At 38.4% G+C, this 72,089-nt stretch overlaps 2 protein-coding genes across 2 annotated transcripts; both read right to left on the minus strand.

Moving 5' to 3' along the window:
• Positions 1 to 949: 949 nt before the first annotated feature.
• On the minus strand, positions 950 to 1,586 carry LOC105038006 (histone H3.2). Its single transcript, XM_010913668.4, has one exon. The coding sequence runs from the start codon at positions 1,498 to 1,500 to the stop codon at positions 1,090 to 1,092; it is 411 nt and encodes a 136-aa protein (XP_010911970.1). The 5' UTR covers positions 1,501 to 1,586; the 3' UTR covers positions 950 to 1,089.
• Positions 1,587 to 28,979: 27,393 nt separating this feature from the next.
• Positions 28,980 to 32,246, minus strand: LOC105038005 (actin-3-like). The gene is given in 5 exon segments (NM_001319906.1): positions 28,980 to 29,219; positions 29,446 to 30,059; positions 30,143 to 30,536; positions 30,644 to 30,714; positions 32,161 to 32,246. Coding segments are annotated over 4 exon segments (1,134 nt in total). The 5' UTR covers positions 30,704 to 30,714; positions 32,161 to 32,246; the 3' UTR covers positions 28,980 to 29,153.
• Positions 32,247 to 72,089: the final 39,843 nt, after the last annotated feature.

A 72,089-nucleotide genomic window follows, 5' to 3' on the forward strand; every position in this document is an offset into this window, starting at 1 on the left:
ATTTGATTATTATTTTAAATCAGTCAAAACTGAACCCATAATATATACTAGGCTTTTTCAAGTTCCTTTCAGATTCCCCCACAAAATAGAAGAATCATACAAATATAGGCCGCCCATTGCTACCAATTATAAGCTAAGAATTATAATAACAACCACATTGCAACTAATATCACCATCCAAGACCTTGCTATCAAAGTTAATTTTGAGAAAGCCAATAGAGGTGCTCTCAAGCGAATCATCACGCGAGAGGTGCAGAAATTTCAAGGCAGAAATCCCCCATTTTCTAAGCTATTAAAAGTCCCAGAGCATTTGAATGGATAAACTCAGATAGGATAACTTCTTGATTATTACTTAATGCCATAGGCTAGAATCTTCTTATATTCCAGTCCATGAAAAAATTATTGTATGCATCAAATACAAGCGAATCAAAATAAATCTCAAAACATATGCAGGGTGAATAACATACAATCAAAAATTAATAAAATACAATCAATTACATGGCATATCACACACATTAGATTTTAAGAATTCCATTCCCAAAATACCTATCTCACATAATGCAATCAGACTTTTTATTATTTATCTATTTTTATCATTGAATTAATATAAATTATATAAATTTTTATTAATTAAAATATTATATATATTTAATGTAAAAAAATATTCCAAAAATTAAAATTAATTTATGCCACAATTAAGTTAATTTTTTAAAAAAATCTTCAACATATATATTTTTAATAATATGAAATATTTTAAATATCCCTTATAATAAAATAAAAAAATATATATATCTTAATTATCTTTAATAATAAAATATTATTAAAAAAAAGTAGTGTAGCAAAATTCAAAAAAAAGAAATAAAAAAACACGCATATCAATCCTTTCCCGCTATTAATTCTGAACGAGTAGCTTAAAAAAAACTCGCACGAATATATCCCAGAAAGATCTATGAAATAACCAGTGAACATTTAAACAAAACACCATCCAAAGTACAACTTCCACACCCTTTTCTACATCCAATCAGCACTTCATCTAACCCTAAGATGAACACTTAAAGCCCGAGCGGGAACACCAATTATCAAACGGCGATCAAGCCCTCTCCCCTCTGATCCGACGGGCGAGCTGAATGTCCTTGGGCATGATCGTAACCCTCTTTGCGTGGATCGCACAGAGGTTGGTGTCCTCGAAGAGCCCCACGAGATAGGCCTCCGCCGCCTCCTGGAGGGCGGCGACGGCAGAGCTCTGGAAGCGGAGGTCGGTCTTGAAGTCCTGGGCGATCTCGCGGACAAGGCGCTGGAAGGGGAGCTTGCGGATGAGAAGCTCCGTGCTCTTCTGGTACTTGCGGATCTCACGCAGCGCCACCGTGCCGGGGCGGAAGCGATGGGGCTTCTTGACGCCGCCGGTGGCCGGGGCCGATTTCCGGGCGGCCTTGGTTGCCAGCTGCTTCCGGGGAGCCTTGCCGCCAGTGGATTTGCGGGCGGTCTGCTTCGTTCGGGCCATCGAGAATGGATGGATGGCAAGGGTTTCGGGATCGAAGGGAAGAGAAGGGTTCGGAGAATCAAAGGGTTTGATGATGGGATAAGGGTATTGGGTGGGGAGGAAGGGGGTTTAAATAGAAGGAAAACAAGGAGGCGGGATCGGGGGGTTTGAAGTTGGGGGAAATTTGGGGCGCGCGTCAGTATGGAGCGTCGGATTGGGTTGGATTGATGGTTAAGATCTCGTTTGGAGGACGCACGCGGATCGCGATCCGTGGCTCTTCGCAACGGGTGAGCAATCTAGACATCTAAATCTTCCTCAACCTTGACCATCAGGGGGTGCATAAAACCAAGCCGTTCGAGCTTAACCCGTTGCAAAACAGATTTTCTCATCATGCGCGAGCCAAGCTCAGCCATGCTTGATAATGCGTGCTAAAACTGGACTCTTTTGTCATACGAAACTGAAGTTATTCTTTTTCATGAGCCTAAGAGGTATAAACTCTGCCAGTCCCTTAAGCAACATGCCCAACCGAATCCTTTTACAAGGATCAAATAATTTATTTAACTCAGATGAGATATGTTTAATATGTTTAAAACTTACTTCTACTCTTTGTAACCTAATCCAATTAATATGTTTAACCCATTTAAATTCATTTAACTTGTTAAAAATCTACTTAATTATTTAATTCATTTAACTTAACTTGACTTATTTAATAAACAAGTTATATGGATTAGATTAGATTATTTGTTTAATAAATAAATTGAAATCGGATTGATGAATTTTTGACCCTATCCGCATCGAACCCAATCCAATTGCCAAGCCTACAAGTATCACACTCTTAAAAGAATTGTATGCCCTACAAAGCCAATAAATTTTATAATTTGATTATAAAATAATCATTTATTACATGCATATTTCATGAGTATTGCTTTGATATTATATTTGATGATATAATTTTTCTTTATATTATATGATATGGAATTCATGTTGATGATAGAGATCATTGATAAGGATATATATGTGATATTCTATTTTTCTTGTAACATTAAAAATGTTCACAACATATGAGCCTAGTTAGGATATGTGCTCGTTGTTAGTAACTGCATGATGTACTACTATTGGCAATAAAGTGATGTCTTTTAGTCATTAGAGTGAAGACTTTTGATAGCATTGCAAGTATTTATAGGAGACAAATATTGAATTAGACTATTATATATATATACTCTTAAATCTAATATTATCATTGGGAAAGAATTATTTTAATCATAATACATAGAAAATCCCTATGACTTGATGATATTATCAAGCCTTATGTACAATTTAGGTAGTTTTGATATTGTCAATAGGTGAAGCCTAATAAAAGACAATATACAGACATATTGAATTACATAATGAGAACATAAAACTCATAGTCATCCAATAGGGAATTCATCATTCTATTAGTACGAAAGAATATCCTAAATTGTATCTCTTATGTATTAGACAAAAAATCTAGACAGTAAATTTGCAAATTATTTTATGTTTTGTCTATATGACACATATATATCTATTTCTAAATAGAAATTTTTTAAATTATTTTATTATCCATTTATTATAAAGAGACACAGATATAAGTTGAAAATTGACTGTGTCATTGATGGTTTAATCCTATTTATTTATATAGAATATTAGTTAGTGAAGGGATTAATATATGAGAAATTATGAAAAAGGACTCACAAATAAGTTTCCAATCCTTTGGATGTTGTAATTTATTGATAGGCATGATTACAATTGCTAAATTAGTGAGGAGTAATTTATTAGAGGAAGAGATTCCAAAATGGTGCTACATGTTCTTGCCCTACCTATATACATGAGATAAGGAGAATTTTACAAGTTATTATGATGTCATTAAATATTTAGAAAGTTTTGGAAATTCTAAAAGGTTGTTTTGGAATTGAATAAATCATAATGGTCTCACTGAATGTTTAGGAGGTTTTTAAAAGATTGTTTTAGAATTTAATAAAACATGATGATCTCACTAAATATTTAGAATATTTAAGGAATTTGAAAAATATTATTTTTGGAATTGAATAAATCATTATGACCTTACCAAATATTTAAAATTTCTAGAAATCTTTGAAAAAGCTATATATAAAATGTTTGAGAAATACATAATATATGCAAAGTGAATCTTATATTTTGAAAGCTATCACTTCCTCTCAAGGCATAATGGGTGAAAAGTTTAAAATCATTGTGTTTGAATTTCAAAGCATTTTGCACTGCTCTTGGACAATTATTCATTTCTAGATTTTTTTAATTTGATTTGGAGAAGATGTTTAAACTAACTTTGTATCATAGCCAAGTTCACATGAATACATGTATTTAGTATTGATTTTTAAAAGATTATCTTTATGTGCCTCAAGTTATAAAAATCCAATTCCTATTTTAAATTGGATAAACTTGGATATTCTATTTTATTTCACAAAATAGTTACTGTTAAATTGAATAATAAATTTGTGGCATCTAATTTTAAGCAAGATGATTTTTATTTTCTTACGCTTTGTAATACCATTGCATATATTGAAAATAATATTATCTATGAAGAAAACTCAAATAAAAGGAAAAGAAATAAAGTCAATTCTAGCACCTAAGGCTAGGTCATATTAATATAGAAAGGATTATTTAATTAGTTAGGGTGGTCCCTTAGATTTTTTGAAAATAGAATCTTATCTAATTTGTGAAGTTTGTTTATAAGGAAAGATGACAAATTATCTTTTATTGAAAATGGTGTAAGAGCTATAGGAATTTTAGATATGGTACATACTGATATATGTGGTTCTTTGAACCATATGGCAAATGATGGTTTTATTTATTTTATTATATTTATAGATAACTTCTTTAGATATAGTTATATTTACTTAATGAAATATAAATTAGAATCATTTGAAAAGTGTAAAAAATTCTACAATGAAGTTGAAAAATAAAAGGATATAAGTATAAAATATTTTTGCTCTCATAGAGGTGAAGAATACCTCTCAAATGAGTTTAGAGACTATTCAAGGAATAATAGAATATTATATTAACTTATTCCTCTAAGAATACTATAATACAATAATAATTTAGAAAGAAGAAATCATACTTTATTAGATCTAGTATGACAGTTCCTTTTCTTCGATCATTTTGAGTGCGAGCTGGGGTTGAAGACAAAAGGTTGGTTATTTTCGACTTAGATGCTTTCTAGTTCTTTTTTTTTGCTTTCAATTTTTTTCTTAATGATGAGTATAATGTAATTATTTACATCCTTTTGGATTTATGCATTAGAAACTGCTATTTATCTATTAAATAGAGTTCCAAAAAAATTAATCTCAAAGACCTAATATGAATTATGGATTGATAAGAAATCTAGCGTGAAAACTTAAAGATATGGGGCTGTCCCGTACATGTTTAGAAGCATAATATGGACAAATTGGAATCTAGGACAAATAGATATCTATTTGTGTCTACCCTAAAGAAATAATTGGATATCATTTCTAGAATCAAAATGAATAGAAGGTATTCATAAGTAGAAATGCAATCTTCTTAGAAGATGACTTTACAATAAGTTGCAACAAGAATATTAGATTACTCTTGAAGAATATATTGAGCCTTCTAAAGATGATTCCCAAAGTAAAATACAAGTAGATAGCATTTCTATTAGAAATAATAAATTCATAGTTATAACTTGTAATACTAGCAGGATCATACGCCCTCTAGTGAGATTAACTCTTTTGAATGAAGCTAATTAATAATTTTAGAAGAGTGTTAAAATGATCCATACACTTACAAAGAAGTCATCTTAAATATTAATAAAGATAAATGGATTGATGCCATGAGATTTGAGATGGGCTCTATGTATTCTAAGCAGGTTTGGACTAAAGTTTGCCAACTTAGAACTGAATTTTATATTGATCGAATAATGGTACGAATTAGTATACCTTTGTACTGGATCATTTCAAGCCCAAACCAATACGAAAATGAGGAAGAACTAAGGAGGAAAGAAGAGAGAGAGGGGGAAGGGATGGAGAGCGAGGAAAGAAAAAGGAAGCCAATGGAGATGCTAGTGATGGTTGGAGGTGCGGAGGCCCTTAGAGGGCCACCAAGGCCTTTGAGGCTCTGCAATCCTCTGTGAGAGGAGATTAGAGAGAGAAAGAGAGAGAAAGAAGGGAGAGAAATGGAGGGAGGAGAAGATAGAGGAGAGGCTGTTAAAGAATTACTGAGTGGTCGTTGGATGATCGAAATCAATCCAATGAACACCGCAGGTTCGAAATAGGGGCCACCAGTCTTTGTTCAAACATGATGCATAGTGAAGCCGACAATGGGAGAAAATTCATTATCGGTTTCACTATGCATTGCATTTTGAAAAAAATACAATGAACAAAGGTGGGTCGCTCCTTTTTCGAACCTACGATGTTCGCAGGATCGATTTTGACTATCTGACGGCTATGATGGCCCTCCAGTGGCCTCCCTACCATCTTCTCCTTTCTTTTATCTCCCATTCCCCATCTCTATCTCTCTCTCTCTCTCTAAACTGCTATCATGGATGATGGAGCCCCAAGGTCTCAATGGCCTTGGTGGGCCACCATCGGCCTTTCTCTCTACTTTCCTTCTCTTCTCCCTCTCTTTCTCTCTTTCGGTCTTTCCTTCTCCCTCGCTCTATTTTTGCCAGTATTTTGAATCAAATGCTTAAACTGTACTGATTGGCCGCTTAGTACAATTCGATATGCCTTAAACTATCCGATTCAGAGTAATTAAGCATTCTATGATCTGGACACTTATAAACCTCCCTGTAGGGATTAAAATATATAATTATTTATAAATGGATCTATAAAAGAAAAGGAAGACCTAATGGAAAGGTAGAGACTTATAAAGTAAAATTAGTAGCAAAAGTTTATAATCAAAGGAGGGAATTGATTATAAGAAAACTTTCTTACCAATAACAATGCTTAAGTCTATTGGGATTTTGTTGATTATAGTTGCATATGATTATGAGATATGACAAATGAATACGAGAACATTATTCTTCAATGGATATCTTGAAGAAGATACCTATATAGACCAATTTGAAGGATTTATAGCTAAAGCGGAGGAACATAAGGTATGTAAACTTGGGAAATTCATATATGGTCTCAAATAAGTTTTAAAAAATTAGAATATACAATTTGATGAGACAATCAAATAGTTTGATTTCTCACAAAATTTGAATGAAGCTTATATTTATATGAAAACACAATAGAATACAACTATATTTTTTATTCGTACCTTCTCACTGGGAATGATATAGGAATGTTGTCAACTATAAAATTATGGTTGTCTAATCAGTTTTCTATAAAAGATTCGAGTAAAGCATCATGTATTTTGGATCTTAAGCTCTATAAAGATAGAAGCAACAGACTATTGAGATTGTCCCAATTAAGATATATTGATAAAATAGTGGCCAAGTTCAACATGCAAGATTCTTGTTGGTGCAGAATTTCGTCGATGCCGGAGAAGCTGGAGTCGAGGGAATCGCGGCCACCACCGGGACCTGTAAGGAAAGTCTAAACCGGAGTTGGAGGTGCTCCAGCAAGACCCTCTCGATGCTCAAGTCAGTACTCTGCCTCAACAGAAATGGAGCACTCGAATGAGATTTTAGCAGAGTTTTGAGATAGAGTTTTGAGCTTAGAGAAGAACATATCTAGGGGGTCTCTTTTATAGATGGGAGAGCATAACTGATTGATAGCAACATCCGTAACTGCTTGATAGTGGGCCGTTCGGGGCCAAGCGGAGTTTATTACAGAGAGTAGTGGTGTCAGTGGACCGTTCGGGGCCACGTGGAGTTTGTTACAGAGAGTGGAGTGGTGTCCATTGTCGCGACTTGCCAGAGAGTGATGGGGCCATGTGGAGTTTGTCACGGAGAGTGGAGTGGTGTCCATTGTCACGACTTGCCAGAGAGTTCGGGATAGATGGCTGAAGCTCGGTTGGGACGCATGATGGAGCGGAATACCTCTCTGTCTCAGCAATCTAAGATAAGCTCAGATGTTTTCGAGGTTGCTGACGGGTTAACTGTTGTTGGGTGCCTTAGGCATCGATGCTACAGATTAAAGTCATCTGCTGTAGAAGCTCGGGCGAAAACTTTCTGTTGGAGAAGTCCGACAGGAGTCCGATTGCTAGAGAAGTCCGTCTGAAATTTATCTGATGTAGAAGTTCGTCTGAAGACTGTCCGCTGGAGAGGTCTGATTTCATGAGGAATCTAGTAGAAGGTCGACCGCTAGTAGAGTTCGGAAGGCGTTGTGGAAGTTCGTCCACTGGAGGAGCCTTGAGGATACTGTGGAAGGTCAACTGCTGAAGGAGCCTGGAATTCGATTCTCTTGTAGAAGTTCGGATGGAGTCCGATTCTTGTAGGAGTTCGGAAGGAGGCCGCTTACTGTAGAAGCTCGGACAAAGATCGATTGCCGTAGAAGTTCGGATGGAGACTTCTTATTGTAAAAACTCGGATGAAGTCCACTTGCAATAGAAGTTCGGAGTAGAGATCCGGCTGGTGGAGTCTGTCTGTTGTAGAAGTTCATCTGGGATCCATCTGCTGTAGAAGTTCGGATAGAGTCCGGCTCTTGTAGGAGCTCGGATGAAATTCGAAAGACGGTCGACCATCGTAGAAACTTGGATGGAGTCTGGTTACTGTAGAAGTCCTGCTGCTGGAGAAGCTTGATCATTGACGAAGTCCGAAAGAAGTTCAGAGTAAAGTCGATCGTGGCTGGAAGAAGTCTGGAAGAGATTCGGAGAGTAGTTGATCACTGTAGAAAATCGGCTGATAGTGAAGTCCAGAGAGTATTTGGAGCAGTCCGATAGATGAATGGAGGAGCTCATTATTGGAGAAGTCCGGATGGCACGATAGGAGTTCGTCTGTTGGAGAAATCTGGAGGACACTGCAGAAGGTCGACTGCTGGAGGAGTCCGGATGGTATTGTGGAAGCTCGGACGATCGGGGAGGTTCAGAAAGACGCTGCACAAGGTCAGAAGCCGGGGGAGCCCTGGGAGGGTCGGCCTCTTACGGACTTCGGCTGGGGTTATTTTATACCCAACACTAGTCCCCCTACTTTCGAGTTCAGATTTCGAATGAAGGAAGTACAAAAAAATTTCTACAGCCGAAGTTGCCTCCCTCAATTTTCGTACTCGATTATTTCCAGATATTTTGGCATTTGGCGCACTAGTGCTGGAGTCTTTTCAAATCGAGGAGACCCAAAAAGATTTCTTCGAAATTTTTGCTAGAACGTTGCTCTAGGTACAGTGCAATAATGATTCTGTCAGTCGTCAGCCACCTGCGATGATGAGTGGGACATGCGGTGGTCGTAGATCGACCAAAGGAGATCTGCAATCATTATTGCGTCGGATCCCGTTGCCTATTTAAACCCGCCCCCCTCCTTCAGGGGTTTCACTTTGCCTGAGATTTTCTTCGGTCTCTTCTTTTTCTCAAGAGTTTCGTCCTCCTCCAGCATCCCTCTCGGCCTTAGGCGTTCTTCGGGTCGACCCCCATCACCCTCGCTGTCTCTTTGCATCTCTCGGACCAGCCTAGATTAGTTCCATAACCCTCTTTTTTTTTCTTGCTATTCTTTCATTTTTCCTCCTTTGTATTCTGCCTATTTGATTTTTCGCGAGCGCCCTGTTTCTTATTTTTTCCAATTTTTTAGAGATTTTTTAGGATTTTTACTTTATTCAAAATGTCCTCCAACACTTCCTCATCTAGTAGTTCTAGGAGTTCGTCCGTTCCAGCCCTCCAAAATTTTAGTTCTGTAAATGGATCTCGTTCGGTCTTTGTACCAGACACCATTCCCAGCTCTCTGACTTCGGACGAACTCTCACTGATTAGGATTCAGTACGGGATTCCTTCGGAGTACGAGCTGGAGCTTCCCGGGCCAATTGGCCGGGCTAGCACCCCTCCCCCTGGCTGCTTCTGCTTATACCAAGAAGCTTTTCGCACTGGGCTTCGACTTCCACTTCCACCTTTTGTTATTGCTCTTTTTCGCTTCTTAAACATTTCTTTAGTTTCTGTAGCACCGAACTCTTTTAGATTTCTGATAGGATTTCTTTCCCTCTGTCGTTTAGCTGAAGTTCGGCCAACCCTTTCTTTGTTTAAATATTTCTATACCTTCAAGCGTCACCCTTCGGCAAAGGACTGGTGGTACTTCTCCCCCCAGTTCGGTAAAAAGGGGTTGCTGAAAGGTGCCCCCTCTTCTATTCACAACTGGAAGGAGAGGTACTTCTACGTCCGATGCCCGACCTTAGAGCTGGGGTTGCCCCCCTGGGGCTCCCTGAGGGACTCCGTCTGCTGGGCTTCTAGCCTGGGAAGGGACGACCTTGAAGCCTCCAATAAACTTGAGGCTTATCCAACTCCTCTCCTCTCTGACCTCCTGAAGGAGCAACTCTTATTTAACGTCGGCCTAAGCCCTCTCAACCCTGCTGGTATATATATATATATATATATATATATATATATATATATATATATATATATATATATATTAGTCATTCGCTGTTTTTTCTTTCTTCTTGTTCTTTTTCTAAGCTGTGCCGATCTTCTTTCATTGCAGATATGGACGCAGACACGGCTCGGATGCTAGCCAAGGGTCTGAAGGCCCACAAGAGGAAATGCGCCGCAACCTCAAGGTATGCGAAGAGGGCTAGAGTAGAAGAGACGAGCTCGACCATACCTGTCGAGGCGGCCATCGCCGTTGATGCCCCCTCCGACGCCGAGCCCGCAGTCCCCCGAGCTTCTTCCAGAAGCCCTCTGGCTGAGGTTCCCGCTCCAGAGCTTCATTCCGAGGAGGCACCGGGGGCCGAAAGGAGGAGGAGAAAGAAGACGTTGGCCCGCAAGACCCGCAGCAGCAGGGCTACCATCGAGGGGGCCGACGGCTTCGAAGAGGATCCGGAGGAGAATCTCTTCAACAATAGAGATTTAATAAAGAGATTGGTCGACGGGTGCGTCCTATCCGAGGTCGTCCACAGGATCATCCACGCCGATCCTGAACAGTGGGTCTGGAACTCTCTGGGGTCCTTTCTCGAGGTAGACCGATTTACTTTTTCCTTTTTTTTGCTTCTTTACTTAGCTTACCCCTTAGCTTTCATATTGACTTCTTGGTTGTTCTTGCAGATTGGACACCAGCTCATCGCCAACATCGAAACGATGAATAATGTCAAGAAGGAAGCAGCCCAGGCGGAGGAAGGTCGCCAGGCGGAGGAATGTCGCCAGGCTGAGGTCACCCGCCTAAAGGAGAAGGTCGCCGAGGTCGCGAGTCTCCAAGAGGTGCTGCAGAGGGAGGAACAAACCTCGGCAGATCTGAAGGCCGCCCTGGAGGAAGAAAGAAAGAAGGCAGAGGCCGAGATCTCCGAGCTGAAGGCGCAGATCCCGACCCTAGTCTCGGAGGCAAGGGTCCGAGCAGTGGAGGAGTTCAAGACCTCCTCCGAGATGAGGGATCTGAAGGTCCAATTTGGCCAAGCTGCCTTCATCAAAGGCTTCGAGCTTTGCTAGGAGAAGGTGGTCGGAAGGTTTTCCAAACTTGACCTCGACTTCCTTGATGAAGCGTCTGACGATGAAGCTGGACCTTCCAAAGCCACTATCAGTCTCCCTCCAGTCGGGACCTCTTCGACTGCCGCGACTATCGTGACCGACCTTCCAAGGGCACCGAACTCCTCCACTTCTGCCCCAGAGGTCCGAAACTTCTAATTTTGTATTATTTTTTTTGTTGCAACTTTTTCTCGTTCTCTTGTACTTAAGAACTATTTAATCAATAAAATCAGATTTTTCTTTACAGAGAGCTCCTTTTTCTTACTCTACATCCTTTTTCTTCCCTCCTTTTTTTTTATTTTCTTGCACTGATTGATGTTGTGATGCTCTTGTTTTCCGACAATAGTACCCTGTCGAAGCTCTTCCCCTACCACAGGGGATTCCTCTGAAGTCGATGATCCGGGATCTCAGAAGGAAAGTTCGTCACCTAACGAAGAAATCAAAAAAGATGGATGACGAACTTTACAGGCTAAGGAAGAGCCATTCGGAAGCCATCGCGGAGGTTACTCGCCTTCGGGACCTCCACAAAAAGGGCTTCATGGACTACACCCAGAAGAAGACCGACTTCGTGAAGGAGCTTGAGGAACTCCAGAAACGTGCCAGCAACTGATCTTGGACTCAGGCTTCCAAGATCAGCTCCCTCGAGGTCGAGTTCACGACCGCACGGGAGAAGATCGGCCAGTTGGAAGGAAGCTCATCCTGGCTCACAACTCAGGCCGACCACGATCGGGACTGGTCAAAAAAATTTTCCGACCTTCAGAAGCAGCTGCAGGATGTCGAGGAGAACTACAATGCACATCGAGTCGACTGGTACGGGCAAGTAGACAACTATCGAAGGAGGCTCAAGACGGCGACCGACGAGGTTGCCGCCTTCAGAGACAGTTATCTAAGAGAGCCCAGACAGTTTCAGTATAAGGCTCCGACGAGCTCCGCTCCTTGAGGGGGATCATGGAAGAACTATCCATGGCCCTTGGGTAGGAGAAGGCCGAGCTGCAGTGGCTGAAAATTCAGCTGGCCTACGAGCAGCAGGCGGTTAAGGATGTCGAGGTGGAGTTCGAAGTTCTAAGGAAGAGGCTTCGGGAGTCAGAGGGTGAAAGCCGACGATTCCACCAAATGTATCGGGAGATGCTTTTAAGAAAGAAGGAGCTAGAAGAAGAAGTTGAGAACTTAAAGCAATCCCTGACAATGGCTGAAATCGAGAGTCCGAAGTCTGAAGAAGCCGAGCTTCCTTAGAGCTTTTTTACCTTTTATTCCATGTATTATTTTCTTTTCTGATTGTTTCTCTTTTTTTTTTGACCTTCAAAGGCTTTTGTAATGCATTCTTTACTAATGAAATAAAATAGAATTTTTTCATCACCTTGTATACTATTGCTCTGAGTTGTCGCTTACCGAACTTCTTTTATCTTTTGTCTTGTTCGATGTCGACATTGTTTGAAGGTTTCTGATCACCGCTGTGTTGACTCACCTTTTTTGTTCATGATCGAAGGTCTTTTCGAGGCCATTCGAGTTTAACGCTTTTTCTCAGTGTTCGAGCTTGGAGCCCGAACTTCTCGTTACTTTGAGGAAGTCTATTTTCTCCTGCTAGTGTTGGGTTCCCCCTTAGGGACTGAGAATTTTTGACAAAAATTTTCTTCCTTGTTGAGACGAGGTCCCTTGAGTCTTAGATGTAGTTCATTTTTTTCTTATCTCTGGTGTAGCTCGTCGCTTTCCCTTCTTCTCTCTCCCTTTCTTTATATTTAGGCGAGAATTTTCTCTCTGCTCCTAACGGGGTTGTAGGGGTGTCGAAGAGCCGCTGAGGGGGCCCTTCCCCTCATCCGATCACAAACGACCAGATCTTCATTTGTGTCAGGACGAGGTTCTCCTCCTGTTTCCGACACAATCAATTTCAGCTCATATTAGGATGAGATTTTCTTCCTATTCCTACCAGGACTGTGGGGGCACATAAAGACCGTTGCAAGGGTCTCTCCCCCTATCCGGTCTCTAAATAATCAGATCTTCGAGTTTGCTCATGTTAGGATGAGGTTCTCCTCCTGTTCCTAACATGGCTGTGGGGGCACATAAGGACCGTTGCAAGGGCCTCTCCTTCCATTCGGTCTCTAAATAATCGAGTCTTCGACCTTGCTCATGTTAGGATGAGGTTCTCCTCCTGTTTCTAACATGGCTGTGGGGGTGCATAAGGGCCGTTGCAAGGGCCTCTCCTCCCATTCTGTCTCTAAATAACCAGACCTTCGACCTTACTCATGTTAGGACGAGGTTCTCCTCCTGTTCCTAATATGGCTGTGGGGATGCATAAGGGCCGTTGCAAGGGCCTCTCCCTTAATCCGATCTTTAAATAATCGGACCTTCGACCTTGCTCATGTTAGGACGAGGTTCTCCTCCTATTCCTAACATGGTTGTGGGGGTGCATAAGGGCCGTTGCAAGGGCCTCTCCTCCCATCCGGTCTCTAAATAATCGGGCCTTCATTTGTGTCAGGATGAGATTCTCCTTTTGTTCCTAACACGTTTAATTTCGATTGTTTAAAGGAGCTACTCCCTGTCGTTATAAGCTCATGCCAAAAGAAAAGATATGCGAATATGAAACTTTTATTTAAGGCAAAGTTATCGGTAATACATTCGTAAATTTTTCGAATTTCATGATCGTGGGAGGTCTGCTCCTCCTAGCTCTTTTAGATAGTATGTTCCGGACCGGACTATCTCTCTGATTTCATACAGGCCTTCCCAGTTAGGGGTAAGTTTTTCTTGGTTCTGAGGTTGTGAAACAGCGGCTCGCCAAAGTACTAAGTCCCCCGCTCTGAAGGCTTTGCTCTTAACCCGGGAGTTGTAGTAGCGGACTACTTTTTGCTTGTAGGCTGCCATCTGAACTTGAGCTGTCTCCCACTTTTTTTCTAACAAGTCGAAGTTGGCCTTGAGATCCTGTGAGTTGCGCTGCTCGTCGAATACCACGACTCGCACTGACGGAAGCTTGAGTTCAATCGGGATAACGGCTTCTGTTCCGAAGGCTAAAGCAAAGGGGGTCTCCCCCATGGGCAGTTTTTGGGTAGTTTGGTATGCCCATAACACATGATAAAGCTCGTCTGCCCAAGTTCTCTTTACTTTTTCAAGTCTCGCCTTGATTTCTTGCAACAGAGTCCTGTTAGTCACCTCTGCTTCGCCGTTTGCCTGTGGATGGGCTACTGATGTGAAGTTATGGGGGATGTTTAAGTCCTCACAAAATTTAGCAAATCTTGCTCCAGAGAATTGTCGCCTATTATCAGTAATGAGAGTTCTGGATAAGCCGAACCTACAGACGATTGACTACCAAACGAAGTCCTGCACTTTAGCTTCTGTGATTTTCGCCAAAGGTCCGGCTTCGACCCACTTAGTGAAGTAGTCAATTGCCACCAAGAGGAACTTTCGCTGCCCGGATGCCATGAGAAAAGGTCCGAGGATATCCATCCCCCATTGTGCAAACGGCCATAGGGCACTCAAGGGTGTAAGTTCGGAGGTGGGCTGTCTTTGAAAATTCGCATATCTCTGACACCGATCGCACTTTCTGACATACTCGATGGAGTCGTGGTACATTGTAGGCCAGTAATAATCTTGTCGGAGTAATTTGTAGGATAAAGATCTGGCCCCCAGGTGACTTCCGCAGACTCCTTCATGTACCTCCCACAAGGCAAAATCGACTTCAGAAGGTCGGAGATATTTCAGGAGGGGCAAAGAGTACGACCTCTTGTACAGCTTGCTTTCATAAAGGATATATCGGGAGGCCTGGTTCCTAAGCTTCCGAGCTTCTTTTGCATCATGAGGAAAGAACCCCATCCTTGAAGTATGCAACCAGCGGGTCAATCCAGCTGGGTTCATAGCCGATCTCAATCACAAGCTGCGGTTCTTCCGTATTTGGATACTTCAGAACTTTGAAGAAGACTTCCTTGGGTAGTTCAGCTGGAGCCAGTGTAGCCAACTTGGAGAGAAGATAGGCCCTGGTATTTTCTGCTCTTGAAATCTGCCTAATGTCAAAGTTGCCAAAGACGGGGATGATCTCTTTTACCTTTTCGAGATACTTGGCCATACTATTTTTTCGAGCTTCATAATTTCTGCTGACCTGTCCCACCACCAATTAGGAGTCACTGTAGATTTGGAGCCAATCTACTTCTAACTCTTTGGCGATCCTCAGTCCTGCAATCGGAGCTTCATATTCTGCTCCGTTATTTATCGCAAAAAATTCGAAGCGCAGTGCGTACTCCACGATAATTCCTTTCGGATTGATCAAGATCAAGCTCGCGCCCGCGTCTGATATGTTGGAGGAACCGTCCACATAGAGGGCCCAAAACCATCAGGGAGATCTGTTCTTTCCTCAGGGGAGTTTGGCTGGAGCCCTGGGCTGTCAGCTTCACCTCGTTCAAGTTCGGCCTCCTTCGAAATAATGCATTCCACTATGAAGACTGCTAATATCTGAGCTTTTATCGTCGGTCGAGGTCGATAGTTGATGTCGAATTTCGTGAGCTCGACTATCCATTTCGCTATCCTTCCAAAAGCATCCGCTCGATACAGAACCGTCTTAATCGGCTGGTCGGTGAGCAGTGTTATGGTGTGCCCTTGAAAGTAAGATCGGAGCCTTCAAGCTGCAATCAACAAGGCATAAGTTAGTTTCTCTAACTTAGTATACCTGGTTTCGGTGTCTCTCAATACTCGACTTATGTAGTAGATCGGTCATTGAATTTTTGCTTCTTCCTTAACCAGAACTGCTGCGAGAGCCATAGGGGAGACTGCCAGGTATAGGAACAACTCCTCTCCAGGTTCGGGCTTTGCCAATAGTGGAGGTGAGCCGAGGTAGTTCTTCAATTCTTCGAATGCTTGCTGACATTCAGTGGTCCAACAGAAGTTCTTCGACTGTTTGAGAGTCTGAAAGAAAGGCAGGCACCGTTCGGCCGACCTTAAGACGAAGTGATTCAGAGCTGCTACTCTCCCAGTAAGGCATTGAACTTTCTTTATTGACTTCGGGGTGGTCATTTCCTGGATGGCGCGAATCTTTTTCGGATTTGCTTCAATCCCGCACCCCGATACCATGAAGCCCAAGAATTTCTCTGAGGTTACTCCAAAAGCATACTTGGCTGGGTTAAGCTTCATCTTATATTTTCGGAGGGCGTTGAAGGTCTCCTCAAGGTCGGCAACGTGGTTCATTGTGGACTTACTTTTTACAAGCATGTCATTCACATAGACCTCCATGTTGCGGCCGATCTGCTATTTGAAGATCTTGTTCACCAGCCGTTGATAGGTTGCCCCGACATTTTTTAGGTCAAAAGGCATGACCCTGTAACAATAAAGACCATGGTTAGTAATAAAAGTAGTTTTTTCTTCGTCCTCTGGTGCCATCTTGATTTGATTGTAGCCAGAAAATGCATCCATAAAAGTGAGAAGCTCATGGCCCGAGGTTGCATCCACTAGTTGGTCAATTCTGGGCAAAGGGTAATTGTTCTTCGGGCAGGCTTTGTTCAGCTTTTTGAAGTCTATATACATCCTCCACTTGCCGTTCGCCTTCTTGACGAGAATCACATTGGAGACCCAGTTCGGATAGTTGACTTCTCTGATGAACCTGACTTTCAAGAGTTTATCAACTTCCTCAACTATTGCTTTCTGCCTTTCCGGTGCATGATCTCGGATTTTTTCTTTCATCGGTCAATGTTTGGGATCAATAGCTAGACGGTGTTACATGACTTCCGCATCAATCTTCGGTATGTCCGTCGGAACTCAAGCAAAAATATCCACATTCTTTTGTAGAAAATTAATGAGCCGTGTCCGTACCTCTTCTCCCAGGTTGGAGCTGATCTTCACCACATGCTCCTCATTCCCATCGTTCAGAGGAATTGAGACAAGATCTTCAATCGGCTCACCCCGTTCTTCAGCAAGGTCATCACGGATGTCTAATCCATCAACCGAACAGGGGTCAGACTGACCATTTCTTTGTAAGGCTATGTTATAGCAGTGTCTTACCAGGACTTGATCTCCTCTGACCTCTCTGACCCCTCGGCTAGTAGAAAATTTCAACTTCAAATGGTACATCGATACCACATCTCGGAGGGCGTTGAGGTCGGGTCGGCCGAGTATTGCATTGTAGGCAGACGGCGCCCTTACTACCAGAAAATTCACTTGCACTCTAGATTGTTTCGGGTACCAACCTGCAACTACGATTAAAGTTATTACTCCTTCTACTAGCACAGCATCACCAGTGAACCCTACCAATGGGGAGCTTATCGACCCTAATCGACCATCCAGAATGAATATTTTTGAGAATGCATCGTAAAATAAAATAGCGGCCGAGCTTCCACTATCAACAAGAATACGGCATACATCATAGTTAGCAATATTTAAAGAAACAACAACTGCATCATTATGGGAGAATTGAATCTCCCGGGCATCTTCTTCAGTAAAAGTGATAGATTCTTTAGTCTTCTGCTGCTTGGGCGGTCCGGCCGATCCACTGGCTGCTCCCCGTCGGGGTCCTCCAGAAATGGTATTGATGATCCCGATTGGAGACCGATCTTTAGGCTGTTCTTCCCTCCTTGGCGGCTCTGGCTGTGGTAGGGCCCTCGACCGATCTTCCCTGCCTTCAGGCCAGCATCGGATGAATCTGTCGAGCCGACCTCATCTGATGAGCTCCTCGATCTCATTTCGGAGCTGAATACACTCCTCCGTATCGTTGCCGTGGTCACGATGATAGAGGCAGAACTTGTTAGGATTACGCTTTCCGGAGTGTGTACATATCCTTTCCAGCCTTGGCAGCTGCTCCCTGACCTCCATCAGCACTTGAGCTTTTAGAGCATTGAGAGGGGCGTAGCTGTGGAATCTTCCTAGGGGAGAGCTTTGCCGAACTCTGTGATCCGGGCTCCTCTGCCTACGAGCTCGGGGAGAAGTTCGAACACGCTTGTATCCGGGAGGAGTTCGAGAATGTGGCCGAGCTTCACTCAGCCCTTTTTCAGCTGCGGGCTTGCTGGAGTCACCCGCCTGCCGCTCCTTCACGGCCTCCTCGTCCTTCAGCTTGAAGGCTTCCTCTGCTCGGGCATATCCTTCGGTTCGAACCAGCAAATCAGCGAAGTCTCTGGGATACTTCTTTTCCAAGAAAAATAAAAGATCGTTCTTTTGAAGATCGCTCTTCAGGATGGCCATTGCAACTGATTGGTCCAAGTTTCGGACCTCCAATGCGGCAATGTTAAAACGGTTGACATAAGTTTGGATGGACTCTCCCTCCTTTTGCTTAATGTTGATGAAGGACTCCGAACCTCTCCGAGGACGCCGGCTACTAACAAAATGAGCCACAAACTGATGGCTCATTTGATCAAAGGAGAATATAGTACCCGGCTTCAATACCGAGTATCAATTTCTTGCTGCTCCCTTCAAGGTAGACAGAAAAGCTCGACACAGGATGGCATCTGGTGCGTCATGGAGCAGCATCATTGTTCAGAAGGTCTCCAGATGGTCAATCGGATCCGAAGTCCCATCGTAGCTCTCAAATTGGGGGAGCTTGAAGTTCGACGGGATCGATTCCTGCATAATCATTTGAGAGAAAGGAGGGTCAGTACAGATATCCTCACCATAAGCAGGGGGAGTATGGCGGAGCTCTTCGATCCATCGGTTCATCTCTTGGAACCTTTGATCCAGGAGATCCTCTCGACTGTGAGTCTCGAGGGTCTTTTGGCAGAACGGAGGTAGGGACCCTCCCGGGGTAGAATCATGATCAGATAGAGGGCTCTCTGCCCTCTGCTTTCCCTTTCTGGGGAACACAGGGTGACTGGCCCTAGTGGACCGTCCGATCGTCGAATTCTGAAACTCTGGTGATGCTCTTTCCAGCCGCATAGACGCCTGCGGCTACTGCTGCTACTGCTACATGGCCTGCACTGCTTCGATGAGGCCCCTGACTTGCTGAACTAGCAGGTCGAACTGCTCCATGCCGACTGCCATTGCTGGAGGAGGAGGAACTTGGAAAACTGGAGGCGAGTCCGGAGCTTGCGGATCTCGCTGAGATTTAGCCACGGAGGCCGTAGATCGTCTGGTGGATGCCTTTCGAAGAGGCATCAGGTGGGGATCTGGCAGGAGAAGAGGGAAGAAGATGTCGAAGAAGATGACCGGAGACAGTCCCGTTGAGTACTCCTTTAAGAACAAGGGTCCTGCGAAGACATAGCCCCCCTTCCTCTAGCGTCAATTCTGTTGGTGCAGAATTCCATCGATGCCGGAGAAGCTGGAGTCGAGGGGATCGCGGCCACCGTCAGGACCTGCAAAGAAAGTCTAAACTGGAGTTGGGGGTGCTCCGACAAGACCCTCCGACGCTCAAGTCAGTACTCTGCCTCAACAGAAATGGAGCACTCGAATGAAATTTTAGCAGAGTTTCGAGATAGAGTTTTGAGCTTAGAGAAGAACGTATCTGGGGGGTCTCTTTTATAGACGGAAGAGCGTAACTGATTGACAGCGACGTCCGTAACTGCTTGATAGTGGGCCGTTCGGGGCCATGCAAAGTTTGTTACGGAAAGTAGTGGTGTCAGTGGGCCGTTTGGAGCCACATGGAGTTTGTTACGGAGAGTAGAGTGGTGTCCATTGTTGCGACTTGCCAGAGAGTGATAGGGCCACGTGGAGTTTGTTACGGAGAGTAGAGTGGTGTCCGTTATCGCGACTTGCCAGAGAGTTCGGAATGGACGGTTGAAGTTCGGTTGGGATGCATGGTGGAGCGAAATAGCTCTCTGTCTCAGCAATCTAAGAGAAGCTCAGATGTTTCTGAGGTTGCTGACGGGTTAACTGCTGTTGGGTACCTTAGGCGTCGATGCTACAAATGGAAGTCATCTGCTGTAGAAGCTCGGGCGGAAATTTTCTGTTGGAGAAGTCCAGCAGGAGTCTAATTGCTAGAGAAGTCCGTCTGGAATTTGTCTGATGTAGAAGCTCGTCTGAAGACTGTCCACTTGAGAGGTCCGATTTTATGAGGAATCCAGCAGAAGGTCGACCGATAGTGGAGTTCGGAAGGCGTTGTGGAAGTTCGTCCGCTGGAGGAGCCTTGAGGACACTATGGAAGGTCGACCGCTGAAGGAGTCTGAAATTCGATTCTATTGTAGAAGTTCGAATGGAGTCCGGTTCTTGTAGGAGTCCGGAAGGAGGCCGCTTTCTGTAGAAGTTCGGATGAAGATCGGTTGCCATGGAAGTTCGGATGGAGACTTCTTATTGTAAAAGCTCGGATGAAGTCTGCTTGCAATAGAAGTTCGGAGTAGAGATCCGGCTGGTGGAGCCTGTCTGTTGTAGAAGTTCATCTGGGATCCATCCGCTGTAGAAGTTCGGACGAAGTCTGGCTCTTGTAGGAGCTCGGATGAAATTCGAAAGGCGGTCGACCACCGTAGAAACTTGGATGGAGTCTGGTTACTATAGAAGTCCTGCTGCTGGAGAAGCTTGGTCATTGACGAAGTCCGGAAGAAGTTCGGAGTAAAGTCGATCGTGGCTGGAAGAAGTCTGGAAGAGATTCGGAGAGTAGTTGATCACTGTAGAAAATCGGTTGATAGTGAAGCCCAGAGAGTATTTGGAGCAGTCCGGTAGATTAATAGAGGAGCTCATTATTGGAGAAGTACGGATGGCACGATGGGAGTTCGTCCATTGGAGGAATCTGGAGGACACTGTGGAAGGTCGACTGCTGGAGGAGTCCGGATGGTATTATGGAAGCTCGGACAGTCGGAGAGGTTCAGAAAGATGCCGCATAAGGTCAGAAGCCGGGGGAGCCCTGGGAGGGTCGACCTCTTACGAACTTCGACTGGGGTTATTTTATACCCAACAATTCTAAAAAAGGGATGATACTTTTTAGGCATGGAATCATTCTTTCAAAGAAGACATCCCCTCAAACTAGTAATGAATTGGAAAAAAATGTAATATTACCCTTATGCTTTTGCTTCATGGGTAGTGTAATGTATGCAATGTTATGTACTAGGCTAGATATTGCTTATACAGTAAGTATTGTAAATAGATATCAATTGAATCTTGGAGAGGAATGTTGGACAACAGTTAAGCATATTCTTAAATATCTTAATAGGATTAAACATTATTGTTTAGTCTATAGTATAGATCCTTTAAAAGTTAAAGGATATACTGATTCTGATTTTTAATTTGATTCTGATGATAGAAAGTATATATCCGGATTTATCTTTATATTTAATAATAAGGTTTTACGTTACAGAAGTTGCAAACAAGGCATTACAACTAATTCTACAACTGAGATAAATATATTGCAGCTTATGAAGCAACAACGAAAGCAGTTTGGATTAAAAAGTTTATGCAAGATTTAGGTGTTGTTCCCACCATAGGATCTTCAATTATTTTATTTATAATAATAATGGAGCAATTACACAAGCAAAAGAATCTAAAGCTCATTAGAGAATAAAGCATATGGAAAGAAAGTTTTACTTGGTGAGAGAAATTGTCAAAAAAAGTGATATTGATATTTCTAAAGTTACCTCAACAGATAATATAGGAGATACATTAGCTACACCTTTGAGTCAAAATATATTTGAGAATGTTAGGATTTGATGCCTCGAGATTCAGCCCACAGCGAGGTTCGCGATGAAAAACGAAGTCCAACGAGATCAAGATTATCCCAAACGAAGCTCGGATGGAGGAGATTCGAGCTTTTGAAGTCGGCACGAGATCCGAGGCGATGGAGGACCGCCGGCGACCGACGGCCGGCGGCGGGCTGGCAGAGCGGCGGCGGTGCGGCTGCAAGCGGCGACGCGCTGCCCAGGCGGGGCCAACACGTGGGATGCGCGACCCAGGCGCGCGGCCCAGTCGGGCGCACGGCCCAGGCGGGCGCGCGGCCTAGCCCGTGCGCGGGCGCGGCCCAGGCCCGCACGCGCGGGCCGGCCCAGGCCCAGGCGCCTTGCTTGGGCCTGTACCTCTGTCCACCGTGGATCGGGCGATCCATGGCTGGGCCTGTGGACCGCGTGGGTATTTCTCATACGTTTCTCATGGTCCACGATACTATTTCGTGGATCGGAGCGCGATCAGACAGCGTGAGTGGCTCCCGATCTTGATCCGATAGTCTAGGGGGTTATTTGGCTTTGTTTAGGACTCCTAATCCCTCTCTAATTAGGTTTAAGCCCTTTAAATAGGGCGATCGGTGAAACAGAGAGTGTGTGGTCTTCTGATTTTGCCGCAAACTACCGTACGGAGCTGTACGAAACCCGAGAGAAGAGAGAGAGGCAAAAGTGCTGAGAGAGAAGGAGCAGGAGGCTCCTGGACAGTGGATGCCAGGCACTTTAGAGGTTCAGGGGGTCTTTCAAGAGATAGAGCTTTTGTGAGGAAAACTTCTAGTGAGAGAGAAATTGAGTGTACGATGGTTGAGGGTGAGATCTCCTCTTGTAAATTTTTTTTTTCATAGTGAAGTTTGCATGCCCTGTGGAGGCGAGCCCTTTTGTGGCTGATCCATATATTTTGATTGTTTTGTTTTATTTTTTCTTTCTTCCTGCTGCATCGTATGGTACTGAAAAGGTCTTGAGAGGTGGTGTCCTGGCCAGACATCCACCCAACAAGTAGTATCAGAGCAAGTTGGTACAAGGACGTAGATTGCAACGGTGGTGAGCAAGACTGAAGATGGAGAAGACATGAACAATCAAGATGGAGATCAACAAGTTCGATGGTAAGAGCAATTTCTCCTTGTGGCAGGTAAGGGTGAAGGACGTGCTCATCCAATAGGGGTTGATTGATGCTCTCTTGTGCGATGAGAAGCCAACCACTATGGAGGTGCGGGATTAAAAATGACTACAGATGCAGGCGGTGAGCACCATCTGCATGGACCTGACGGATGAGGTGGTGATCCATTTGCTGAGCGAGAGTTCTCCGACAGTGCTGTGGTCGAAACTCGAGGAGTTGTACATGGCGAAGTCTCTCACCAACACTCTTTTCCTCTGGAGGCAGTTCTACTAACTGCAGATGATTGAGGGACAGAGCGTGTAGGAGCATCTCAGCCACTTCCAGAAGATCCTCACCGACCTCCTCAGCATTGGTGAGAATGTTGAGGAGAAGATCAGGGTACTGGTTTTGCTAGCGTCGCTTCCACCTTCGTACGAGTCCTTGGTGACTGCTCTTCTAGTGGGAAAGAGCACTATCAAGATGGACGAGGTCACTGCGACGATACTCCAGAATGAGGTTCTTAGGAGGGAGAACCCAGCTTCGAGCTCAAGTGACGGTAGCTCAGCTTTAGTGACTTCTGGAGGAGCAAAAGGCGGTAGACGGAGCGACAGGAGATCGCAATGAGGGAGGTCCAAGTCTAGGAGGGACTTGAGCAAAACCAGGTGTTACCGATGTGAAGAGTTTGGGCATCTAGCCAGAGGTTGCCCTCAACTCAAAAATCGGACGGTGGCTGCTGTAGCGACGGCCGACAGCGATTCAGATGAAGATGTCCTAGAGATATCTGACGAGATATCTACTTCTTTCCAGCAGTGGATATTAGATTCTGCATGCCCTTATCATGTATGTTGCAGAGAGAAACAGTTTGACTCCTTGGAGAACAGTGAGGGCACTGTATATCTATCGAATGGATCGAGCTGTGCGATCAGAGGCATTGGGACGGTGCAGTGAGGAGATTGGGGGAGGTCCGATACATACTCAATTTTAGGCAGAATCTTATCTCACTTAGCAGACCGGATTCGAGAGGCTACAGGACGGTAGTTGGTGGAAGAATCTTGAGGGTGCTACGTGGTAATAGGATTGTGCTGGAGGGGAAGAAGGAGAGCAGAGGACATTATTACTTGGCAGGAAGTCCTGTGCTAGGTGGAGCTTCGAGAGCCAGACGGAGTCCAGAGTGAGGTGGAGCTCCAGGAGGCGGATCGGGCACGAGACAGAAGACTCAGGAGGATGAGAGGCGACGTCGCAAGGTGAGATTTCTGTTGCCGCATGACGATGCCCCGAGCAGGTCTCAGGTTAGAAGGAGCACAGCATACGATGGAGATGGGATCGAGCATTCTGGCTCGACTCTCATGTTTGCTCATCCATGATCAGCAGGCGATTGCCCCAGAGCATGGGGCGAGAAGATCCAGAAGCTCTTGGAGTTTGAAGGAGGCCGAATATCGAGTCGAGATGGAGATTATTAAGATTTGATACCTCGAGATTCAGCCCATATTGAGCCCACAGCAAGGTTCGTGGTGAAAAACGAAGTCCAACGAGACCCAGATCACTCCAAACGGAGCTCGGATGGAGGAGATACGAGCTTTTGAAGTCGGCACGAGACCCGAGGCGGTGGAGGACCACTGGCGGCCGGTGGTGAGCCGGCGGAGCGGCGGTGGCACGGCTGCAGGCGGCGGCGCATGGTCCAGGCTAGGCCAATGCACGGGACACGCAGCCCAGGCACGTGGCCCAGCCCGGTGTGTGGCCCAGCCCATGCCGGGCCCGCGCACGAGCGCGCCCAGGCCCAGGCACCTTGCTTGGGCCTGTACCTCGGTCCACCATGGATCGGGTGGTCCACGACTGGGCCTGTGGACCGCATGGGCATTTTTCACTCATTTCTTGTGGTCCACGGCACTATTTCGTGGATCAGAGCGCGATCGGACGGTGTGGGTGGCTTCCGATCTTCATCCGACGGTCCAGGGGGTTATTTGGCTTTGTTTAGGACTCCTAATCCCTCTCTAATCAGGTTTAAGCCCTTTAAATAGGGCTGATCAGTGAAACAGAGAGTGTGTGGTCTTCTGATTTTGCCGCAAACCACCGTACGGAACCTGAGAGAGAGAGAGAGGCGGAAGCGCTGAGAGAGAAGCAGCTGGAGGCTCCTGGACAGCGGATGCCAAGCACTTCAGGGGTTCAGGGGATCTTCCGAAAGAGAGAGCTTTTGTGAGAAAAACTTCTAGTGAGAGAGAAATTGGGTATATGAGGGTTGAGGGTGAGATCTCCTCTTGTAAAATTTCTTTTTCATAGTGAAGTTTGCATGCCCCGTAGAGGCGAGCCCTTTTGTGGCTGATCTTTGTATTTTGATTATTTTATTTTGTTTCTTCTTTCTTCTTGCTGCATCGCGTGGTACTAAAAAGGTCTTGGGAGGTGGTGTCCTGGCCAGACATCCACCCAACAGAGAAACATGTAGAAAAGATAGGTTTAAAATGTTTATCTGATTGACTTTGAGTGCAAATGAAAGATTGAAAGCATTGTGTGCCTACAAAGCTAATAAATTTGATTATTTGATAATAGAGTATTTGCTTATTACATGCATATTTCATGGGTATTGTTTTAATTTTATATTTGATGACATAATATGTCTCTATGTTATATTGTACGAAATTCATATCGATGATAGAGATCAATGACGGAGAGACATGATATCTTTTTCTTTATAACATTAAAAATATTCACAACCTATGAGCCTAGTTAGAACAGTGTGCTTATTATTGGTTGTTACATATTATACTATTATTTATGATAAAATGATGTATCTCATCACTAGATTGGAGATTTTTAGTAACACTGTAGATATTTATAGGAGACAAATATTGACCTGGATCACTATATGTATACTCTTAAACCTAATATTGTCATTGAGAAAGAGTTATTCTAATCATAATACATAGAAAGTCTTTATGACTTGAGGACGTTATTAAGCCTTATGTATAATTTTTATAGTTTTGATGTTGTTAATCGATGATGCTTAATAAAAGACTATATACAGACATATTGAACTATATAATGAGTATTTGAAGGCTCATAGTCATCTAATAGAGTATTCATCATTCCTATGGTAGGAAAGGATATTCTAAATTATGTCTCATATATATTGGACAGAAAATCCAACTAATTAATTTGAAAATTGATTTATGTTTTGTCTATATGATAAATATGTATGACATCTATTTCTAAATTGAAGATTTTAAAATTATTTTATTTATCTATTTATTATAAAGAGACACATATATAAGTTGAGGATTGACTGTATCATTAGTGGTTTAATCCGATTTGTATATATGGAATATTAGTTGATGGAGGGACTAATTAATACATGAGAAACTATGAAAGGGGTGTCACAAATAATGAAGATTATAGTTTGTTGATAGGTATGATTACAATTACTAAATTAATGAAGATTAATTTATTAAAAAAAAATTCAAAAGGATCCCACGCTACATGTTCTTATTTGGGCCTATATACATAAGATAAATACGTCAGAATTTCATAAATCATTATAACCTCATTAAATATTTAGGAGATTTTAGGAATTCTAAAAGATTGTTTTGGAATTTAATAAATCGCAATGATCTCATTAAATGTTCAGGAGATTTTAGGAATTCCAAAAAGTTGTTTTGAAATTCAATAAATCATTACGATCTCACTAAATATTTATAAGTTCTGAAAATCTTTGAAAAAGTTATATATAAAAGATTTGTATATGCAAATAGAACCTTATATTTTGAAAGCCATTACTTCCTCTCAAGATATCAAGGATAAAAAGTTCAAAAGCATTGTATGTGAATTTTGAAAGATTTTGCACATGTGAAATCTGTGAGGTAATCCTCAGGGGGCATTTGATATGGAGTGATCCACTCAGAATCAAGGGTAATATAGGTAGAAGTGACGAGATCACCATATTTAGTTGCACCATGGTGATCCTACGTGGTGGTGATTTAAAATCAACTTCATTTTTCAAATCATCGTCCAATGCGGTGATAGAAAATCCACTCTTGAGGATAGATATCCAACATTACTCCATCATGGTGATCTTATATTAAAATATGTTAATTAAAATATCCTTACGATTGAGAAACTTTCAAAAAAAGAAAATCTTTTGTTTTTCCGCAATATTTTCTCCGCGCACGTTGGGTGGGTAGTTGAAGCGTCTGCTCCACGAAAGAGAAGGAACACGCATGGGTACTATATATTTTTTCGATCTTCGATCCATGACTAAAGTGCTACTTTTCAAATGAATATTTTAGCTGTCAACTTGTTTAGTAGATAACATAAAAAAATTCATCTGAAATATGTCGAAATATTTTTGGTATTATATGGTTGGTGATCTTGGATTCCCGTAGCATACCAAATAAGTTGTTTATACATACCCGGGGATCTTTAATTATTGCACTATGACAAATTAAATAGAGTGATCTTAAATCATTGGAGATTAGATCATCAAAAGATTTGGATCACCAGTGATCTTGGATCATCAAATGCCCCCTTAAAGGCATATGGTTCATGTTGCTGATCTTATATAATTATTCATTTATAGAATTTTTTAATTTGATTTGAAGAAGACACTTGAATTAACAACCCCGTTATCTAACTTTTCCTTAATACTTTTCTCCAAGAAAAGTAAAAGGAAAACTTTTCCCTTAATGCACAAAGCCTAAAAAGAAATGGGATCTATCAAATAAGATTTGATCCCAACGTTAGCCACTTTTCTGATTGTTCAAACTAAAGTAAAAATTAACAGGACTTGAGTTGGCATAGATAATTGAGCCCAGCATGTGCTCGTGGGCACCTTGGGATGCTCGGTGGCTTAAAATGTCCAGTTTCGTGTTAGCCCCTTAGAATCTGTAGATTGGTAGCTTACAATGTAAGTGTACATTTACAAGTACGAACTTCTCAGGCAAGCTTTACAAGGTTGTTAGCGATGCAGATGATTTTCGGAGTCTGAAGCACGAAAAGGGTACTTCAAAAACGATACTTTAAGTATTTATTTATTTTGGTACGAGAGTGAGGTTGGAAACCCCAAGATGGAGAAAAACTACCTTCCAGTAAACACCCATGGCGTCCGCCAGAATTGAGGATTGCACATCTGGAAGAATGGAAGGAAAAAAATTGCATATTCGTTTGTTCGTCTACTAGCTCACTTGTCCGCAGATTGATTTCCCTCTGGATAAAAATGGCTAGCAGGAAAGTATTTGAGAATCGTCTTAGAATGGATACTATCTGCAACAAGAGGATGCTTCGAAAACAGGAGCTCATAATTATAGTTCTATTTGATCGAGCCTGTTGTTGTAATAGAGCCACCTCTAACCATATTTTCGGATAGTTTAATTTATAAAATAGTAATTGTGAGCCCCCCCCAAGGCAGCTCTTATTTATAAATATTAATTATGAGACCCATATGATTATTCCAGCACCAACCTCACCATCCTACAAAGATGCATAAAAATTGGCCTTCACTACGCCAGAGGGAGGGGATACGTAGCTGTAGCGCTACAGCTACGTATCCCCTCATTAGTTCTGGTGAGAGACGAGAATCCATAGAATTCACTTGCGAAGGCGATGGGCGAGAAAATAAACCTAAATAGAAATTCTTACTTTGAAACACTCCCTCCTTATCGACCAAAGAAGCCACATGGCAAGACTCGATTTTTTTTTTGCACTACAATGTGAGGATCTGATATGCAGGCCAGAAGGATCTGCATTGCGTCGACGATTGAAATGTTGGAATTGTTAGCCTTCATTTCATTCCACAGATGGGGTGAAATTGCAGTATACCAACCACCTTCGGAACCCAACAGACCCAACAACCACCCAAGGAGACAACAGTAAATTCATACCACCTTGATGCCTAGACAGAGACCACGGTTGATGTTGTTGTTTTGAAGGACACGCCCGCTGACAAGCAGATCCTTACATCATCCACCGATCAACATTCCACCAGTAAATTTTAATTCTAGGAGCGGACACGAGCTTCCAAAACCAAGCAAAACTGCAGCTAGAGGCTTCCCCTCCAAATCTTGCATATAGAGGCAAGCAGAAATCTCTAGCGATTGAAAACTTCATACCGCAAAAAGAAAGGGCAATAACAACGCAAGCTAAGACACAATCAAATTTTCTCATACAATATTGTACCAATAAATCAAATAAAACAAACAACATCCCAAGTGCTAACGAATACAGTTCACGAACCAAGTGAAAATCCAAGAAAAACTACCAGACTTCATGGCCTACAATATGGCTGACATAGATAAGGAGAGAGCGTGCTACTCATCTTTTCTATCTTTTTTTTTTTTTTTTTTAATTTTTAAATTCCATCCACCAATAATAACTAGGCTGGCAAAGTTCATATACGACTGAAGGCTGAAGCAAATATTATCATGTTTCTAGAAACCAAATCTCAACCCGGCAACCCTACATGACTTGGACTAAAAAACTGCCTGGACATGACCGACCGGTGCTGGATCTCAGAAGCACTTCCGGTGCACGATTGCAGGACCACATTCATCATACTCTTCCTTTGAAATCCACATCTGTGAATTTGAAAACAAGTCAGGTGATTACCAAGCCGAGAATCAGATATCAGCAGCAATTGCTTAACATGAAACAATTATTATCAGAAGTTTTTCTTGGAGAAAGAACTAAATTGGTGACAAGGCACCTAAGTTCTCAAGCTCATCGAGAAAGGTAAACGGGTATCACTGCAATGATCACAGTGACATGAGAAAAGAAGCTACTTATTATAAGCAAATACCGTACCTGCTGGAAGGTGCTGAGGGATGCAAGGATAGAACCACCAATCCAAACAGAATACTTCCGTTCGGGTGGAGCGACAACTTTAATCTTCATGCTGCTTGGAGCAAGGGCCGAGATTTCCTTGCTCATACGATCAGCAATACCAGGGAACATGGTTGATCCTCCACTGAGCACAACGTTACCATACAAGTCCTTCCTGATATCCACATCACACTTCATGATGGAATTGTAGGTAGTTTCATGGATTCCAGCAGCTTCCATTCCAATCAGGGATGGCTGGAAAAGAACCTCTGGACACCTGAATCTCTCTGCACCAATGGTGATGACCTGCCCATCAGGCAGCTCATAACTCCTTTCTACAGAGGAGCTGCTCTTGGCAGACTCCAATTCCTGCTCATAATCGAGGGCAACATAAGCAAGTTTCTCCTTTATATCCCTAACAATTTCCCGCTCTGCAGTGGTGGTGAAAGAATAGCCTCTCTCAGTAAGTATCTTCATCAAAGCATCAGTGAGATCACGGCCAGCAAGATCCAATCGAAGGATGGCATGAGGAAGTGCAAATCCCTCATAAATTGGGACAGTGTGGGTAACACCATCTCCCGAGTCAAGAACAATACCTGTTTAGAAGTGTAACCAATTCAATTGGCATGCATATGGATATGATGTATTTAATTCAGACCAACCTGACGCTGATGCATACCAGTTGTACGACCACTAGCATATAGTGATAGAACTGCTTGGATTGCAACATACATGGCAGGTACATTGAATGTTTCAAACATGATTTGGGTCATCTTCTCTCTGTTTGCCTTGGGGTTGAGAGGGGCCTCAGTGAGCAGCACAGGGTGCTCCTCAGGGGCAACACGGAGCTCATTGTAGAAAGTGTGATGCCAGATCTTCTCCATATCATCCCAGTTATTAACAATGCCATGCTCGATGGGGTATTTCAAGGTGAGGATACCTCTTTTAGACTGGGCTTCATCACCAACATATGCATCCTTTTGGCCCATGCCAACCATGACACCCGTGTGACGAGGTCGGCCTACAATACTGGGAAATACTGCCCTCGGTGCATCATCACCAGCAAATCCAGCCTGTACATAGAACAGTCACCAACATAAATATAGTTGTTCAGAGTTCTGTAAATAAGAAATAACAACTGCTGTTGAGTTTAATGGCTTGATGAGATGAGATATCAAACCTTGACCATTCCGGTACCGTTGTCACAGACAAGAGGTTGGATATCCTCGGCATCTGCCATTTTCTAAAGTTCTGCAAAAGAAAAGCAAGAGTCATTTTGTCTTAATCAATAGCCCTGCTACTAACATATGTGATACCTAACCTCTTCAAGTTTCAACTTTTAAAAACTCAATTTCTGCAATCAAGATTCTAGAGCTGTCATGAGTCATCACAAAGACAGGAGTGCATGCAGGTTTCACGATTCTACATATTGGGAATGCTTCAGAATACACATACAAAGCTGTTAAAAGAAGACTGCTTCTTCCCTGATAAAGATGATAAAAATGACATCTTTGTGCAGTATCATGGTGTCAAGTGCTTACCGGCAGCAGTAGATCACTACCAGTACACATCAGCATAGCATTTATAAAACTATTTCCTAAATTTTTAGTTAAAAAGGGTTTAGAATTCCTTTCTTTAGAGAGAAAAAAAATTTTCGCCCGGTGCTGCACATGTGATCGCATGCCATGGCCTATACCATGTCAGCATGCTACAAGCACTTCTTCTAGCACCAATACTCAAAATCTTGTGCAGCATCACAAAATTGGGTTCTTGTATATGTATATTCTTCATACTAATTGGCAGAGGAAAACCAACGAAAATAATTAGGAGAGCAGAAACTCAATCTGCATTAAAGGTCTTCCTTCCAATTTTGGTTTGACATGGCATAGAGCATGAATAATTTGATAGACTGATAGCCAATCTAATTATTACCTATCCGTTCTAACTATTACATCACAAGATTTTACAAGCCATTGAATTATATTCCAGAAAAAAATATCAAAACCTTTACATTTTTTTTTTTTTTTAAAAAAAGCACACCTGTACAAAGAATTCACCGAATACCATGTTAGTCTTTATCTATTTCTTCACAATAAAATAAGTTAATTGCAATCAACTATGGAAAAAAAGTGACGCCGTAGCTATGTAACATAATCACTCAGTGGATCAGTGAAAAACTTCACCTGCGTGCATAAGAAACATCAAGTCATCAAGACATCAAACATATCATCAAGGAAAAAAAATCAACAGACATTGTACTTCAGAAGCTCAAGTATTAAAACTACCCAAAAAGAAAAAAAAAAAAAAACTTTTCCGTGGCACTAATCATGACATGAAAATAGATCACCCTATACTTCTACGGAAAAATCTTTTAGATCTAACTTCCAATCACCCAAAACGAGGAGGGAAAAAAAAAAAAGCTAAAGAAATCCCAGATCCATCCATAAACCCCAAAAAACAAATAGAATTTCGCACTCCAGAACTCGAAAGCACATCAGATCCACAATCTCCTCTTAGATCCGGAGAAACTATCAAATAATGGTCTAAAGTAACAGATCTTTCAACAAAACCTCACCACGACCACCGATCATCAATCAAAGCCTAAGAATCTACAGATCAACTCAAATCCACATACATAATCAAATAATCCAGAGATCGCAGAACAAAAACAGATGAAGAAGTGGAAAATCTTCCAACCTTTCTACAAGGATGCGAGAAGAAGAAGAGATCGAGGCCGGACTTCCCCCTCCGAGCTTCCTCCGCTTCCTGAAGGCGTAACAGAGAGAAGACAGCGGAGGCGAGGGAGAACAACGAGGGGTAGGAAGAGCTACTTTATAGCAAGCAGCAACCGACTTAAATATTTCATGCATACGGCTTAAGACATTTACAATTGTGGGCCCCGCGGTAATTCGTGCCAGCTGTCTGAAACACGGGTACGTGGCGAACAGTTTGCGATTTCCGTGTTTGCTGTGTTGGTGGGCGGTGGGGATGAGTCGGCCATCGGGGAGGAATCGTTCGTACGACCTGGGGAGGAAAAGAAGTCCCGGACGGAGACCGTCGGATGGTCCCGGGGGGAATTCGGACCGTTGGATGAAAACTTTCGTGAAGGGTTTGGACACGGCAGTACGGAAGCGGGGTGAGAGGGACGTGCGGTCGGAATCGCAAGACAGCGGTCGAGCGCTCACGCCAACCGGCAAGTGCCGACGGTCACGAGCTGCTAAGCAGCAAGGCTCCACGGGCACCGAAATTGACCGGATGTTTTGGCTGGCTCATGTGTCTGATTTCATTTCATTTCTTTTTACGCTTTTGGAAACAAATTTTATACCTACTACCTGTAAACCCCTAACTTTTTTTTTTATTATTGTGTTTGATGGACACTAATATATATTTAGAACTAAATGAAAGAATTAGCTTCCAAAATTCTTGATATTTATAATTATTTTAATGATAGGCACATGCAGTGATAGAAAAGCTTGAGTAGTTATTAACGTGTGATAACAATTTTTTGATTATTTTATTTTATATTAAGCTATAATTATTTGTATGTGTTATTTAGGTGTTCTCTTTATTTTATTAAAAAATTAGAGTAAAAATAAAATCAGCAAGTCTATGATAGGAGCGAAAGAGCTTAGCTCCGAAGTATTTCTTTTCCACATTGCTCCACGCATCCTGAATGAGCTCTAAACCAGATTTTGGTGCACCATAGATGGGGTAGAGAGGTGGTTTTTGAAAGGCTTTATTATCCATTCTACTCTTGATGGCTTGCAAAATAGGATCAAGCAAATATCCAAAATCTGAAGAAATCCATCCAGTCTGACCCAATAAATATCGGTTTTGATTGATTGAAATATGTAAATCGGATAGAATCGGATTAGGATTTGTAAAAAATTGATTATTTATAGTCAGATTTGATTTCTACATTTTTAATCCGTATGAAATCGAATCCAATAGTATTTCACAAACTCACTTTTATATTAGGACGGCATTATTTAGACTTTAATATTTCATTCTAAAAAATATCGTGTCATCTAATTGGATTTATGAAAATATTAATATTTAATTATTGATGAAAGCACATCAATTCTAAAAGTGAAAGTTTTCGGATGTAGTTACTTTCAAATTAGTAAATCTTTTATTTTTTTATTTTATTTTATACAGGTTCAAAAATAAATACAAAATTTGTAACTTATAAGATTTAGATTGGATGAAATTTTTCTCTCAATTTAATTGAATCCGACCAGTGCGCAGGCCTATTGCAAAAAACCAAGTCAATGTAGTTAAGAGATATGTTGAGGATACATAAAGCATTTTTATTTTTTTTAATTAAATTCTATGTTCTAGGGTTAGAGTACTCATTATCATTTATATATTGCAACTTATAATAGTGCTAGACATTAACAAGAAACTTATAAAAAAGTAGTGGTAATTTTTGGAATCCCTGTATTTGAATGGACAAAATAATGTCTTTTCCATGTATCATCTTCGACCAAAGAAATTCTATGCATATATATATTTATAATTTTCTTGGTGTACAAATGCTTATATAAAATATATTACAGTGCAACTGGAAATACTCATGCTTGATTTTTGTCACATAATCAATGCAGGGATTGGTTAGAGTAGATGGCCGTGGCCTTGGTGGCTTAATTTCCACATTGGCAGCAGGAATTGAATGGCAGATTCAGATATGGTGACCAGTATGAGACTTTTCAGGCAAATAGTAGGAGTTTTTGGTCATCCTCATGCAGAAAAAGATAAATGTACACCCCCCCTCTTTTTTTCACAATTAGTTCCCATAAAAAAATTCTTATAACTATTTATAGCTATATATATGGTAACCAAATTCTCCATTTTTGTGAAGATGGACTTGGATGCAGGTACGAAATTATAGAATCCATATTTATATCTTCTTTCCTTAAGGAATACAAATGCAAAATTGGATATTAGTGGATGCTAAATATTTGTGTCCCTATCCAAATAGAAACAGATACAGAACATGTCTGGATGGATATTCTATGATTCAATTTCAACCACTAAGTGGCAGTAAATTTAAAGGAAAATAAAAATAAATCCACTTGATGTGTGGTATTGTTCAACTGGCATTTAGTGTGGCATCATATGGAACTCTGGTCTCCTGCTACATGCACTACCAATGCAATTTGTTTGTCATTTCTGGGTGTTTATTTTTGTTTATTGATAGCTAACCTTACTCCAACTATTACAAAATCCTTCATCCTCATCAACATTCTCAACTACAATTTACTTTATGTGCTTCTGCTATCTTTAATGTACATCACTATCATCAACATTTTTATGTACCTTATTTCTATCTTATTATTTTTTTCTGACACTCATAAGCATGTGACAATCCATTCGAAGTCTTGCAGAATAACTGCACATTTATGCTAGCTTGCTTGCAAATTTATTTTGATGCCTAGGATTGAATGAATTTTGTTGCTTAAGGCTGCTTTCACTCATGTTATAAGAGTATAGATATAAATGACCACGTATGATCTTGATGAATATATCGGTCATAATACCCTCATGAGTCATGCTATTTGGAACAATAAATTGTTGTTCTCAGTGGCTGAGCACATCTTCATTGAGATATCATTAGTTGAACTGTATGTTAATTTCCGTGCATATAATATTGTGAACTTGGACTCATGCCCTGGTATCAGTCAAAGTATTCATCCTAAATCTTAATTTCTGTACCATCTTGCATGCTTATATATTCAATATATCTTATGAAAGCATCTTGTTTTATATTGTCAGAATTCTTTCCAAATGAACTGTTTTAAGTCATATAATGTTATATGATGAAATGCTGCTTTTTATATTTGAGATAAGTTTGATAGTATTTGTAAAAGCTCCACTTCGTAGTCATGAGATAGTTTTAGATGCTTGAGGATGAAGGCAACTATTTCTTATGAGTAATATGAATTCTTTTGCCAAGTGAACTCATATATAAGAGAGAAAAATGCAAGAAGGAGAGGATTGCAATTTAGTAGGGAATCATGATTTTGTTGTCATTTCCTCCTCTTTTTTTTTTTTTTAAAAAAAATGGGATTTTGATACTGGAACAGACTAGATGATGTATCATGTATGTATTTGTGGAGAATTTGCACGAGTTGACATAAACATGAGGTGAAAATTGAGAGCTTATGTTGTTTAATTAGGACCCATTTTATTGGCAGTTAAAGATTCAAGAAACTCTTAACATAATGCATTTTGATGACTTTGTTTTTTGGTGTTGGCTAATGAGGTTCTCATGTCCTACAATCATGTCCACCTACATTCTCTCCTTTATGACCCTCCATTATCTGTCATAGGTAAATTGCAGCTATTTTTGGTACAAAAATTACTGCCTTTTGTTGCTTATGGACCATCATTTTAATTTATCCAGATAGCAGCTTTCTTGCTTTCAAATGATCAAAAACATATGGAAAAATTCTATGTTTTTCCTCTATATGCATAATGTTTGCTTTCTTTTTTCTCAATTATATCATAATTTGTCAATCAAAATGTATAGAATCTATCCACAGTATTGGATAATAATTTCTTCCTTTTCTTTTCTTCTTTTTTATTGGTAGTCATTTTAATCTCTTTTGACATGAATTATATTTTTTTTCATTGAACTAATTCTTATTATATAATCAGTTCTGAGATTCTGAGTAAGAGAAGATAAAAGGGTTGTCATCTTGAATTATCATATTACCAAAAACTCATCAGATACTTAGCCTTTGCATTGGCAATGACATAAACAGACTGAACAGAGGGAGTATATTTGCTAAACGAATGGCCAAGTTAAAAGCAGAAATGGGTTTCTCTGAATGCGTAAATGAAATGGTTGAAACTTTCATGAAAAAATTGCTGTGAATTTATAGCAAAAGAGTAGTAAGCACAGTTGTGATGAGGAAGGTGCTAGATTCCATTATATCTTGTTCGAAGCAACTTCGGACTTAGTTATTAATTATTAAGATTTGACACCTCAAGATTTGATCCACATTGAGTCCACAGCGAGGTTCGTGACAACAAACGGAGTCCAACGAGATCAAAATCATCTCAAACGAAGTCCGAATGGCCAAGATACATGCGAGAGAAGTCGGCACGAAATCCGGAGCGATAGAGGACTGTCGGCTGTTAGTGGCTGGCCGGTGGAGCAGCGGCAGTGCGAGGTAGGGCACGGCCCAGCGCATGGTAGCATGCGGGCTGGGCGCAACCCAGGCCCAGGCGCGTGGGCGTGCGGGCTGGCCCAGGCCCGCCCAGGCCCAGGTGCGCGGGGCGTGCAGGCCGACCCAGGCCCGCGGGGCGCGGCCCAGGCTCGCGCATCCGGGCACGCAGACTGCCCAGGGAGTTATCAGTTAGTGAAAAATGGATAAACTTTTTTTACCAAAAAAAAAATCAAATTTTAAATCTCTATTTTTTTTTTAAATGTGGAGGGTCGTTTTGCCAAGCAAACAAATATGTGTTTTATAATTAAAAAAAAAAAAAAAGGGTAACATTCTGTTTTGGTCACCAGAATGAATCTAGAAATCGAGCTATTTTTAATCTTTTAATATTTTTATGCTATAGGGGTGAATCTCTGAAGCTCCATGACCTAAGGATCCTAGCTTTTCAATATGATTATGGTAGATCACCATACAAGAGCAAGGAGAACAGAATAGTTACATACTAGCTGTTGCATTATGCTAGTTCATATTGGAAGGAAAGGGCAAAGGTAATGAAGATGCTTCACCCTCTGAAATGAACTGGGCAAGCTTCTGAACAAGATGGGAGAACGTAGTCTCATTTTTTAAGGCTATTTTTTGAATGGAAAGGGAGACCAAGAGGCCAACCAGCAATCTATTCAGTAGCTTAAATTCTTAAAAGCTTTTACAAAGTAGGTTCTGGCAACCACCTAGAGAATAATAACAGAAGGGGTAGAGTCAGTTATAGACCAAGGTTTTGACAAGGTATATAGGAGAATACAAGTTTCTGGAGATGAACAAGATCACCAACAAATGAAAAGCGCAGAGTTTATTTCTGAAATGGGTGAAGTTGACCAGCAAATGGATGCCACTGTGTTTCTCTTCTGAGAAAAATCATTAGGCAGCATCTGAGGTTGAGAGGTGGCCCTATTGAAAACGATATCCATAAAGTATGTGATAGTTGACCCATTGGCGATTTACTTGTTGGGAACATCAAAAGCAAGTGGAGCTAAAGTTTCACACATCTGACTGAGCCTGTAGAACACTTCTATCCTTCATCCATACTTTTCCAAAGTCAATAAGGAGACTTGGTCACATAATGAGGACTAGTCATTGAAGAGCCTGGGTCCTTCCATGGCCACTGTAACTATACAGGATTGCTTCTTGAGAGAGAGCCTGGCATTCCTCTATCTATAGCACATCTAGGCAATTGCAGCAAGGAGCAGGAGAATCACAGGCTAAGCATTTTTGGGGGAAGGTTCTTTGAATCCAATCCAAGCAGAGAAATTTGAATGCAGATTGAGGGTGTAGTACATGCAGTACTAAGTAAATAGCCTTGCTATTATATGCTGCGAAGCCATGCTTCAATCTACTCAACCTGTAGAGGTCGGAGAATATATATTGCAGAAGGGCATCGCATAACTAGCAATGCAATAGTTGGCCATTTCTTAGCTTGTAATGAGTACTTTTTCTAAAAGTCCGGGAAGGGCATTAACTATATCTTTCTATAAGCTAGAGCACCTCCACCTTGGATTCCAAGTCATAGAAAATGTGACTTTCTTATTATATGCAAATAGAATTTATCTCTTCCACATCCCTATGTCTGATGATCACAGTCTCCATCCCATTTGGCCAGTAAGGAAAGAATAACCTGATGAAGGTCCTTCACCCCAAGTCCCTCTCCCTTTTTTTTGTATACAAATAGTCTGCCAATTAGCTTTGCAAGAGTTCCCCAGCATTTGGGAAGCCAAACGATAAGAAAGATCTCCTATACCTATCTATCCGAGCAGCAACCTGAAAGTAACATGTAATAGAAATGCCATTACATGTTATTTAAATTAGTCATGACATCAACCCTAAAGTTTGCAAAAATCTAGAAGCATAACTTACTGTTTTCTCATCCTTCAAGTTATTTAGCATATTAACCCTAAAGCTAGCCTGCTAGGAGTTCAGCTTTATGTATCTTAATAAAACCAAATTGGGCCCATAAAGAGAACCCAAAATGCATGACACATGGCTTGGCCACCATGTTTTTGTATTAGACATGATTCTTGTGTTGCTTCATGTATAAGTTTGTAATTCTCTAAATGCAATTTCAACCTGGATTGGAAACTTGAGGGTTTCAGTATGCTATGGCATTTGAACTTGCTGGCACTGAAGATTTGTCTATTAAGGTACCCTTATCATTCGTATTGGTTGAATTAAGGAAACAAAGAAGAAAAGATAAAGATTAAGAGGGATAATGGCCTTAAGTTTTTGGCATTTAGTGAGAAAAATGTTTGTATAGCTTAAAATGGAATAAATCAAGTTTCTTGCAACCTTGTTCGGTGACTAATCCTGATTCCAGACCTGCAGGTGGATAATTAGATTGACTTGGACTAGATCAACCATGGTCCACTTGGAAATGATTATTATTAGGTTGGGTCAGATCTGTTCTATATGGTAGGTTTCCTAGTTGATTTGGGATTTCATCATCTATCTATTGATCTCATCCTATTTATTCAGATCAGCTCTAATATTTTCTGGATCCATAACTCAATCATAACTGGTCAGATACCTTTGAATTTGATTAAATTATTCTCAGGTTGGCATTGGCATTCATAGTATGATATAGTAATTATCTTCTCCAAATGACTTTAGTTGTGCATTCTACATGAATTTTTTTCCCCTTGGCCAAATGATTCTCTTAATTATTCGCAGGGTCTAAGAATATTTATGCAGAATTATTGATGATTAATTAAAAAAAACTTTGTGACTTACACTTAATATTTCTATATGTAATTGATGGTATTGTTATTGGTTGTTATGTTATTTCAAAAGGTCAATTATATCAATAAATTCCAAACAATCGATTATATCTATAATTTAATAATATTCTATGTACATCTTTTATTTTTTTTTTTTAAATAATTTTGGCCATCCAATTTCTTTTAAACTTAAGGCATTCAGATTGTTCTTGAATGCCAAATTTTTGATTATGCTAGGCAAATCCATGCAATGCACCAAGGCCTCATCACTCAAATTAAATGACCATCTCTATTGGTATTATTTGCTCCAGGAACTTTGATCAACCATGATATAGAAGGCTATATTTTCAAGTTTGAGTGAAAAAATATAGTGGGTCCCATATGCTAATGCTAGGGTATAGGGTTGGAAATTGTGAGAAGATTTTTTGTCTCAAAAACATTGCTCTGGGAGAAAGCAAGATAACGAGCATGCATGCCAACACTGTTTAGTGTAAGAATTCTTAAACATAATAATACATGTGGTGGAATATCTGAATTACTCCACTTGCCTGTGAGGCTGCAAATAGATCAGATTGATCTATGATCCAACCCGATTCGATCTATATTCGATCTATGGAGATCCGATCCAAATCATTTAAAAAGATCTATGGATCTAGGTCGGATTTTGAAATTGAACCCGTTCTATTTTTTGAGTCGAATCTAGATTTACTGAATTTTGATCCGATCCGATCCAATCCGACCCACCTGAATTTTTAGATTTATATGGATCTTATACTCAATGACCTGATTTGATCCGCAACCATTATATGATCCAAACCTTTATATACTAGCATAGGCTAGGCACAAATTACAGCGGGCTGCCCATCTATACAACATTATCTTTTTTCATTTCCATCCCCACAATTGAGTGGCACCTACTGATTCAAGCTGATGGAGTCCTCAAAAAACATTATCTTCCTTCCTTTCTATCTCTACAAAAAATCTTTCATATCAAACCTACGTAACCTTTCCAACTCTTCTTAATTTAAAGGATTAGTAGGAAATAGATATTTCAGTTCCAGTTGTATCTCACAACTAGCTTCCATATGTACATGAGGTACATCTTGATAGTTTTCTGAGATGTAATTGTCATATATTAATGACCACTCTAAAGATCATTATATCGCGAGTGTTATTGGATGGTAAACTTGTAAGATCAATTTCAACTCCAATCATAGAAATCGATTGACTAGCTATAACTGATGCCTATTGGTTAATTTGACCCACGATCCAAACTAGATCCCTATCGGATCTGAATCGGATCTGTATTTCATAGATTAATGTCGGATTATATATGGATTTGATCCGACCCAATCCAAATGGTCCATTGGATTAAAAAATTTGATCATGGATCCAATCCGATCTGACATGATCTTCTATTGCATTGAGTCTGGGTCCAATATCAAGATCCGATCAAAAAATTAGATCGGATCAAGATTACTCATAATTTGATCTGATCCGGCTCATTTGCACTGCTACTTAACTGCCACTAATTTTTATTTAAAAAAATTTTATTACGAAGGAAAGGATATTGTGGTGGGCATGCAACTCATCAACGATGGCACAAGACTCTACAGGTTATTTGGTAGCATTGCTGTCCAGTCACACCTTCAAACTCAAACACAGTATACTAAGAAGTCTACAATTGTCAGTAGGAAAATGGCAGTGACCATTACCACCGATTGATAGGACTCCTCTGCTTGCTTTTATTGGTAGAGCGGCTTAACGGCTTCCATAGGACTTTTCCAAAGAAAGGCTGATCCCCATAGAGTGAGAAGTAGGCCTGCTCAAAATCCGAACCGTTCATCCGATCCATCCTAATCCGACCCTCTTAAAATAGATGTGGACTATGATTTTCAGTCTGATAAATTGGATTGGACTTAACAATTGAGTCTGAATTTACAAACAGATCATGCTCAGATTCATGTTGACCCAGCTCGGATCTAGAATTTTCAAATACCCGTAGTAGGCTGCCTCCGCCCGTAAGTCCGTAATCCATATTTGTTAAGGACCGTAATCCAATTCTAGACCCTATTCCTCATCTTTTCGACTCTCTTAATCTTAATCCTCGATATTCTAATTTCAGCCACCCCATCCCCATCCGCGATGCTTGCACCATTGAGTAAAAGACTGGAAAGATACCTATCCAATTCGACACTACTAACAAGGCCATGACCTCCACCTCCATCTTTACAAACCCTGCCACTATCTCCCTACCGACAGCCCCAAGCACCCAATCTTCTACTGCTTCCATGGAGGCCGGCTTCTGCACATGATCCAACTGTTGCCTCCATCTCGTCGTGCCGCTTCGCACCATCATTGTCGCCCTCAACTACCGCATTGCACCTGACCACCTCCTCCCTGCTTCCATCCCTGATTCCACTGTGAAACGCCTAGAGCTTCTTCTCCAATCTGCCACCTTCTCGCTAGATGTGCTCTCCTGCTTTCCCAGCCTCTCCATCTCCTCCTCAATCATCCCATCTTTCATAGCATGCTTGGCTCTTTCCGACCAAGCTAGGGCTAGGACTTTTCCTCCCCATCGTCGTGCCTCCTCCTTATGCTTCCCCACCTCCTCTTCCCATCTCCTCTCCGCCTCCCAGGCCCTAACATCCTCCCGACCTTCTCTCGCCCAGTGACGTCAGCTTTAATAGGTAAGCATGATTAATTATTTTGATTTCAAAATATATTGCTCTTGATCCTTGAGAATCATGTGCCAATTAACCAATTGAATAGCTGATGGATGAGTCCGAAATTTTCTTTCTTGAGAATCTGCTTGGAATATCATGTGCCGATTAATATTGCTCTTATGGATTTTGATTTTGAGATTTGAGCATCAAATTATTTTATTGAACTATCACTTTGAGACTATAAAAAAGATTTGAAATTGAGTGATTTCAATGATCCTTATTAGAATATATTACATGTTAACTCCAAGGATTGATTTTGATAAATAATAAAATATTTGAGTATATATTTTGGACTAATGATTTTCTTAAGATTATGCTTCAGAAAAATTGTAGAGTATCAAGAGAATAATTTTTAAAAATACAATCCAAAATAAATAAAAAATTTGGAAGCTTTTGAGTATGGCACATATCTAAAATAAAGTTGGAGAAGGGTATCCAAAAATTGAAATTGAAGAACTTTTCAAATAGAAAAGTCTACAAATAAATTCAGTGGAGGGCACTTCGAGTCGACTCAAGGTTGATTCGAGTCGACTCAAGGTGAAATAGTGAGCAAAAATAATACTAGCACGTAGAATTTTTCAGTCGGTACATCTTTGAGTCGACTCAAATTTGAGTCGAGTCGACTTGAATGAAGAATGATGGAACTATAATTTTTTAAAATAAATTGAGTGACAGCTTGAGTCGACTCGAGTTGCTCGAGTCGAAGTTATAGGAAAAAGGCAGAGAGGCATACTTTCAAGAAAATAGATTCAAAGGCTATTCGATCGACTCGAGTCCAATCCGAGTCGACTTGAGTTCCAACGGCTAGTTCTGCAGAAATTTGAGAACGATCCAGAAATACTTCTAATGGCTATTTTTCAGATTCCAATGGTTAGAAATGACTTTCTGAGATTCCAAACAGTGGTTTAAAATCTCTAATAATTTTTTGAAGTGACACGAAAAGAGAATCAAAGTGGAAAAGCAAAAATCAAGAAAAAAAATTGAAAAGTATTGAAAAGAAAGCATTCACTTCCTAACCACTTGAAACATCAAATCAAAAAATTTTCTTCAGTAAAAATACAAGCTCATTTGCTCAAAAGCTTCTACAAAAGAAGATTCAAGAGCCTCATCAATATTTTTTCTCATTAATTTTTTTTATTTTTAATTATTATTTTATTTTTATCTTTATTGTAACTAGCTTCAATAGGGGTTTGAAGCTAGGGGATAGGCCTATCCAAGCCTGAATATTAGATTGTGAGCCAAGGGTTGACTTATTTGTTGGTCGTGGTTAGTGATTCGATGTAAAATCAACTGAATTTTAGATAGTGAGCTAAAAAAACTATCTGGTTGTAATCTTAGATAGATTATAGTGAAATTTTCAAGTGGATCTTGAGAAGTGGATGTAGGTGCATGGACCACTGAACCACTATATATCGTGTGTATTTATGCTTGTAGTTTTTTTTCTAGCTTTTTTTGCATTTATATTTCTACATACTTGAATTTTGCACTTATCAATGCTTCACTAGTTTTTAAAATAGTATATTACTTGTTTAAATTTTAAAAAACCCAATTCACCTCTTTTTTTGGATTGTCTTATTGGGTAATAAGTGGTATCAGACCCAATATTCACTTACATTTGATTTAATAATCAAGAGTTAAGACTAAATGATAACCCAAATGAGTGCATCCCTTGCTGAAAGGCAATCAACCAACCATCCATCTTTGTTCAATGGATTAAACTATATTTATTGAAAAGCACACATGCATATTTATTCAAGCACTTGATTATTAATTTTAAGGAGTTATAATCAAAGGCTCACACACTCCCACAATCAAAGTAGATGGTAGTGAAATTTCCAAATTCGAAGAGAATTAAGATGAGCATGACATGAGAATGATAAAATTAAATGCTAAGATTATGAATGTTCTATATTGTGCATTAGATTGTAATGAGTTAAATAAAATTTCTATATGTACATCAGCTAAAGGGATTTGGAATAGATTAGAGGTTATCCATGAGGATATCAATCAAGTAAAAGAGTCCAAAATAAATATACTTATGCACAAATATGTATTATTTAAAATAGAAGAAAATAAATTTATTTTTAAAATATTTACAAAATTTACTGATATTATAAATAATTTAAAAAACTTGAAAAAATCTTATACTAATAGTGAGTTTGTTCGCAAAATTTCTAGGTCACTTCTGAAGATTTGAGAAGCGAAGGTCACCGTCATTCAAAAAGTCAAAGATCTCAACAAGCTACCATTGGAAGAACTTTTTAGATCTTTAATGACTCATAAGTTAACCATAAAGTAAAATGTGGAGGAAGAAATCAAAAAGAAAAGAACCATAGCTCTCAAGACTACAACCTCCAAGGATAATGATAGTGAAGAATCTAATGAAGAAGAGGAAGAAGATGATTTGACACTAATGACAAAGAAGTTCAAGAAATTCATAAAAAAGAAGAAGCAAAATTTTAAGAGAAGAACACTTAAAAGTGAACCAAGCAAAGATAGGGAGAAGGAGAAAGACAAGAAACTTTCCATATGCTTTGAATGCAAGAAGTCCGGTTACTTCAAAATGGACTGTCCTCTTCTCAAAAAATCAAACAAGAAGGTCAAGAAGAATGCATTTATAGATCTTTTGACTGAATTTAATAAAGTAAGATTGATAAACAAAGAACTTAAGAAGCAAAATCTTAATTCGATTTATGAAAAGAAAAGGATTTCTGAAAAACTTAGTTCATTAACTTGTGAAAATAAAAAATTGAATGATGAAATAAAGAAGATTAAACTATTTGTAGAAAAATTTACTTATAGCTCTAAAAAACTGCATATATTATTAAATAAATAAAGAGCTGTTTTTAACAAAGCTAGATTAGGATTTAAACTCCAAAAGAAGCAAAAATTATTGAAAAATCTGTTTGTTAAAAAATCAACAAATTCTACTTCAAATGTGTTATGCTATTGTTATAGAAAAATTAATCATAAATCTTATGTATATGATTTCAAAAAATTAAATAAAAAAATTGGTTAAAATTGTTTGAGTTCCAAAAGAAACTATAAGTACTAACACTAAAGGATCCAAGATGACTTCGGTATCTAAAAATTCTACTTAATTTTCTTGTGTAGGAGTGTCCTGCAGTCTGGGAGGAGAAAAGACTTTAATATCTTGATAATGACTATTCAAGATATATGACGGATGACAATCTCAATTTGTCACTTTTGAACCTAAAGATGGAGGAGTGGTTACATTTGGAGATAATGAAAAAGGATGTATCATTGGTATTGTTAACATTTATATCACTCCTTCCACTTCTATTCAAAATATATTATTAATTGATGGATTGAAATATAATTTACTTAATATTAACCAATTTTATGATAAAAGATTTGAAATAACTTTTAAATTTTTATTATACATAGTATTTAGTCTCAATGATAATGGCATTATATTCATTCGAAATAGATATGACAATATCTACATGGTGGATCTATATAATCTACACATGAAGAATAGTCAATATCTTATAGCAATGGAAGTCAAAGTTATTGAGACTAGTTGATTATAGCATCATAGATTAGGTTATGCTAGCATGGATTTATTTTCAAACTTCACTAAGAAAGATTTTGTTAAAGTCTTACCAAAATTAAATTTTGAAAAGGATCGGATTTATGATGCTTGCCAATTTAGAAAACAAATTAATTTTTTTTTTAAACCCAAAGACATGGTTTCAACATATAAACCTTTAGAATTATTTCACATGAATTTATTTGGACTCATTAGAACCACAAGCTTAAGAGGTAAGAAATATAGACCTATAATTGTAGACGATGTTTCAAGATTTACTTGGATAATATTTTTAGCACAAAAAGATGAAGTATTTAAAGTCTTTATCAAATTTTATCAAAAAATTTCAAATGAAAAGAATACTTTCATTGTATGCATTCGTAATGATCATGACACCGAATTTGAAAATCAATATTTTAAAATTTTTTGTAATGATAAAGAAATTGATCATAATTTTTTTATATCTAGAACACCTCAACAAAATGAGATCGTAGAAAAAAAAATCATACATTATAAGAAATGATACGCATTATATTATGTGAAAGTAACTTATCTAGATATTTTTGGAAGGAAGCTATTAATATTGCATGCTATATTTTAAACCATATATTAATTAGATCTATTCTAAAAAAACACCATATGAACTTTAGAAGGAAAGAAAATCAAATATAAACTACTTTCATATTTTTGGTTGTAGATATTTTATACTAAATAATAGAAAGGATAATTTAAAAAAATTTAATGCCCAGTCAGATTAGGATATATTCTTAGGATACTCCACATCAAGTAAGATATATAGAATCTTTAACAAGAGAACTCTCGTTATTAAAGAATCTATCCATGTAGTATTTGGTGAATCTAATGACAAATCTTTCAGAAAGAAAGATGTGTTAGATGAAGATGCAGATATTCTCAATAACAAGATAGATAGCCTCATGCTAAAAGATGATTTTTCTCAAAATAAAGAAGAAGATCTAAGAAAAGAAGATGAAGAAGAAAAGGATGAAGAGCCCACTCCAAGTTCAAGAGAAGAACTACCAAAAGAGTAAAGGTATGCACATAGACATCCTAAAGATCTTATCATTAGTGATCCATCGCAAGAAGTGAGAACTCAATTTTATCTTAAAAATATTAATAATTATTTAGATTTTATGTCACAAATTGAATCTAAAATAATAGAAGAAGTTGAAAATGATCATTGCTGGATAAATACTATGCAAGAAGAATTAAATCAATTCGAAAAAAATAAGATCTGGACACTAGTTACTAGACCCAATGATCACCTATAATTGAAACTAAGTGGGTGTATAGGAATAAATTAGACGAAAATGGCATCATTATTAGAAATAAAATTAGGTTAGTGGCTAAAAGAAACAATCAAGAGGAAGACATTGATTTTGATGAAATTTTTGCCCTAATAACTAGATTAGAAGCAATTAGGCTATTATTTGTATTTGCATATTTTATGAATTTTAAATTATATTAAATGAATGTTAAAAATATATTTCTTAATGGGTATATAGCTGAGAAAGTGTATGTTGAACAACCATCTAATTTTGAAAATTATGCATTTCCAAACCATATCTTTAAACTACATAAAGCTTTGTATGGACTAACACAAGCTCCACACACATGGTATGAAAGATTAAGTAAATTTTTATTAGATAATAAATTTACTAGAGAGAATATTGATAAAACATTATTCTTAAAAAGAAAAGATGATAATCTATTGGTGGTACAAATACATATGGATGATATTATCTTTGGTGCTACTAACGAATCTTTTTTGTCAAGAATTTGTCAAGCTTATACAGGATGAGTTTGAGATGAGCATGATAGAAGAGCTGAATTTCTTTCTCGAACTCCAAATCAAACAAAATGAAGAAAAAAATCTCCATCAACTAAACAAAATACATAAGAAAATACTCAAAAAGTTTGAAATGGAGACTTTAAGACCACTTGGCACACCAATGAGTCCCTCCTGTAAGCTTGATAAAGATGAAAAGAGTAAGAAAGTAGATAATAAATTATATAGAGGTATAATAGGCTATCTACTCTATCTTACTGTAAGTAGGTCAGATATCATGTTTAGTATTTGCATGTGTGCTAGGTATCAATCTGATCTTAGAAAATCTCATTTACTTGCTGTTTAAAAAATTTTTAGATACTTATCTGGTATACTTAATGTAGGTTTATGATATGATAGATTGTCACATTTTGAGTTAATTGGATATTCTAATGCTAATTTTGCTGGATGTAAACTGGATAGAAAAAGCACAAGTGGCACATATCAATTTTTTGGAGTTCATTTGATTTCATGGTTTAGTAACAAACAAAACTCAGTGACATTATCTACGATCGAGGCCGAATATATTACTACGAAGAGTTGTTGTGCTTAAATCATGTAGATCGAAGAACAACTTAAAGATTTTGATATTAAACTTAATAAAATTTTAATAAGATGTGATAACACGAGTGCAATCAATTTAACTAAGAATCCAATTCAACACTCAAGATCGAAATACATTGAAATAAGACATCATTTCATAAGAGATCATATTCAAAATGATGATGTAATACTTGAATTTGTACCCACAGATAAATACTTAGGTGACATCTTCACCAAACTTTAGCATTATTAGAAAAGATCTAAAGATTTGCTATCATTCAGATTAGATCTCATCTCCTTTGCCAAAACTAAATTGATCCAAACTCAAAACAATCAATTTTGTCTACATAACCATTGATTGACCTCTTTTGAAGACCCCCAAAGTCTCTAGTATACTGAATAATCAGTGAAATAATGATATATTTCAGTCTCATGCTTGAGTCAATTTGAACAAAAATCTGAGTCGACTCATGCTCAAGTCGACTCAACTGTCGGGGCCATAGACATTTAAATGGACCCATGACCCCTTACTATGCCCTAACTTTGTTTCAAATCTCTGCATCATGATCCCTCCTCTTCTAAAACCCTCTCAAATAGTGTCCTCCACCATCCTCACCCTCCATCACCTTGTCCTCACCCTCCATCTCCTTTTCTTGCCTGATTTGTGGTGGATTTGAATGAAATGGTGCGGAAAAAGCACAGTGTGCGAAAGGTTCCTTTGGATCGGCTCGTTGCATAGCGAGAATAGTGGAAGAAGACAAGAATAGAACGATCAGAGTCTCAAGCGGCCAAATCTTTCCAACCTACTGTGCAATCTGAAGAGATTCAAGAAAATAAGCCAAATGAAGTCGAGGATCAAGGTATTGAAACCCCTCATCCTCCACAGCCCACTCCAACGAAAAAAATGGCAACTAGGGCTATAGCAATGGATAGAAAAATTGATTTTTTCTTCTTTGATAAGTATCAATTTTCCATTAGCAACTGGATTGAAGGAATGGGCTAGAAGAGGTTTTGCACAATTGATATTCCTATATATCCATATTTGGTTAGAAAATTCTACGAAAACTTGAAAAGCAGAGCATCTGAAGTAGTTTCAAATGTTAGGGGTCGAATTTGAAGTGTCTGAAAGTAGTCTAGCTCATATTTTTGCATTATCTAGAGAAGGAATTGTTTCTGAAAGATTTGGAGATAAAAAAGAAAAATTAAGACTGATTGTAGGTAGGGATGATATTGAAGGAGATATTATTGCTAGTAGCCTTACCCTTGAAATGAGACTATTGTATCACATAATAGGAGGGATCTTTATTCCAAAGCTAGGAAGGCATGATTTTGTGTCTGAAAGAAAGCTTATGGTGTTGTATTACATTGTGAAGGGGATGCCTCTAAATTTACCCGATATAGTGATGCATCAAATAAAAGAGGTTGCTACAAAGAGGAAAGGATGTTTGCCATATGGTATAGTACTCGCTAAGATTTTTGAGGTAGCTGGAGTATCCTTAAAAAATAAATAGTTTAAGAAGCTATCTCACTTTGACCTATATGATGATAGAGCACTGAACAGAATGAAGTATCATAAGGTTGGAGGAAGATGGGTAAAGAAGGTGTCGGGATAAGAAAGATAGGAGACTAGAGCAGAGCAATCTGGAGAGCCTTCCATTCGTCCAGCACCATCATCTCTCATTCTCCTTCAGCAGCCCATGGTTAGCTTCCACCTTCATCTACTCCTACTGCACCACCAGTTACACCACCTAGGACTCCAGCTCCTCAGTCAGAGACATTTGATTCTGCTACATTTGAGAGACTAGCTGATATGATTTTGAGCAGAGTAAGTACTGAGATGAGGGCTCTTTATGATAGATTTGATACATTTCAGAATGAGATGAGAGTCAGATTATGTCTTAAAGCAGAGAGGACCACAGTCAGATGCCCCTACTGATATTTCTGATTTGACTCGAGAGATAGCCCGACTGAGGGAGAGCCTTGAGTCCAGGAGCACTGAGATGCTTGCTACTATTAGAGGATTTGGACAACCTGATGTTGAGATGTAGTCAGCACTCAGAGGACTCACGCGAGCTCAGTAGAAGGGCATTCTTTCTGTCTTATCTTCTATGGGCTGCTTGTTATGCATGATTGAGCGAATTGCCCTTGGAGCAGTACCAATAGTAGCCATAGTTGATGCAGCTGCCAGCATATTCATGGGTCATCCTGCTCCTACTCAGCCTTAGCCTCAGTCCACACCATGTCCTCCTTTTCAGCCTTTCACTAGCCAGACTAGACCATCATTCAGAGTTTATACTAGGACTAGTGCAGGGTTTCCAGCACACAACATATGACCATCATTCAGGACTTGGAGCAGGAGAGTTGGACCTTCCACCTCGCGAGCGAGCTTATCTTAGACTCTAGAGATTCTATCTGATGTTGATGGGCAGAGCTAGACTTATAGGCTTACTCAGACTGTTTAGGATATCTATTTATCTAGGTAGTCATATAGTTATATCCATGTACTGGTTGATCTCCTATGTATCATTGGTATACTGCATTTCTATTTTAGATAGTGTATTCATTTTGACTGATGCATTATAAATCCTTATTTTAATGCAATGAACCTTATTATGATTTGCTTATGAATGATGAATGCATGTATGATATGTCTTGAGTGGTAATGCTGATTGATATATGGACTTCATACTCTTGCACTATTATATATAATACCATATATCATTATGATCAATATGCACTATCTATCATGGATGATGACAATAAAGGGGAGAAAGATATAACATATAAGCAAATGAAAGCAAATGATTTCAAGTGATAAACCATGTTATTCTCATAAGAAACTAAGCACAAGCTAAGGGGGAGATATATACTTCTGCAAATATGTAACTCTCAAGAAACTAGACATAAACAAAGGGGGAGAAAGGTTTAAAAATTTAAACCTTTTGAATTCTCATGACAATCATATTCTAAAATTGCTGAAGTCTTAATTTAAATGCCTGTCTTTTTGCCTTGATACATGAGGTTCATCAATTTTCTAGAACACTCTCAATTATCAAAGTTGATATTTTTTATATCTTATATCATTTGCTTATATCCCCAAAGTTTTGTTATCATCAAAAGAGAGAGATTGTTGACCCCAAGGATTGATTTTGATAAATAACAAAATGTTTGAGTATATATTTTAGACTAATGATTTTTTTAAGACTATGTTTTAGAAAAGTTGTAGAGTATCAAGAGAATAATTTTTAAAAATATAATAAAAAATAAATAAAAAATTTGAAAGCTTTTGAGTGTGGCATACATCAAAAATAAAGTTGAAGAAGGATATCCAAAGATTGAAATTGAAGAACTTTTCAAATGAAAAAGTCTACAAATAAGTTCAGTGGAGGGCACCTCGAGTCGACTCAAGGTTGATTCAAGTCGACTCAAGCTAAAACAGTGAGCAAAAACTAGGGGTGAGCATGATCTGGTTTGGACTCGTTGCATGTTCAAACCTAAGCTGAATCGGTCCTAAATGGTTTGTCATTTCTAAAAACCAAATCGAACCAATAAAAGATTGAAACCAAACCAAACCAACATAATTTAAACGGTCTGATCTGGTTTGATTTATCGATTTATATTATTATTATTATTAATATTTTGTGATTCATAAAAATTTATTTTTTTTTCACATAAGAGTACCATCAAGAGAATTTATCAAGTAAAATAATTTAAATTGATATAAAATATTATCACTCAATAAAATAAAATTCTTAAACTAACATCATCATTAAGGATTAAGATAAAGATTTCTAACACATTACCAAAAAAAAAAAACAATCCAGTAAGTAAGTCACTTAGGATTTAAGGCTAATCAATGTAAAATTAAATTAATAAACAACATCATAAATCCAAAATTATTTTTTAATGCATTAATACTCCAACATAAATAATACCTTAATCAAAATGACATCATTTTATTAAAGCCGATTTGGTTTGGTTTGAGAATGGTTTTATTTACTAACAAATCTGAACCAATCCAAACCTATTTTTTATATGTCAAAAATCAACCAAACCAAATTGGATAAAATTTTAAACCAAACCAAACCTGCAGTTTGATTCAGTTTCACCAGTTTGATTGGTTCAGGTTCGATTTTTGCTCACCCCTAGCAAAAACAGCACTGGTACATGGTATTTTTCAGCCGGCACGCCCTCGAGTCAACTCAAATTTGAGTCAAGTCGACTCGAATGAAAAAATGATAGAACTATAATTTTTCAAAATGAACTGAGCGGCAACTCGAGTCAACTCGAGTTGCTCGAGTTGAAATTATAGAAAAAAGACAGAGAGGCATACCTTCGAAAAAATGGACTCGAGCTCAATTCGAGTCGATTCGAACCGAATCCGAGTTGACTCGAGTTCCAATGACTAATTCTAGAAAAATTTCAGAATGATCCAGAAATATTTCTAACGGCTATTTTTTGGATTTCAATGGCTAGAAACAACTTTCTGAGGTTCCAAACAATAGTTTAAAGTCTCCAACAGCTTTTTAAAGTGACAAAAAAAGAGAATCAAAGTAGAGAAGTAAAATCAAGAGTAAAAATTTAAAAATATTAAAAAGAGAGCATTCACTTTCCAACCACTCAAAACATCTAATCAAGAGATTTCTTCCAGCAAGAAGACAAGCTCATCTACTCAAAAGCTTCCACAAAAAATGATTCAAGAGCCTCATCGATATTTTTGCTCATTAAAGGAGTTTTTTATTTTCAATTATTATTTTATTTTTATCTTTATTGTAATTAGCTTCAATAGGGGTTTGAAGCTAGGGGATTGGCCCTGAAGGGAAAAATGGGCTTTTTTCTTGTAGGATCTTCCAGATCTAATGAGATTTTAGATGGAATATTACAAAAAAATATTCTACGATTATTTCAGATCTAAGATCTATTAGATCTAATTTTTATTATTTAATATTAAATCTAAAATTAAATCTAAAATCATGAGAAATAAAAAAATTATAGGAACCAGATCTAGGATTTCAGGGTTAGATCTTGAAACTTTTCAAGATCATACAGCGGAAGACTAAAATAAATCAAAATTTATTTTCTAAAATCAGAGAATCTCTAGATCTAAGATCTTATTACATGATTATTACATAGTATTAAATTAAAAATTAAAATATATATATACAGTATGAACTACATGTTGATCATATCAACATGTTTCTATACTACATCTAATGTATGTATTAACCAATAGATCAGATCTATTACCTTGCAAGTTAGACGTTCTAACCTTGCTGATCCGGGCTTGAGGATGATGTTGCAAGCCGCACACGCATCTGGCCTCCAGGAGTCGTCCACATGAGCCCACGAATCTCGACCAGAAGTCCTGCTTCAGGAAATCAGCACAGTATGCTAGTACTGCGCTGATCCTTCTTTGATGGTTGATCAGGTGCCTTCTTCTTCATGATTTGAACTCTTTCAAAAATGAAAAGTAGGAGAAGGAGTTTCAGATCTGAGATGCTCTCAGAAAACTCAAGATGGAGGGAGGAAAGATATGAAAACAAATAGCCCTAGAAGAAGACCCTCTTCTTCTTCTCGTTTTTCTCTCTAGACACCCTATCTTGTGTCTATTATATCTCCATGACCTAAAGGTCTTTCTCTTTGATTTTTGGATGGCCTAAAGGTATCTCAAATCTCTATCTTCTTCAAAAATTTCATGAAGAAACTCATTTTATACAGAGAGATATGATAGAGTCCTTGTCTAGGTCAAATACCTAGTCAAGGCTTATCCAAACATGGCAAGATAAGGGGCACCCAACTCTTGAGCACCTCCTCCTTATTTTCATGCATGGATTATCAGCAAAGGATTCACAATGTGTACCCTAAAAGCCACAAAAATTTTTTAAAAAAATTGGATAAATTTGGTGCAAAATTGAAAGAGTTTTGGATTTCTAAAACTCTATCTCATAGAATTTGAAATCCAAACTTATTCCTCTTTGATTTGATCCAAACCACCTTCCATGTAAGAAAGAAGAGAGGAAACCTTTTGTGAACGTGGGAGAGACCTGGGAGAGGGCTTTTATCGCACAAAATAAGAGGAGATTGGCGTTGAATGAGAGAGAGGGCGTGGGGAAGGCTTATGTGGCGCAAGGTGGAATCCTAGTCTTACTAGGATTCTATCTTATGACTTGTTTTAATTTGGTTTCTCAAACCAAAATTAGATCAACCTAATTAAAATAGATATTAATTTAATTAATAATCTAATTTAATCAGATTAAATTAGATTTAAATCTAATTTAATTTTTTAATCAAATTAAAAATTAGATTGATCCAAGTCCTAGTTGAACTAGGACTAGTTTTTTCTTGCACTTGGCTTATCCAATAAATCAATTGGACTTGTTCCAATCAAGTCCAAACTAAATCTAATTAAATTATATTTAATTAGACTTAATCTCAGCCCATTGTCTTAATCAAATTAAGTCAATTAGCAATCGAATTGCTAATCGATCCTCCTGCAACACTTGCACTGGGTTAAATGTCAATCGTATTGATCATTTAACCCTAGAATGATTCTTAATCATTGATCAACCATCCGATCGGATCATGAACTCTAATGTATGTGACCTCATAGGTTCGAACCTAAGCTGGTAGCACAGAAATAAATTTCTGTACCAATTGAAGTGACCATCTAGCAATGGTACCCGACGATCGGATAGGTCGAATGTGTAGAACAACATCCTTAGAACCCATGTAGATATAGTTTTCATATAATTCATCTCCTTGACCAAAATGATCATAGGACACCCCAGAGTTCAACTGTCAACTCTGATCAGGTTGTCCATATTGTATTTCAAAATATCAAATCCGTCTGATGGATTATCCTGGTCAAGATTTTGCTAAATTAAAATACAGCGACTCATTCTTCTCCAACTTTTGGAGTGGTCGATCCTATTTTGATCACACTTTGACTTCGCAAGTACTTGACTGTGCCCAAAAACCTTTCATCCCTGAATTAGAAATTCAGTTAGTCCAGCACCAAAGCACAGTGAGTTGCTTGCAAGTCACTGAGGCGATCTCAGGTCTAAGAGACACTTATACCTATATCCCATCAGAGACATTCTCGACAGCAGAATACTCTGGAGTTGGTCACGTTCAATGATGATGTACCAGTACATCTCATCTGTATGTCATACCAGTGTCTCCACACTCTTTGGTTAAGAGGACAACCAACCCATATGGCTTACAGTGACCTATGCTCGATAGAAGCTGTTGTCCTTATTAACAGCCTATCATTTGATCGTGAATTATTTTAAGGATTAATCGATAAATCTTCTCTTTATCGAATCTAAATAGTCCTAAGGACTTCATCATAACAATGGAGTTCATTTGAAGATGAAAGTTTATGATGAAAATACCAAATATATTTTATTTATTAACAAATCAATTACAATACTTGGTTGCTCAACCGTCAACAGCTTGACGATTGGTTTTTTGAGACACATTTTCCAACAAAAATACCTCTAGGATAACTAGATTATCCTGTAAATGATCGCAGCAATGTCCGAGGTTCTAAAGCAGTCACCTGGCCTCTATCGGTATCCACTCAAGCAGGATCTGGATCATCTTCTCCTCGCGAATCTTTGCTCCAAAAATCAGATCTGAATCTGATCTGGAAGATCTTCAAAAGATCTTCTGAAGCTGGAGCAGCAGCTTCTCGATAAATTTCTACAGCCTTCTAATCTGGAAGCCACCACGCTTTGGACAAGCACCAGATGGATGCCCAACCTCTTGGACATGAAGAGGAGAGGGAGAGGAGCAGAGGGGGTATGGAGAAGTGGAGAGGATTTAGGCTTTTGCTAGTTATTGAACAGAGTCTCTCAACCCTAGGCACAGACAGGGTTTAAATAGACCCTGCTGCATCATGCAGTGCCACATCATTCGACCAATCAAAAAATTTCAATTATTTTTGAAAAAATTTTGATTGGTGGAGTGATGTCATCTAATCATATCAGATAAGAATCTCCATAATTCCTCCTACTGTTGGCACCAACACTGGATAAGCACAGTGAGATTTGCACCTCACAGTCCAAGTTGATCAAGGGATCAAAGTCCTCATCTCATGGGACTCTATCCTTATCCACTTGGGACACACGCCCAATCTGAATATGGCGCTTACTATGAGGCTCAATTTAGTAGGTGGATACTCCACAAAAAATCTCCAATGACCTCTTGCCAAGTGGCCTTCAGTCCAAGGTCTATGGGTCAACGTTTGACCAATATCCTAAAACGAAAATGGCAGGTGATAAGAATTAGCAGGTGTTGTCTTAAATTCATCTCATGAATTAAGACAAGTCCTTTTTGAGCTGTACTGGCTCCAGTCAGACTGAGAGAAACCTTCTCAAGGTTCTCTGGGTGAGTCAAATTATATTTGGCTCAGTCGAGATAGAAAAGATTACACGAGGAGAAAGTTAGGCTCAATCGTATGCTAGCATGATTTTCTTGAACCTAATTGGATCTAATCCAAATTAATCGAATTGGGCTAGCTCAATTGATGACATCCAGACCCTAACTCTTGTTTGTGTGATCCAGTTAGGTTCATTTCCGTATGGTAATGAGACATATCATGATCTCATCATCGACATCATCGAAACTCCTTTCGATGGACCAGAACTCTTCTGATTCAGACAATCAGAATGATCGATCATCAAGATCATTTTAATTGCTCTCAAAACTACCAGTGACACCTAGCAGTATATGGTGGCAACCCATCAGAAATGAAGATGAACCTCTTAGTGCAGCTACCTGTGTGATTGAGTTCTTCTATCATGAGTCCCGACTGAATTAGGATTAAGGTGAACTCATCAAACCCAACATCAGTCATATGAGTCAATCGATCGATCCAAGTCTGATGTGAAACCTTAATGAAATTTTTTTTCCATTATTTCACTCTGCCATGGCCATAGGCTTAAGGACTCAATTTTTCGATCATCATAAGACTACTCCTCTTATCTACCGAGGTTGATAGATCCTATCTTGGTGCAATCTGGTTCCTACAATGAATATGCTACAGCCAACATATACCTCAGGGTTCCGAATGGCTAGGAGATCGAGTTATGGTGTAGTCAAACTATAACACACTTAAGGTGAACTGTCGATGTACCTCAGGTCAAAGAACTGGACACACAACTGCAGCATCGAGCTAGTCATCGACGAGAAGGTAGACTTCCTTATGACTGCTCGAGGTGGTCATGCTCAGTACTTTCGTTCTCAATGAATATCTGTACTCTCACTTTGATGTCTCCACACCATAGACTCAAGATACATCTACCCTAAGAAAGCGATCGTACACCAACCTTTCGGATCGATCACCATCCTCGTGATGATCCTATGGTCAAGAGCTGTTTATGAGTTAGTTATGTAAATTCATGCCTTAAATTTTTAACTCTTGAAAATATGAATTAACATTCCTACTAACTCAAAGGATGTATCATAGACATAATGTACACAATGTGATAGTAGAATAACTCTTTTATTCATTTATAGTCAAAATTATAAATTTGCCCTTACATTTGTACAGAAATGTGTCAGCCAATCTGGCATCTAGGGCACACATCTCACAAACTCCCACTTGACCTAATGTCAATTGGCTATATATCTAAGTCCCATCTTCTCAAGGTGGGCTTCGATTTTCTGCTGGTCTAATAGCTTTGTCAGTGGGTCTACCACATTGTCTGTGGAGTTGACTCTCTTAACCTCGACATAATTTTTTTCGAGATAATCACGGATCAGATGGAATCGTCGCTCGATATGCTTGGACTTCTGGTGAGACCTTGGCTCCTTAGCTAGGGCTATAGCGTCATTATTTTTGCAGTATAGAGGGATGGCATCCGATGACATCACTCCAAGCTCTACGATAAATTTTTTGTACCAGAATGCCTCCTTCGCATCTTTCGATGCAGCAATATACTCTGCCTCCATGGTGGAATCAGCAATCACCGTCTGTTTGGAACTCTTTTAGCTAACTGCACCACCATTGCAAATGAGCAGACTCCCAGATGTCGACTTTCAATCATCTATATCAGACATAAAGTCTGAGTCTGTAAATCTTTGAACCTGGAGTTCTCCATTCCCAAAGACTAGAAACATATCCTTAGTCCTTCTCAAGTACTTAAGGATATATTTCACAGAAGTCCAGTGCTCTTCGTCTGGATTCGACTGATATCTGCTTGTGACACTCACAGCATGGGCTATATCAGGTTTTGTATATAGCATGGCATACATGAGGCTCCCTATTGCAGAAGCATAAGGGATCTTGCTCATGCATTCAATCTTCTCAGGTGTGCTAGGGCACATCTTCTTGGAGAGATGAATGCCATGTCTAAAAGGTACTAAACCTCTTTTGAAGTTTTTCATGCTAAACCTTTTTAGCACTTCCTCTATGTACATCTTCTGTGAAAGTCCCAGTATCCTATTTGGTTTATCTCTATAGACCTTAATACCCAGTATAAAAAATACCTCTCCTAGATCTTTCATAGAGAACTCCTTAGACAATCATATTTTGACTGAGGTCAATATAAAAATATCATTCTCAATCAGGAGGATGTCATCTACGTACAGTACGAGGAATACAACTGCGCTCCCACTAACTTTCTTGAACACACATGGTTCCTCCTCGTTCTTGATAAAACTAAATATTTTGATCGCATCATTGAAACGAGTATTCTAGCTCCGAGATGCTTGCTTAAATCCATAAATGGACCTTTGCAGCTTGTAGATCTTGTGATTATCATCATTGGATGTGAAACCAAGCGACTGTTCCATATAGATATCTTTCTCAAGATATCCATTGAAGAACGCTGTTTTCACGTCCATCTGTCATATTTCATAATCGAAATAGACTGCAACAGCCAGCAATGTGCGGATGAATTTTAGCATGGCTACAGACGAAAAGATATCCTGATAGTCAATGCCTTCACACTGACTATAACCTTTCGCTACGAGCCTAGCCTTGAATATATCCACATTTCCATCTGCACCTATCTTTTTCTTGAAGATCCATTTACACCTAATAGGTACAATACCTTCAGGTGGATCTACCAAGGTCCAGACTTGATTTAAGTGCATCGAGTCAATTTCTGATCTCATTGCCTCTAACCATTTCTCGGAGTCGATATCTGATATTGCCTCATCGTAGGTCTGGGAGTCATCACCATAAGCCCCATTTCTCGTGAAAAACATTTCCTCTACTTCTTCTTGTATAGTACCTAAGTACCTTTTAGGAGGACGGAAAATCCTAGTCGATCTACGAGGTGGAAGAGGTTATGTTAGGACTGATTCTAATTGATTGGGTTTCTCAGGTTCTTTAGCTCATTGCTCTTGGGAGACATTCTCCTTGAGCTTAATTATTCTTCCGATGCTACCATCTTGAATAAACTATTTTTCAAGAAAAATAGTATGTCGATTCACAATCACATTGTGATCTTCTGGAACATAGAAATAGTATCCTAATGACTCTATAGGATATCCTATGAATCGAGCTCTAAAAGATCTGAACTCTAACTTATCCGCCTGCTGTCTCTTGACATGAGCCGGACAACCCCAAATTCTGAGATGACTCAGACTTGGCTTCTTACCATACCATATCTCATACGGTGTGAGAGGAACGATTTTATAGGAAACGCTATTCAATACATATATTATTGTCATGAGACAATATCTCCAAAGAAACTCAGGAAGGTCCGTGAAGCTCATCATGGAACGGACCATATCTAATAGGATCCGATTCCTCCGTTCTGAAACCCCATTGAGTTGTGATGCTCCAGGTGGAGTCTATTGAGAGACTATGCCATTGTCCTTAAGATAGTCTAGGAACTTCCGACTAAAGTATTCACCTCCTTGATCTGATCGAAGAACCTTAATGAACTTTCGTGTTTATTTTTCTACTTTATGTCTGAATTCTTTGAACTTTTCAAAGGCTTCAGACTTGTGTTTCATTAGAAACACATACCCGTACCTAGATATATCATCGGTGAAGGTAATGAAGTAGACATAGTTGCCTCTAGCCGGCACATCAAATGGGCCACATACATCTGTATGTACTAGGGCAAGTAGGTCTGTGGCCCTTTCTCCATGTCCTGTAAAAGGAAGCTTGGTCATTTTGCCTTGAAGGCATGATTCATAAACTGGATATGACTCGGAAGTCAACGAACTCAATAGCCCGAATTTCTCCAATTTGTTAACTCTATCTTTCGCTATATGACCTAGCCTTAGGTGCCACAGATACCTATCATTTAGACTATCTCTGGGCCTTTTAATTTCTATGGCGTTCATATTTTGCTCGATATGAAATACAGATATATCAATATGTAGCTGATAGAGACCATTAATAAGAAAATAATTTGTAACTTTATTATTTTCATAAAATATGTTACAATGGTTCTTATGAAAGCTAATCACATAGCCTTCTTGTGCTAAACATGAAATAGAAATCAAATTCCTGCTTGCTGCAGGTACATAATAACAATCTCTAAGAACTAAATCTAATCCTAACGGTAATCGCAGAGGATAGATTTTCACGGCCACAGCAGCAACTCTTGCTCCGTTCCCGATGCGTAGGATCATATCTCCATCCCTCAATCTCTTATTCTCCTCAAGATCCTGCATAGAAGTGCACAAATGAGCACTAGAACCAGAGTCAAGTACCCAACTGGATGCAGAAGAAACCGTAAGATTAGATTCTATAATGAGCATTCCTCCAGAAGGACCATCCTTCTTGTTCTTTAGGGTGGCCAGGTATTGAGGACAGTTTCGCTTCCAATGACCGTCTGAATTACAGTGAAAATATTTTTCTTTTTCAGCAGCCTTCTTCTTCGGTTCCGTCTTCTTCTTCTTCCCATCCACCTCTGCTTCTTCGCAGATTTCTTCTTCTTTCCAAAAGACTTTCTCTTGGAAGAAGTCCGCTCCACAGTAAGGACTGAGCCTTTTGAACCTTTCAAAGAACTAGAGCTCAATCTGAGTCGATTCGAACCCAATCCGAGTTGACTCGAGTTCCAACGGCTAGTTCTATAAAAATTTTAAAACGATCCAGAAATATTTCTAATGGCTATTTTTCAGATTTCAATGGCTAGAAACAACTTTTTGAGGTTCCAAACAATGGTTTAAAGTCTCCAACAGCTTTTTAAAGTGACAAAAAAAGAGAATCAAAGTAGAGAAATAAAATCAAGAGTAAAAATTTAAAAATATTAAAAAGAGAGCATTCACTTTCCAACCACTCAAAACATCAAATCAAGAGATTTCTTCCAACAAGAAGACAAGCTCATCTACTCAAAAGCTTCCACAAAAAAAGATTCAAGAGTCTCATTGATATTTTTGCTCATTAAAAGAGTTTTTTATTTTTAATTATTATTTTATTTTTATCTTTATTGTAATTAGCTTCAATAGGGGTTTGAAGCTAGGGGATAGGCCCATCAAAGCTTGAAAATTAGATTATGAGCCAAGGATTGGCTTGTTTGTTGGTCGTGGTTGGTGATCCAGTATAAAATCAACTAAATTTTGGATAGTGAGTCCAAAAAAACTATCCGATTGTAATCTTGGATTGATAATAGTGAAATTTTTAAGTAGATCTTGGGGAGTAGACGTAGATGCAAGAAGCATCAAATCACTATATATTGTATATATTTGTACTTGTGCTCTTCTTTCTAATTTTTTTTGTATTTATATTTCTGCATACTTGAATTCTATACTTATCAACACTTCACTAGTTTTTAAAACAGCATATTATTTATTTAAATTTTGAAAAACCTAATTTACTTCCTCTCTTAGATTGTCTTACTAGGCAACATTACATCTTCTGAGTCTCATTTTTGCTCTTGTCTTGCTTTCCAACCCTTATTAGGATACAATAATACCATGCTAGAGGCTTACTTGCTAAATTATGTGGCATACTTCAACTATTATAAAATTTTTTGGGACTATGAAGAAGATTTGTGGTTGGGTGATTTCAATGATCCTTATTAGAACAGATGCTACATCTTTTGAGTTTTATTTTTGCTATTTTCTTACTTTCTACTTTTTATTAGGATACAATGATGATAGATGACAATGAACTGAATATGGTGTAAAACTATTAGAAATCAAAGTCACTTAACTATCTTTAGCGAATTTAGGAGATGTTTCTTCTTCCACTTTATTATGTTTCTTACTATTTTTTTTTAATATCATGCAATACAAAACTTCGAATGTCAATGGCTAGTGCATTAGCATCAGTTAATATAGATGTACAAGATGGATATAATGAGTATGACAATCTTAAACATCGAAAGTTAAATTCTAAATTATGGCATGATATGGAGAGGATTATAGAAAATGATGAAGTAGTGAAGGCCAACTGCAACTATTGTAAGAGGTTATTTGCAACTAGTTCTAACAAAGAAACTTCTCATTTCTTGTGTCATATAAAAAGATGTCCTAAAAAGAAAAATGAAGATATTAGACAATGTATGCTTAAAGCTCATATTTTCGCTGATGGAAGTACATCGATAAAAGTTCATAAATTTGATCATGAAGAGACTCGTAAATCACTTATCTCTTTTTTGATGGCTGAAATACATCCTTTTATCATTGTAGAGGAGCCTGTCTTCGGGTACTTTATATCTGTGAACTATTTTTTATTTAAAAATATAAGTCAACATACTGCAAGAAGAGATTTATTCTCCTATTATGTGAAAGAGAGAGAACTTATATAGGAAGAGTTGATGAAAGCTCCTGGTGATAATTAGAAATATGAGCACACAATTGATGAATATATTTGTATCATCATTTATTAAGTTGATACTGATTGAAAGTTGCAAAAGAGAATTATCTATTTTAGGATTTTAACTCTTTCTTTTGATGTGCTATCTATAGCAGATGAGGTAGCATTGTACTTAGCTTAATAAAAAATAAATAATAAAATTTTTAGCATCATATTGAACAATGCATCTTACAATGATTCTATGATTAACTTTCTTAAATATCGATTTTCTATAAAAAATTATTTACTATGTATGGTAAGTTTTTCTAAATTCATTGTTATAGCCATATTTTGAATCTCCTTGTATGGTATGATTTAAAGATTATTGAAAATGTGACTGCTATAATTCGTAATAAAATCAAGTACATCAAGAAATAGTTCCTCAAGAAAAGAAGTTCTATGAAGTTGCTATTAAGAGTTTTCAATTGAATATAGAGAAAAAAATTGTATTATGATGTCTATGTGATATGAAATTTGATATATTTGATGCTTCATCATATAATTTATTTCAAGAATATGTCATAACATTGGGTACAAAGAGATAAAAATTTTAAATTTGTACTTTCTAAAGAGGAATGAAAAAAGGTAAGCATAACTCATAGATTCTTAAAAATATTTTATGAAGCAACATATATATTTTCTGGTACTTAATATCTAGCTTCTAATATTTACTTTAAAGGGGTGTGGAAGATTCATACTCATGTTTTAGAAGCAAAAAGAGATCTATATAATTTCATGTCTAACATGATTAATGATATGCTTTAGAAATTTGATAAGCATTGGGCTGAATATAATTTAGTTTTGTCTTATGTGGCGATATTGGATCTCCGCTATAAGGTATATTTTATCAGCTATTATTTCATCAAGCTTTAGGGTGAGAGTGCTGAAGTGCATATAAAAAAGATTGTGATAATCCTTTATGATTTGTTTGATGAGTATAGAAGAGATACTTCTATCACTTTATCTAGTATTGGATCTTTCACTGGTTCAAGTTCTTCAATTGGAATTCATGATGATGATGCTAACTTTAGTAATTATAAAAAAATTTATGAGCCAACTATCCAATCCTCAATCTGAAAAGTCTTAATTAGATACATATTTGGAAGAACACAATGAATATAATATACATAGTAAAACTGATGTTTTAGACTATTGGTATAAGAATTCATCAATATATCCTGAGCTTGTGTTGATGGCCCATAATCTTTTGACTATCCCAATTTCTATAGTTGCATCAGAATCAACTTTTAGCATAGAAAAAAAGGTGATAAATCTTTGGAGAAGCTCACTTAAATCAAAGATAGTTCAATCTTTGATTGATCTTGAAGATTGGATGCATGCTAGAGTCTTTTCCTCGAATAATTATTCTTGTATACTATTTAATTTTTTTATAGCCATATTCTTATGTTATGGATAACTTATTTATTTTTTATTATTTTGATTGTATGAATATATGAATGGGAATTAGGTATATTAGAAAGTATCGGTGCAACCCTGGCTCTAAGCTTATTGGAAGATGGATCATTGAGCTCTATCGATGATGAGGTTGATAAGGAAGAAGATGATGGTGGCGATATTTTTTAGATAATTTTGTTGATTTTATTTTTTATGTGCTTAGCAAATATATGTTCTTTCTTCTAATTTTTTTTTGTAAGTATTGAATTTCTTGATATTTGGTTAGTTGATTTTAATTTAACTAATTTTTTTGTATTTGTGATCTGGAGGCTCAAAATTTTAGATAGTAAAGAACAAAGATGAGGAGAAAGATATAGTTTGTTTTGATAATATGATTGTTCTACACTCTACAGTATGTCAATGATGTATTGCAGAGTATATTTATATGAACATCGTCTAGTACTTATTTTCTTTCCATTTAGTCTTATAAGCTTGATTATTTCAATGTTAAAACTTAGTGCAATTTAGCACTTGGTATTTTGATTATAATTTTATTTTAATCCTTGCATTTGGTATTTTGTTTGACTATTTTCTTTACTTAGCTTGATTATTTCTTCTATTTGCTTGATTATTTCTTCTTATATTTTATTTAAAAGTTTTTTTGTAATTCCAATATAGTGAGGCAGAAGAGCTACATATACAGTTAAAGTAATCATTTCTCAATTTCTAATGATCATATATAAATAATGCACAGTAGAACTATATAACTTGAAGTTTGTGAATGTTTAAGGACTAAGAAATCTGTAACACTATTCTCCACTCTCATTTCACTACTATAAAAATAGGGATGGATGAAAAATATAGTGGATAACTGCTGCATCATGGTCAAAATAGCAACAGTGGCCAACACAAAAAATAAAGATCAAAAAATATAGAAGACATGATGACCCAAATAACAAAACAAAGAGAAAAATGTTGGGCCAATATAGAAACTATTGGCCCAAGTTTTCTGTTATTCCAATTTCTAACAAACTAAATAAAAAAAATAAAAAGCTCAAGATTCAGCTCGAAAGCACGAAGCCCATTATATAGCGGGCTTGGGTCTAAAAAATTATTATCTTCCCTTGAGTTGAGCCCGACCTGAACTCGATCCAGCCTACCCAATAAGCAGGTCTAGTGAGAAGATAGTGCAAAGAGATGATCCCAGATAGTAATTGACTCCATTATCAATTGAATACTGATCTGATTGATTTTGATTTTAGTTTTATAGAAGTTGACTCGAATATCAGACAATTATTTCAGTTCAATGAAAATTGATTCGGACATCAGACAACATAACCTTGAGCATTATAATCTTATGCATTCAATTGACCTCAGAACCAAATCGAGGATGCATCCTGATGCCATGCCGATTTTAAGCTACTAGCCATCTCAATGGTAGGGTTAGGTCATTAAAATCTTTCAATAATTTTTGGAATATGGATAATTAGCTCCCATGATTGATAACTATGATTTTCAGGTTAGTCGGCAGATTTTGTATCCTAACGATCTATTCGATCAAGACCTAACAACCTATATTATTAAAGCCTAATAGCCTACCAAATTTAGACATAATAACCTACAGCCCTGTGTCTTTAAAAAGGTATAATCACTACAAGAAATTTGACTTTTTGCGACAAAATTTTTTCGTCGCTAAAAATCATATTTTCGTCGCTAAAAGTATTTGCGATGAAATATATCGTCGCTAAAAATTTGTAGAGAAAGCCTCGTAGCAAAAGACCTTAGCGACGAAACGATTTTATTTCATCGTAAAAAATAGTAAACCTAGATGACGAAGTATGTGCTGTATTAGCGACGAAAATATTTTGTCACAAGAGCTTAAATTTTCGTCGCTAAAATTGCAATGAAAAATAATTTCGTCGCTAAATATTGTGATTAAAAAAAATATTCTCTTATTTTTTGCCATGAAAATAAAATTCATCGTAAAACTTAGCGACGGATTTCGTCACAAACAAAATTTCATCGCAATAATTGCGACGAAAAAAATGTTCGTTGCTATAATTGCGACGAAAAAAAATTTCATCGCTATAATGGTGACGAAAGAAAAATTTTGTCGCTATAAGGGCGACGAAATAAAAAAATTTATCGCCATAATTGCGACAAAATAAAATTTCATCACAAAAAGTTAAAATTTTTAGCGACGAAACTATTTTTTCATCGCAAAAATAGCAACGAAATAAAAAATTTCATCACAATGTATAATAAAAATTTTACTTTTTTGGGTTCACAAATTTTTTTGCGACGAAATTAATATTTCATCGCTAAAATAAATTTTGGATAAAAAATAAAATTTTTATTTTTTTTCAAAAAAAATCTGCTCAAATACAAATTCTTTGATCAAACATATTTTAAATAAACAGTATATTAACACAATAAAAATATTCTAATTCAAAAGATCAATTCTCATAACCATCTTTCTCATATACAAAAATATAAGTCCATACACCATTTTAAATTTAAAATAACTATAAACTAGGTATAATCTGACACGTTGGCCTCGTTCTCTTCTCCAGGCGTCGATCCCTGACCCAATATGTGTCGCGATGGTGGTGCAGAGGCGGCATCATGTGACTGTAGAGATGCTAACTCAGAAGCATCAATACCGAGCCATCCCGCCACCACAGCTGCTATCCTCTCGAGCGTCTGACTACGATTCATCCAGTAACTAATCTGATCTTGCATCATACTCATGGATGTCCTAACTGCCTCTGGCATCGATGCATCATCAGACCGATCGGATGACGAACTGCGTGATTTTTTGGATCGCATGCTATGACCAGATCCTAACTGCCGCCCGAGGATGGTATCCAAAATCGTATCATCTGTCATCAAACAAACCTGCTGTGATCCAGTATCACCGTCAGATCCCACCTCCCTCGTCGCCTGCTCTCTCAATTTTAATATTTTTTTCTTCACAATAAACCAAATAAAATCATAATTTTTTTTCAAACTCTTTAAAAGTATTCAAAATGTAGAGTAATGATACTTACATGATGCTGCCTCGCCTCCTCGGTCACGAACTCGCCACTCTTGTTTTGATAGAATTTAGCATAGGCGTCGACTCCGGATAGTCTCTGTTCAAACAAAAAAAAAAAGAAAAAAAAAATATCAAAATAATATAAATATTTAATAAGAAGTTACAAAGTATGATTGCAAATGTAGTTACGTACCATTCTCTTCATTCCCTGTGCAAAAGAGGCACTTCCTTGCGTGTGAATAGAATCAATCTTACTCCTATTCACCTTATTCGCCTCCGATCGTCGCTACAAAATACATACAATTATAACCAATAAAGGACATAATAAAATTAAAATAACTTGAAACACTAGACATACCTGAAATACCTCACTTCCAAAATGCTCACATAACCACCGCCAATCGTCACTAGGCCCAGCCCAATTTCTGTATGGCTGGGTCTCAGGATCAATCCCCTTCGTCTGTAGCTCATTGCAGTATTTATGAAGCCTACATCGCCGATCTCTGTATCTATTTGCAGCCATTTTGAGAATACATGCCGTCACTTCTTCGTCGGTGCAATCCTCGAAGTCAATATTATCCTACACAGTCATCATACCAAAAAGCAAATACATGAAATTATTCATATAATAAAAAATTTATTTATATAACCAAAAATAATATGGATCATGTAATGATATGCAAGACATCCAAATTTAATTCTTACCTTGATGTGAGAGACTAGAGCATCACGGTATCGAGGAGCTACATGCTTGAAACTTTCAGCAGCCCACGAAAAATGATTCCACATATACAAACTGATCTCATTTGCGACGATACTAGCCTCTGTGCCAATCGGATGATCTTGAAATATCTGTACCTTCGGCTTTTCATTGTGTGTATGCACATATTTTTTCAAAACAAGACCCCTACTAGGACCACGCACTGCACGCCGATGCTGTGTTCCTACATGTAAAAATTGATGAAATGAACATATATCATGTATCACTAAATGCATATAACAAAAAAAAAATATATGGTTTATAAATTGATAGAGATGTACCTGTAAGGGGATGATGCTGCGGTACCATGACCTCCGACTGGGCAAGCTCTGGCTGAGCACTAGTCTGCTCTGTGGACTCGGACAACTGAGTCTCATCTAAATCCTCTGACTCATCATGTAAAATGCTAAAGTGAAGATGTGTATCATCAAGCGGAGCCTGCTGCCTACCCTGTGAACGTCTACGTCCAGGACCAGTCATGATGCTGCAATGATTAAAATAATTTAAATCAGCATGTAATCAAAAAAACTCAAGTATTACATGATATAATAAAAAAAATAAATTAAATTACTTATTCATATTAATTATTGTTCTCAGATTCTGAACTCGTGTCCATATAGTCATCTTCGACGGGAGTCATAGAAGACTTCGACCCTGAAGTGCTATCATCATCATCGTTAATGAAGTCATTATTGGATCGTGCTCGTGCCCGTGCCCTTATCGACGATCCAACAATAGAAACATCCTCAGGTTCATAGTCGTCTCTTTGTAATTGTCCTATGTTAATCGTATCATCTGTCACTATTATGTTATTTGGTGCTTGCATTTGATATGCTTCGTTTTCAATAATTGCACGGACTTCATTCTCAAGATCTTCATCGTTCGGGCATGTGAAAAGTGCATGATCAAACAAATGCCTATGCTGAGCCCTTATTGCAACTCGCCAAGGCTCTTTCATTTTGTTATCATCAATATACCACACTAGTCTTGCTTGCTTTGCAAAAATATAAGGATCACTTTCGTACCATACATGACCAGTGTAGACACTGACGAGTTGAGGATCTATAACAATTGGTCTGTGTCGTCCTAAGTCATACCATCGACACTTGAATAACACAATCCGTCGAAGACCACTATATCTCAACTCTATAACCTCATGCAGAACACCAAAATTTTTTTTTTATTTCACCCTTGTGCTCACCCTCCACGCTTATTCCACAATTCTGTGTGGTTCGATCGCGATCGTGATTTTTCGTTAAGAATCGCACACCATTGACTATGCATGCTGAATATACTGATACACATCTGTCAGGTTTTCATGCAAGTGCAGCTAAGTCATTACTGATACAGTTAGGATTGTCTATACGTAGCTGAGCTATCTACAATTAAAAGAACAATAAGCAGGTTAAATTTAACAAAATAAATACTATATAAACAAACTTTTAATCATGGATGAACATGAACATAACTTACCTGTTCGTCAAACCATGATGCGAATTGATTCCTATGTCATGCCGCTGCTAATGTAGGATTACTTCTTCTGAGCTCACTTTCGTGTTCTCTGAAGTGATACAGTAATACCATGTATATTTTAATTTAGAGTCCACGTACATTCATTGATATATCAATAAATAAAAATTAAATGTATATACTCACATCATGTACGCTTCTACCTCCTCGTAATTGTTTAGCACATACCAATGCATGTCATCCGTTTCTTGTGGTGTCAACATTCGAAAATCTTTTTTACCATATGGTCGGGCAACATTGGAGAACACGAACAATCCATCGATCAGAATCTCGTCAACATCGATATTCTGTTGTGGCCTTGTAAATTTGGTCTCCACTCATCGAAGGTACATAGAGTAGAATGTCAGACATTCATTCATAATATGTGCCTCTGCTATTGAACCTTCAGGCCGTGCTTTGTTAGTGACGGCACTCTTGTATTCACGCATCTCCCTATTCAATAAATTATCAATTGATATCACATATAATAAGAATACAATAATGAATAATAAATATTACAATATCATGCAATTACCTTTCAATTGGGTACATCCATCTTGTATGTACTGGCCCACCCAATCTAGCTTTATGTGGAAGATGAATAAAAAGATGCACCATGATATCAAAGAAGGCGGAAGGGAATATCATCTCAAGCTTACAGAGAGTAATGATAATCTTCTTCTCCAATATGTCGATCTGACTTCGTCTCAATGTCTTCGCACATTAGTCCCGAAAATAAGTTTCCAGATTAAGTAATGCATCACACACATTATCCGGCAACAATCCGCGCAAATCAACTGGGAGCACATGTTATAGAAGTACATGACAATCATGACTTTTCATCCCGACGATCTTCCCATCTTTCGACTTGATGCACCGTTTCAAGTTTGAGGCGTATCCATCAGGAAACCTCACTGATCTCAAATATGAAAGAAATTGATTTCTCTCTCTTCGATTCAGTGTATAACATGCCAATGGCTTCACCAGCCTATCCCCTCATCGAATCAAATATAATTCCTTTCTAATCCGCATATCCTCTAAGTCTAGACGAGCCTTCACGGTATCCTTCGTTCTTCCTTCGATATTGAGAATGGTATAAAATACATTATCAAATATATTCTTTTCAATATGCATGATGTCAAGATTATGTCGAAGAAGAAGCATTTTTCAATATGAAAGATCAAACAACTTGCTCTTTTTTCTCCAATTTTTGATACTTGTTCGCACCCCTACTTGGCTGGCCAGACCCTTACCAAATATGACATCCTGTGGGTTGGGTAACTGATTTAAAATATTATCCGTAGACCAGAATCTTGGCTGTGCACGTCATTCATGCTTGCCATTGAACTTAAGACTTCTCCTCCATCTATGATCATCTGGCAAGAAACGTCGATGGCCGGTAAAACAAATCTTTCTATGAATACGGTCCGATGTAATATCATCGTTATAAGTTGGGCATGCTTTATACCCTTTTGTACACCATCCAGAAATATCGCCATATGCAGAAAAATCGTTAACTGTCCAAAGCAGTGCTGCATGCATACGAAAGATGCCTCCTGCAACATGATCATATGTTTCGCATCCTTCTTCCCACAAATATTGTAACTCTTCGATCAACGGCTCTAAAAATATGTCTATGTCTCTTTCAGGGGCACGGAGACCCGGGATCAACAAGGCCAATAGATTAAAAGGTGATTTCATGCACTTTCATGATGGTAAATTATAAGAAAATACCATAACAGGTCACATACTATAAGTAGTACTAAGATTACCATATGGATTAAATCCGTCTGTTGCCAACCCTAGCCTGACATTTCGTGAATCAGCTGCAAACCATGGATGTTCACGATCAAAATATTTCCACGCATCTCCATCTGATGGATGTTTCATGACATCATCGTCGATATTATTTTCCTCCTTATGCCATCGCATGTCACAAGCAGTATGCCTCGATATGAACAATCGACGCAATCGTGGTGTAATCAGAAAGTACCATAAAATCTTGCATGGTATTTTCTTTTTCTTCTTATCCTTACCACGACTTTCTTTCCATCTACTTGAATGACAAATCGAACATGCTTGTAGATCTTTTTTATCCTTCCGAAACAGAACACAATCATTCGGACATGCATGTATCTTTTCACAGCGTAGGCCCAAGTCATCGACACCCAAACCGAGTCTTTTCAATAATTTTTTGGCTTTATAATGACTTGACGGAAGTAACTCTCCCTCTGGCAGTAAGTCCTTCAAAAATTTGAGCAACCAATTAAACGAGTTGTTTGACCACTTACCAAGTATCTTCATGTGTAATAACTTTATTACGGCGGACAACAGAGAGTACTTCTTACAACCAGGATAAACATCACTTTGTGCATCTCTTAATAAATGCTCGAATCTATCATTTATAGATATATTACTGTCCTCTTCAGCTTCTTGTCTCGGAATGGAATGCTGATGTTCTGCTCTCGCTTCTACATTTACTTCAAATAATTCCGGATGAAGATCCTCTAAAATTTCTCTATCTTCTTCACCAAGTGTTTATCTTTCACG

Source organism: Elaeis guineensis, chromosome 1 (assembly GCF_000442705.2).
Source record: "Elaeis guineensis isolate ETL-2024a chromosome 1, EG11, whole genome shotgun sequence".
NCBI lineage: Eukaryota > Viridiplantae > Streptophyta > Magnoliopsida > Arecales > Arecaceae > Elaeis > Elaeis guineensis.

Excerpts from the sequence above, each read along its gene's own strand:
- LOC105038006 (XM_010913668.4), bottom strand. The coding sequence starts at position 1,500 with ATGGCCCGAACGAAGCAGACCGCCCGCAAATCCACTGGCGGCAAGGCT.